Source organism: Streptopelia decaocto, assembly GCF_964273445.1.
Source record: "Streptopelia decaocto genome assembly, chromosome: 5".
Classification (NCBI taxonomy): domain Eukaryota; kingdom Metazoa; phylum Chordata; class Aves; order Columbiformes; family Columbidae; genus Streptopelia; species Streptopelia decaocto.
In genome coordinates, this window is record NC_138659.1 from 36,010,155 (window position 1) to 36,074,083 (window position 63,929).

Here is a 63,929-nt window from a genome sequence, read left to right on the forward strand (position 1 = left end):
TATATATAGGGAAACTAATAATTTCCAGGATACTTCATACATGGAATATTTCAAATGAATATTTTAGACAGATGGATGAAGTTGCATATGACTATAACAGATACAAAGCATCAGTAAGAAACAAACTCATGTCTCATTTCCATTTTTAACATTTTTTTTCATATAGAAATGTACTGCTAGCGTGCGGAAAGGCTGTGGATTGACTGATTGATCTCGTCTATCACTCCAATTAAAAATAACCGAAAGGCGAAGTTGCTGACGAACACCATTGCTTTAAACTCTGAGAGGTTAGCGCTGATATTTTACTGGCCTTTTGTGTTTTGACTCTTCCACCAGCTTTTTGGAGACTGGGAATCTCATCTGCGAAGGATAATGAAGCTGCTTGCTGGCGGAGGATTGTCCATCACAGGATCCCACCACATGTGCGGCGACTATCTCTACAGCGGCCACACCGTCATCTTAACACTTACATACTTATTTATCAAAGAGTGTAAGTTCATTGCTGTGCACGCAGAATTCCTTGCTAATTGAAGAACGATCGTTGTGCTGATCGGTTAATTCAATTACAGTAATAATGCACGTTTTTTCGGGTAAATAAAAGTAACAGAACATAGGGCTTGCTTAAAAAGAAAGCTTTGGAGACAAAATAAAACACTCTACCATGTTGATGCATGAATTAAGCATTTTATTTTGAAAAAAATGTTTAAAATGTAATTGAAACCTTCATTGCTCCCTGCCTGATGGATGGTATTTTACCTACGTGTAGGTAAATGCAACTAAATGCAACACTAAATGCAACTTTGCTTTTTTTGCAAGAACTGGGCATTTATCTTTTATGAAAGACGGGAGGAATGGGTGTATTAGAATTATTACAATAATAATGTATTGCTATTATTAGAATAGTCATATATTATTATTAACATAATGAATGTTGAAATGCAAATCAGTTAGTTTTACTGACTAGGGTGTATTATATCATTATGTATTGGGCTTGTTTCTCAGGGTTTTCATACCCTTTCTATTTTCCAAATATCTGCTTGCCCCTGAGTACAATTTGAAGTTATGCCCTAAGAGAACGATACTTATTTTGTGATCTCAGCGTTCCTGCTTTTAATGCCAATGTGGGCATCGCGCTACCAGCATTGCAGTCCAAGTCCTCTGCTAATTACAGCGATACTCCTGCACGCTGATAACTTTGTGCTCTGAAGTAACCCCTGTTTGTGCTTCTTTCCAGATTCCCCACGGCGACTCTGGTGGTATCACTGGCTTTGCTGGGCGTTCAGCATGGTCGGGATGTTCTGCATCCTCCTTGCTCACGACCACTACACTGTGGATGTGGTGGTGGCTTACTACATCACTACAAGACTGTTCTGGTGGTATCACACGATGGCCAACCAGCAAGTGAGTTTCTCCTGCTCTCGGGATCCGCGTTGCTCTGCTTGCCGTAGTGTGGCGGTGGGCGAGCGTTGGCGTGTTGCCATCAGCCTTTCTGCAGGAGTAGGAGCAGGCTTGGACGTGTCTTCTGGAGTGTCCCTCGATCCCTCCCCTCCCGTTGGGTTAGCGGGAAAGAAGAGGCACCATCGGTTGGATTCATCTTGTGTCTTGACCACAAAAAACTACCTACAGGCAGGCCAGCCACTCTGCTCCCGCTGCATAACCTCATTTTTTTAAGTCCTTTTGAGTTTGAGCTAATTGGCTGGTTCTGTGATAGCAGAGCAAACCGTTTAGATGTGGTGGGGTTTTTTTTTATGTTGAAGTCAGCTGGGTTTTCCTTGTATTCTGTGGCTTGTGTCCTTTGATTAGATGAAAGGTCTCTTGAGCAATAGTGTGAGGCCTCGCTAAAGGTGAACCACATTTTCAAAGCGTCTCCAAGTGGTGGGAAGTTCTCCTGACCACGGGAAATGTTTTCCTTTTGGAGGAGAGTGGAGCTGTTCCTCTTCTAAGGTCTGTGCCTGGAAAGGCATGAAAAATGAGGTGACGAGGGAAATCCTGAGAACAAACTGAGAACAAGGGGCTGCTTAGCAGACCCAGCACTTGGTGGGAGATAGCAAAGCCTGGTTCATCATACTCAACCCGAGAGCAGTGGTGATGCAAAGGTCAATTGAAGAAGTCTAAATGAGGTTTTGTGTCATTCTCCTTCTTACTTTCCTGTCAGTGAATTCGAGCAATAAGAGCTGAGCTGACACTGCTGAGGAATGCAAGAGGAAATGCACAAGTCTGTTCTCCATGGGAAAGACCTAGAAAGTTAAGAGAAACTTGCGATAGGATAACTTCTTTAGGTCTGGAGCAGCGTGGTTTTGTGGCCAGAAATTTCCTGTGCAATGTGGCGGAAGATACTTTGCTTATCTGTTGCAGATTATTCCAGTTAATTATGTTTAAGGAAGACCTAGTATGATGATAGGAAATGAGTTAACATTGTGATGGTACCTACTTTTAGATCGTATCGAGGTTTTCATGTCATTTTATTCCAGTGTTTTTGATGCTGCTTGAAGTAATACACAGAGACGGCTGTGGAGATGAGGTTCTCAGGGACACGGGGTAGTGCCAAGGTTGGGTTATGGTTGGACTTGATGATCTTGAGGTCTCTTCCAACCCAACTGATTCTATGTGACTCAGAAGATGGCTCAACATTTCTTCCCAAAGTCGCTGAGACGTTGGGAAATATCCATCTCTGGATCCTTACACATTTGTGTGCACGTTGGTCCTTCTTGGCGATGCTCTATGCAGAGGGGCTGTGCCTTGTGTCCGAGCAAAAGCCCCTTGGGGCTAAAGGGAGTTTATTTTACACGTGAGTTTATGACATGGAAAGCAAGCTTAGCACAGAATCCCTGTGCTTGTACCAGCCCAACACGCAGCGCAGTTCTGCCCTGTGCCACCGCTGTGGACACGCAGCAGGGCGCTTGGCTTTGTCCCTCTGGCTTGGTCATGGTTGGGAGAAGCCGAAGGCTGGGTGGGGACAGTTTGGGGACATTTGGAAGGCAGGGCAGTGTTCGTTATCCCCTCCGGACGGGTGGAGGCATGCTGGCCTTCTTGATCTATATGTAATTCCAGAGATGCTCGTGGACACAGCTGTGCGTTGGGGTGGCTTTTTTCATTTCCAAAATTCTTCGGCCATTCATTCTTTTCCTATGGGACCACAGAAGAGCTGAGGCCTTGGAAACGAGGGCAAACCTCACTGGGGAGAGGTCGCTTGGCTCCTCGTGAGCTTTGTCCATGTGGATGTTTAGGGGATGTTTCTAGATATCCAGACATTTTTTGAAGTGTCGAGGTTTGATTGCGGGGTGACAATAAAACCCTGGCAGATGTATTGTTAACCCCCTCTCCCCCCTTCCCACTCAGGACAGGCGATCAGGAGGGAAAGAAGGACAGAGAGAAGAGAGCTGGGAAAATTAACAATGTTTCACTAATGTTATCGATAAGAATAGAGAAAATAATACAAAATATACAAAACCAATCCTGAAAGTCCCAGCAACTGCAGAGCCGGCACCCAAAGTCCTGGACTGGACTCTGCAGCCAACCGGAGCTGGATTCAGTCTGTCACTGGCCTCAGTTCGCAGGGATGACTCACAAGGTCCTCTCCGAATGTCGGCCGTAAGCAGAAGGGACGAAAAAAGGATGAGATCCTCATGATCTCCCACTTTTATATGCAGTATTCACATGAATGGGATGTTATACTCCGTTGGTCAGTTTCTTGGTCACCTGTTTCTTGTTGCCCCTCTGGCGAGATGTCCATCCATGCTTATCAATAACCTCGCATTCCCTTGCTATGTTCACCAAAACATGTGTCTGGTTCTCCAGGAAAATGCAGCTGATATGAAGCTTTAGCTGACAGGTTTTAACAAAACCAGGACAGCAGGACACACCGTAGCAAGCGACACGCAATGCATCCGTGCAGGTGACGCGCTCTTTTATAATTCTCTTCATTTTTTTTCTGATTATCTTTGTGCAGGTGCTAAAAGAAGCTTCCCAAACGAACCTCCTCGCAAGGGTCTGGTGGTACAAGCCCTTCCAGTACTTTGAAAAGAATGTGCAAGGCATTGTACCTCGCTCGTACCACTGGCCCTTCCCCTGGCCGGCGCTGCAGCGGGGCCGGCAGGTCAGGTACAGCCGCCTGGTGAATGACACGTAACGACGAGGCGCCGCACAGAACGGGGGGGAAACAACCCGTCCAAGTGCTACGAACTCCCTACGAGAAGATGCCATAAAAAACATAAATCAACTGCTCCCTAACCCTTTCTTTTAACAGTTCCCTTGACTTAATTCAGTTACCTGGTAAGCACTGTGATCTTTTTTTCTCTCCAAAGGATCTGCGTTGGACAACAATAAAGAAAACACCACAAATTAACTTATCATGCACTGTTATACATTTCTTGTCAATAGATTTGGGATTTACATTTACCCATCACCGTGTTCCTTTGTATATGATGCGACGGCATAAATGAAAGCTTTTATATCATAAGTTCTGGTCTTTCCAGTCACGTCTGGGAATAAAGCATATTATTTTCTTGGGAAAACATACTTTTCATATCTCTTGCCCCAAAGATTGGGCTGTAAGCCATTTTCTAGCAAATGACTATATGAAGGTTTCTTAAATACCTGCCTTGGGTACAATGGAGAAATCTTTCTACCTGTTGCACGGCGCTACGTATAAGGTGATAGACACAGGAAGGTTTGGTAATCTTGATTTTGTAGAGTCTGCAGTGACTGTGTCAAAAAGTGCAAAAAAAAACAACAAAAAAAGAGTTGTAAAGTGATTTTCTAAGTATTTCCTAACTTTATTTTTCAAGATGTGTATGAAAATTAAAAAGATTTTTACATGTCAGAGAATAGAGAGTTTAAAGAAGATGCTTCTTGGGAGAGAGAGATTTGTCTATGTTTCTAGTGCCTTTCTTGTCTTGATTGTATGGTCAGTAGGCAGTCTTAAATGTTTTTATTTAAAATAAAGTATTCCATGAAAGCAGAATTATATATACTGTATAATTACTAATTTTTGCATTTATAGCTAAATTAAACTGGAAATTTGCTTATAATGTTGAAATCGCCATGTGTAGGGGAAAAGTCTATAAGAAGATCTTGCTCACACATTGTGGGCAGGTCCAACTAAAGGTATCACTTTCTTGTCTACTTGGTATTTTAAAGAGAAAAACAGCCATGAATTCCTGTTTTTTAAGAATTTTACAAATGATCACTGAGTGAACTGCGAATGGTTTCTCCATCCCGTATTGAAATGGTGTTGAGAAACAACAAAGAGAATCTATTTCTTTAAGATATTTGTGCAGAAACTGCATGGAATTTCACTCCTATCATACATACTGTATGTTTGGGGAAGTATTCTATCCTAAACTTGCCAATGTGCAGAGCAAAAGAGTTTTTATAAAGAATGAAGAAGAGAAAATATATATATAAATATATATATCCATTCTGTATTTCACGTGAAGCAGAGTTATCTTCTGTAGGGTTTTTGTGTATTCACAAGGTGATATTTGTATTGTAAAACAACAATGGTGAAGGAAAATAAAACAGGCTTTTGAAAAATGTAGTTTCCTTTATCTTTTTAATATTCAGTTGAAATTTAAAGCTGGGTTTATTCTTCCAAACCTTGCCTTTAATTTGATGTGTTATTGCACTGTCGGCCATCCAATCTGGACTGTATGGAAACTGCATTGATTTGCAATTGCTGTTTGCGTTGGGCGAATCCGTGCCTTATCTATGACCAAATGCTATGCAATGGCTGCAGGCGGGCGGGAGCGGGACCGGGGAGGAGCCTTCTGGGAGCCACCCCAGGCCTTGAAAAATCTACCCCAAAACCGCTGGGACGCGGCGCCAAAACATCCCCACCCGTGGGGCCGGAAAAAGGGGACGTTTCTGTGAGTACGTGCTGGTGGAAGTGTCATTTCTTTATTATTATTATTATTATTATTACTATTATTATTATTTTGACATGGTTTATCTCTACTTCTCCACCCCGCCCCAGTTTTTCCTTGACGGACAATGGGGTGTTATTTCTAGTGTTTTACTCGGGGTGCTCAACCCGATGAACCCATTTCTCACCAGTTTCCTCAGTGGGGGTTTCCTCCTGCCCCACACTTCTCAACAAAACCCTTTGTAACAGCGTTTGCGGAGCTCTCTGTGAATTTTGGGGGTGAGCTCTGCGTGCGTTACCTTCAATTCACAATATTATCGTTGCAATTGGCCAAAGTCTGTTTGTTCTGACGGCTTGAGAGAATTCACGCTCCCAGACAGAAACGAACGAGTAGATTTTTCAAGACCTGGCATCACGCACATCAAAACCATTGACATAAGTAAATGTATGGATATATGCACATGACATTAAATGGAATCTGCTGAATCCTGCATTGTAGTGTCTGACTTACTGCATGGATCTTGCTGGACGTGGTGTTTATTGCGCAGCGGAACTGCGCTTTGGCGGAGCGCGTTGGCTCGAGGAGGGGACACGGGGACACGGGGCTCAGCGCTGTCACGCCACTCCGGGCACTGCACGGTCTGGAGGACGGCACCGAGGGAGGAGGTGGGAGACAACATTGCTGTTAAATCATATAACACCAGCCTGGTGCTTGTGCTGCCTCGTTCTGTGGGTGTCTGCTCTGTTCTTCCCAGCGAACTCGACCTAATTTTGCAAGTGTTCAGTGTAGTTTGTAGTTGCTTTTGGTGGTAAATATGAGCAGGACTTTACAGCTTAAGATTTCAGCAAATCCAGCTCACCAAGTAACGTGAAGCAGGGAGTATATTAAAAATCACACAACCTTATATTCAGTGTGCATTTGCTTAAGCTAAATGATTGGTATTAAACTTAAGCTGGGCTCATCCACGGACCTGTGGGTAGTAAAACCATGGCCACGCAGCTCACTGATTGAGCCGGGAGAGCTCACAGAAGCTCACCCGGGCTGTCGTATTGATAGAATGAAGTGGTTGAGTCTCAGTCAATTGGACACGGTGGGAAAGGAACCTGGTTTGGCTGGGGGGAGTCATCCACCCCCCACGGTGACCGGGCAGGAAGATGCAGCTTCCCTGTAGAAAGTTAACGCGTATTTTGCAGCGCTGGTGCATCCTCTTAATGTCATTTCTGCTGCTGGTTATCTGCTGTAGGCTTGGCCGGTGGGTACCGAGATTCGGGCTCAACACCCTCTGCATGTCCGTTCTGCAGCCTCGTTTGAGTAAATAAGCACGTTAACAGTTGGAGGCGGTGATCTTGAGGGTCTCTGCCAACCAAAACAATTCTATGATCTCTAGCAACGTTTGGGAGCGGGTTTCCTCCAAATTCAGTGCAGATGGTTTTCAGCGGTGGCTGAAATCCAGGTGGTTGCCTTTTCTGGCATGGAGAATCACAGAAGTGATCATGGAGTCCAACTCCTGTCCCTGCCCAGGACACCCCACAGCTCACACCGTGTGTCTGAGGACGTTGTCCTGTCTCTTCTTGAACACTGTCAGGCTGGGGCTGTGACACCTCCCTGGGGAGCCTGTTCAGTGTCCAGCACCTCTGGGGGAAGAACCTTTTCCTAATGTCCAACTGACCCTTCCCAGCACATCTTCTGCCATTCCCTGGGTTCTGTTGTTGGTCACTGTCCTAGTGAGGAAGCTGTAGCTGCCGTGAGCTCTCCCCTCAGTCTCCTCTTCCCTGCTCAACCAGGCTGGCTTTCCACTAGATCTTGGGCATTTTGGAACCAACTACTTCTGTGCTTCTAGTGGGTGGTACTTAAAAAACGGCCAACACTGACTTCAAAATCTTCTTCCCGGGGACCCTTACTAAGTAGATCTCTGAGCAGCCTCAAGTCTGCTCTCCCCACACCCAGTGCTGGGTTCTTGCTGGCAGTTTTCTTCCTATTAGCAAAGATTTTGAACCTGACTGCTTTGTGGTCACTGTGGCCAAGGCAGCCGCCGATTACCGCTTCACCCGTGAGACCCTCTCTGTTGGTGAGAACCAAAGCTCGGAAGGTCAGTTCCCTTAGTACCTGTACCAAGAAATTATTGTCCAGGTGCTTTGGGAATCTTCTGGACCTGTTGCTGCCAGCTGTGTGATATGTTTTTGCCCAGAAAAAGCCAGCGGGAGTCAGTTTGGGAATGATCTGCCTGATTCTGCGTTGCTGTTTTTCAGTCTCCGGGCCCAGAGGTTAAGAAGGTTTTCCCGATATTCAGCCAGAGCGCTTCTGCTTTGCTCGTGCTGCTTGGCAATTCCACGGAGCGACGCTTCCCCACTGCCTTCCCTGTGCTCTCCGCACCCCAGGTAAGTCCCGCGCCTCTGGGGCTGCCGCCAGCTGTGTGACCAAAACATCTGTCCTGGGCCCAGGGTTGACTTTGATAAATGCTGTTTTGGGTGCAAATGAAGATGATGTCGTCACCAAAGAGTCTGTTTTCCAACAAATGTTTCCCAATGCGTCCAGCCATCTTGTGATCTTGTTGTAGGTCGGTGAAGGGGGAGAAGGGGAATGGATTAACTTGGGGGAATTGCTTTGGGCAGGAGAAGGTGGGCTGGAGCCAAACCCAGCCCCATAGGGTTTCTTCTGACGTCTCCTGATGGTGCTGCCAGCTTAGGCTTGGAAATCTCGTACCTCGTTTTGCTCTCTGTCTAAACAAGGATGTCTCCCTCGGTTACCCCTCTCTGATGATGGGGACGATCCTCCAGGTAGGGCCATGGGATCCCGTCGCTTTGGGGTTGGTCCCATCCCTTTGACACCACGGGGACAACTTGCTGCAAGAGCTTTCCCGCAGGTACGTCCACCCCCTGAAGGGTCAAGGCGATTTATCCAACCCCGTTTTTGCCCACGTAACGCTTTAATGCATCTCCCTCCCCGGGCTTTGCAAAGCAGCCGCAGAGCCGAAGGGCCTGTCTGTCTGTCTGTCCTTTGGACCTGTTTATGATGCTCTGGGTGACTTTTGGCCAACCTACTGCCTAACTCAATAACCGCTTCTGCTCGGGCTTCGGCGCTGGTTGCCTGCGGCTGCAGCACACATCAATCACAGCACAGCACTATCGTAACCGCTGATCTCCATTTCCCCTGGGGGAAGGAAGCGCTGCCAGACGAGTTATTTGAGCAAGCCTTTGTTTTGGGTTCATTTTGGTTCATCTCAGCTTCTCGCAGGTGGAGCAGGTCTGGCAGGATGGGTCTGAGCAGCGAGTCTGAGCGCGGAACAGGGGTCTGCGTTTGCTGCCCAGCAGCGCGGTTTTGGTTCAGGAGCCTCGGCTCTCCCTCCAAGGTGGTTTCTCTTCATTTTCCCCTTGATATTTTGTAGGCTTAAAGGGAAAGGAGCTCAGGACGTTATCTATTCCTTTGCACAGATGCAGCTCAGCACCTTCCAGCAGCGAGAGATACTCCGGTTTATTACTTTTAGCCCTTCCGTGTGCTTCCGTGGATCGCCGGCCTTTTGACAGAGCGATCAGAACATTCCTCCCCGTTTCATCTCACCGCAAGATTTTTGTTGTCATCGTTAAGCCCACAATTACCATTTTGGCGGAGATTTTGATCCTTGCCCCAGTGCCCTTGTCGTTCGGTTTGTGCTGCTGTTTGGAGAAACTGAGAAGTGGCGCTTTTCCACATCTCTACACGCTTTTCATCCCACAGAAGGGACAACCGGCCCGTGCTGTGTCACGCAACCTCTTCACGACGTTGTTCTGGATTTTAGCTCATGGGAAACCTCAGGGACAGCAAGGGAGGATGCTTCAGCTTTGGAAGCAGCGGTATTTCTTACAAGACAGGGAAAACATGTTTGGCCTTTTGCTACTGCTTCAAATAATCGATGGCAAAATCTTTTCCATGTGTGGGGAAGCTTTAAGGCGTTTGCATTTCATGTTTGGATAGATTTAAAGCACATGATCTGGGGAATTTTTGGTGTTCCCATGTCTGAACATCAATTGAGTATTAGCAGCAAAAAATGGCCGGGGCTTGGCTGTCCGGCGGAGCAGGAGGGTCCTTGCTCGTAGCACATCCCAGGACAACGTTTTGATGCTGTTTGGTGGGTGTTCCTTTGGTTCAGGTGTCACTCAGTGGTACCACTCTTCTGAGTTCAGAAACCACAGTGGTTCCAGTTTCGCTACCTTTGCAAAAGCCCCTCTCTCCGTCCGACCTGCCCTTCCTAAACCTGCCGTGTGTGCTGCCAGACGTGTTTTCCAGCAGGAAAGTCACTGTTACCCACCACAGATGGGTCTGATCCTGCTCCCAGGAGCAGCTCTCGGCTGCGCCATGGACGCAGGGCATTTCCACAACACAACCGTCTGTCTCCCAATACGCTGCCAGTACCCAAACGCCGTGTCCTGCGGAGGTGTCAGTGTGTCCTGGAAAACATCTTCACGTGTGCAAGGACGGGTGCTGGAGGAACGTGGGGTATCTCAGTGCTGGGACTGCAGCAGGTTTTTGTTGTGCCGCTCTTCTGGTTGTCGGTCCCTTTGGTTTCATCGCTGTCTTCCTCTTGCTTCCCCATTGAGGTTTTTGGTTACACCTGTACCTTCCCGAGCTTAAGCAATGTATTTAAAGCCGGTTTTAGCCGTGTTTCCTTGTGTCGCTCAAGCCCAAGCTCAGGCAGCTCCTGAGAGCTGACAGGAGGCACGTCCACAGCCAAGCTCTTGTGGAACCCAACGGGACAAGCTGTCCCAGCTCAGGGGTGGCAGGTTTGACTTAACCAGAAGATCTAGAAGTTTCTGAAGTAACTGAAGACAGCTGCAGGAGTGGCAACTTGTCCGCCATGCTCAAGCTTTCCAAAGAAATACTCGAGGAGCTTTAACCCCACCTCAGATCTTGGTGAAACACCTGAATCGCTGCATTGGCCTCTGGAGGCAGAAGATGCTCCAGAAGGAAATAACTATGTTTCAGGTGTTGGGCAACCAACCAGAGGTCTCAAGAGAGATCTTGTGCTGCCACTTGGTGCTTCTGGGTCAGCCTGTGAGCCAGCCTGGTCATGGGGCTGTACCCAAGCATGGCCATCATGGCCAGGGCTCCAGTGGAGCCATCTGCTGCTGCTTGGAGCAGGCGTGGGAGTGTTCAGACCAGGAAAGGTGGGGAGGAAAATGCCCATGGTGCTGCCTGGCTCACCCCCAGTGTGTCCTTGCCAAAGCCTGAGCGGCTTTTTGCTGACAGCTCTGTGCAGAAACGTTATCTCCTGCCCTCAGAATCCTCGTGCGTCCGTGTAAAAAGGACTTTGGCCATTCTTTATTAAACAAACAACGTTATCTAAGAGGCCTCATAATTGCTTTTCCCTCCTGACATCCAGGATCCCAGGCTTTGCTGAACCTCTTGGGTCTGTACAAGCACTATACCCATGTTGAGAGGGTGGTTGTTCCAATTTTCTGCTCAGGAACTGCCCGTGGCTCAGCAAACAGGCTTGAATCAAGGTTTCCGTCCAAGGGACAAGTGCCTGATCCCACTGCAGAATTGCTCAGCGCTTTGGCGGATTTGCAGCGGCTTCCCAGGAAGGCAAAGGTTTGCAAACCCAGACAATGCAGGGCTGATGCAGCTCAGCTGCCTTCAGTGGCTGCAGAAATCCAGCCAGACTCACTGGTTTTGAAGATGGTGGCACAAAATATCCCAATGAGAGAAAGAAAAGCCTGGGCAATGCAGGGCTCTTGTGTTTGTTTCTTTTTAAGGGAACATCAAGGCTCTTCATTACCCATCCACCCTTTTGATACTCCCCAGAGCAGAGGCAAACAAAAACTCAGCCAGATTACACAGCAGATCTGTCCTCTTCCCAGCTATTCATGCACAGTGACATATCAGCTGGTTCATCTCTTCTGGACTCCTTTTTTTTAAACGAGTTTAATTAACAGAAAGGCAGCAGAATTGGTGTGAATCTCCAGGAGGGCCTTTTGGAGACGTTCAAGAGCCCCACGACTTTTCCAGCAGACAAAGGTGTGCGAGGCAGCTGCGTTTTACCAGCACAAGCAGCGGGTGCGTGTTGGCTTTGGGCCACTCATGCTGAGATGTTTCCGATCTGGCACCCAAAACCCGTTTGGGCATGGGAAAATGGGACGGTTGTGTTGCTGTCCTGGTGACAATGAGCCACACCAGAAAAGCAGAGATGCCCTAGAGGAGGATTTTGTACCTCTGCCTTAGTGAAGGCAGTTCACAGAATCCCAGAAAGTGAGGGGTTGAAGGGACCTGGAAAGCTCATCCAGTGCAATCCCCCATGGAGCAGGAACACCCAGATGAGGTTACACAGGAAGGTGTCCAGGCGGGTTGGAATGTCTGCAGAGAAGGAGACTCCACAACCTCCCTGGGCAGCCTGGGCCAGGCTCTGCCACCCTCACTGGGAACAAGTTTCTTCTCAAATTTAAGTGGAACCTTTTGTATTCCAGTTTGTACCCATTACCCCTTGTCCTATCACTGGTTGTCACCGAGAAGAGCCTGGCTTCATCCTCCTGACACTCCCCCTTTCCATATTGATCCCCACGAATGAGTGACCCCTCAGTCTCCTCTTGTCCAGCTCCAGAGCCCCAGCTCCCTCAGCCTTTCCTCACACGGGAGATGCTCCACTCCCTCCAGCATCTTGGTGGCTGCGCTGGACTCTCTCCAGCAGTTCCGTGTCCTGCTGGAACTGAGGGGCCACAACTGGACACAATATTCCAGGTGTGCTCTGCCCCAGACAGAGCAGAGGGGCAGGAGAACCTCTCTGACCTACTGACCAGCCCCTTCTAACCCACCCCAGGTACCATTGGCTTCCTGGCCACAAGGGCCCAGTGCTGGCTCATGGTCATCCTGCTGTCCCCAGGACACCACTTAAATCATTATTTTCATTTACTGTTTTTAACAGGTGGAGCTTCTTCTGCTTGTTTGGCTTAGGTAGGACACAGCAAACACAGGCTGATTCCTGGTGGGGACAGATTCCACTCCAAGCCCCAGACAAGCGTGAGTATTAAAGCTGGAACAAATCGCACCTGGAGACCACGTGAAGACCGTGACAATGAGAGGGAGGAGGGAAAACACACGGATTTTAGGCTTTTTGCCTTGCTTGGAGCGATATTGAAGCACCACTGGTGGAGCGTTGCGTCCTTCCCTTTGGAAAGCCTGTGAGATGATAAATTCAGGGTTAAAACGAGGATTGAGAGAAAAGGCAGGAAAGCAAAGAGTAATAACCACTCTGTTTATTTAGTTTCTTCTGTGATCTGCTTAAATTGGAGTTTTCTGTGGAAGGGACACCTGGGAGGCCAGGGGCACGTGGGAATTCCTTGGCATGCACATACCTTTCCTCCATGTCTCTGGTGATTTTCCCCAAGGGATGATGGTTTTAAACTAAAGGAGGGAGATTCAGGCTGGACATGAGGAAGAAATTGTTGTCCCTGAGGGTGGTGAGAGCCTGGTCCAGGTTGGCCAGAGCGGTGGTGGATGAACCATCCCTGGAGACATCCCAGGCCAGGCTGGACGGGGCTCTGAGCAACCTGAGCTGGTGAAGATGTCCCTGCTCATGGCAGGGGGGGCACTGGGGGAGCTGGGAAGGTCCCTTCAACCCAAGCTTCAGTATTGCAGCAAGGAGATAACGTATCAGTAAATCCCGCTTCTCCCCACCAGCCAGTCCAAAAACTGCTGAGTTATAAGGCGCTATTGAACGTGACCTTGGAGCGATGACTCAGGCTGCGTGAACTCGGTGCGGGCTGGAGCATTAACCCCTGGATTAGTGTGCATGGGAGACACGGCAACGAAAGAGGAGAACTGAACCTCCCGAGACGTTTGGAAGCTGAGCGGGAAGGATAAAGTGTGAGGTGGTCCCAGCCTTAAATTCGCACTGAAGTGCTTAAAATGCACTTAAAATGCAATCCCGTATTGCAATTCTTTTTCTAGTAGAGCCCTGGGGACTGATCTTCCTTGAGGATTAGGAGTCCCGGCCAGCCGGGAAGCAGCAGCCGCCCCACAGGCTGGTCCAGCTGCAATGAAGCAAAGAGGAGAGAAAAAGTCCCATTCCCAAATTCCTCATGCACCAGAGCTGATCGGTGCAATCCTGGTTATTTTAGCGGGATAGGTGACATTTGAGACTTAAAATAAACACATTAGAAAAAAACAAATCAAAACACAACACAAACTATCTCTTTGTGCAGTAAGAATTATTGATTGGTTTCTCCTTATCTTGCGCAGCGCTTGACTCACAGGTCTATAACAGCGATAATTTTCCAGCTGAACTTTTCATCCTGGAACAGGTCTCAAGCTGGGAGACGTTCCCTTTAGGTGCTGGGACACACCAGGGATCTCAGGTAAGTTTGCACGGGGTTTCACTGGGGTTTCTTAGGACTAGCGTTTGCTTCTGTTAGTATGACTTTGGCAGGTGAATCAGTTGGAGGAGGAGAACTCAACTGCGTATTGTGGAGAGGTGTTCCAGGCTGGTGCTGTGATACTGAGTATCTGGACGGGTGGCTGTGCCCTGCGACTGGCTTGGGGAGGGGAAAAAGGAGGAAGGAAACCTGCAGGATTAGATTTGTTGCCACTAGAAAATTTTCCAGGTGAAATTCAGCAACGATCATGACTGCCGTATCTTACCATGGCAAAAGCAGCTGATAAGAAAGGTCACTTATAACAAGCCTGGGTGATCGCTTAGCTCTTTAGTGGTGTTGTTTCTCACTGCAGCCTTTCCAAGACAGTAAATTCTCCTTTCAGCAGTTATTTTTCCTAAATTGAGCTTTATTATGGTGGCAATATTGTTTTCTCATGTGCTCTGAGCATGCGAGCAGCAGCAAAGACGCTGCGGCATGAAGCTTCGCAGCAACTCCAGCTGCTCAGTGAACGTAGATCTGGTGGAAGACTGTGAGCTGTTTGGTTTTTTAAAGACTTCTTAAAAAGAGCGAGCAAAGTGTCCTGGGAAACGTGGGATCATTAATTTGGCCACTCACCCCATCCTATCGAGCCGCATGATGGGGAATGGGGATTGCTAGCAGGAGATATATTTTTGCTGTCTTAAGCAGGTTAAAACATAAATCTCCACTTCCCATCTTCATGGCTGCCGCTGCCAGCTCGGACACCAGGACAGGGGACACAAACCATCACCAGCTCTTTGAGGCTGCGATGCATTGCACAGGGTGGGATGTGCCCGATGTCAGGGTTGTCCCATCCGCCTTGCCCATGGGCTCCTTTGTGCTTCCACAGTGTCCCCGCCATGTGTGGGAAGAGGTCCAAGTGCTACTTCTCCCGCCTGGAGGTGATCCTCATCATCTGCCTGGTGCTCATGATAGCCGTGACCGTGGTGCTCCTCGTCCTCCACTTCCTCATCACAGGCCACAGTAGGAAGTCGAGCTCTTCCAGTACCACCGTCGCACCCTCCCCTAGTGTGTGTCCGCTGCGGTAATTAAATTAAAGGGGTGTGGGTAGAGGGTCACTGGGCCACTGCTGAGCCTCCATAACCAAGATGATCCAAGGCTGGTACAGCTCTGCTGGGAGGACGGGTTGACAGAGTTGGGGTGTTCATCCCGCAAAGAGAAGCTCCGGGGAGACCTTATTGTGGCCTTTCTGTACTTAAAAGGGGTCCATAGAGAAGATGGGGATAGACTTTTGAGCAGGGCCTGTTGTGATAGGACAAGGGGTGATGGTTTTAAACTAAAGGAGGGAGATTCAGGCTGGACATGAGGAAGAAATTGTTCTCCCTGAGGGTGGTGAGAGCCTGGCCCAGGTTGGCCAGAGCGGTGGTGGATGAACCATCCCTGGAGACATCCCAGGCCAGGCTGGATGGGGCTCTGAGCACCCTAAGCTGGTGAAGATGTCCCTGCTCATGGCAGGGGGGGCACTGGGGAGCTGGGAAGGTCCCTTCAACCCAAACTGTGATCTCCCCTGTGCGTGTTCTCTCGCACAGCCATGTCACGATGCTCTTGCTGGTCTCTGCAGTAGGACTGTGGTGGTCAAATCCAGTACAAGCATCTCTCAGAGTGTGGGTGCACAGCCTTGTGGACTGGCTTCAGGGATCCAGAAACCCTCCCTTCCCTCTCTCCTCTACATAGAAGGGGTCCCGAGGGCCCCTCAGTCCCAGCATCACACCATGGGGCTGCATAGCTGTTGCAATCCCATCTCAGCCCACCAGCACCTCCAGCTCCATCACCAGCTGTGGAGCTGGTGAGTGTAGGGAGCTGCCCAAAGTTAATTCTTAATTCACTTCTAATGTAACCCATGCTTGTCCTCTAGAGAGATAAAATCTCATGGGGAAAGAAAACATGATGAAGCTTTTGGTATTCCCATGTGACGGGAGCCCCTTCCCAGAGCTTGGTGTCTCCCCTGCCCCAGATGGGGCATCGCCCCATATGTCAGCAACGGGACCTTCCAGTTTCTAGACTTTGGTCTCAAATTGGATGTAGTTCACACTTTCTTCATGTTTTTAGGTTGTAGCATGTAAGAGTTGTGCACAAGTGATTCCCCTCTGTGTCACAGCTCTTGGAGGAGAAGGTGGAGGAACAGTAATTTTAGGGTAGCGCTGTTCACTCATGGCATTTTAAACGAGAGCAATGCCCCCTGGTCAGCCTGTGGCCAGTGTCTTTCACTTCTCCTCTGCTTTAAGTGACAGCCTAGGAAAGGTCAGTCTCAAAGACCAAGTGTCCCCTGTCCCAAGTGACAGCAGCTGGCTGGGGAAGACAGTGAGAACACAGAAATATTTTCCCACAGCGTTATCTCATCCTCCAGTGATTTGTGGTTCTGGTATTTCCTGATATGTAGATATATATGTTTTAATCGTAATAGCCCTTAGTGCCACTTTTTCCATGAGCTTATCCAGGCACTTTGTCCATCCTGTAGAAGGACTTCTGCACCTTCATGACAGCTGGGATGAGACATGATGTCCTTCTGGAGTCCTGTTCCTCACCGCTTGCCTGGAGGTCACTCCCCAGAGCTGCTTTTCCCTTCTTTGAGCTTCTGCTGGCTCCACCGTGATCCTCCGCTGGGACCAGGGCACCAGCGCTGAATATGGGATGTGTTGGAGGCACCAGGGCAACATACAGATACCCTCCTCTTTCTTCTCTAATCCTTTCCCAGTAGCTTTTAACACACTGTCCCCTTTTTCTCATTGCTGCTGAGCTGAATTTTTTGTGTGAAAACAGCTCTTACAGCCTCAAATCTCTTTCCTGCATGGTAGTGGTGGGCCTGGAGAACTTAATCAGCGAAGATGGGCTTGTCTCCCCCTCGCTGTGAATCATGACACATTTTACACAGTCCAGTGACCCCATCTCATGAGCTCCCTCTGTGGTTCTTCATGCCTGATCCACACTTTACTGTCCCAAATGCCTCATCAGCATCATGTGCCCACTAATCTACTATTAATTCTTACTATAGGTTCCAGCAAAGCACCGGCAAACTACTTACTGGGCGTAGGTCGAGCTGACTGCACGGGACCTGTGGCAGAAATTCCTCTGGTAAGTTGGGGGAATTCAACACAAGGTTGGTAAAATACTGATTTTCGTCACCTCTGGGTATTTTTTTGCAGGACTTCTGGTTTAGTGGCTCTTCCTTGCCAAATGGTTGTCATCTTCAAAGATTATGTGGAATTTCTTTGAGGCTTTGAGCAACCTGGTCTAGTGGAAGATGTCCCTGCTCGTGACAGGGGGGTTGGAACTAGATGATCTTTCATGTCCTTTCCAACGCAAACCATTCTGATTCAATGATCCTTTCAATCACAGGGCAAGATAGTTGCAATTCTGAATGTTCATATGTTGAACGAGTCCTCTGACCCTCTGGTAAATTAACTTAGAAGAACACAGGCAAATGAACACGTTGCTCAATATTTTGCCTGTGTAGGCTTGATGGGGCTCTTCCCTTCCAGATGGGATACGCCAACCCAGAGCAGGTGGGTGGTGGACTTCTCACGCGCCTCTACAGTCGAGCCTTCATCGTGGCAGACCTTGACGACTCCAGGCGAGTGGTGTTTGTCAGTGCCGACATAGGAATGGTGTCTCAGAGGCTGAGACTGGAGGTACGTGGCTGGAGATGAATGACTGGCACAGTCTGGGTTGTTGCTGGTATTAGCATGAAGGTTGTAGTCATCGCTAAATAATATCGAGCACGGCAGCACATTGGCTGTTTGCTTTGGGATCTCCTTGCAACATGATCTTGGAGAGATGTCGTGTCTCTGCTGAAGAAGAGCTTTTGATTCCTCAGCAAATGAGGCTGGACTTTGACTGTGCTTCTCTCAGTGGAAAAATTATCACTAATACGTTCTAATCACAAATACATTATCATTGATTGGACGAGAGGAAACGGCCTCAAGTTGCGCCAGGGGAGGCTGAGGTTGGATGTGGGGAACAATTTCTTCCCCAAAGGGCTGTGGGGCATTGGAACAGGCTGCCCAGGGCAGTGCTGGAGTCACCATCCCTGAAGGGGTTGAATGGGGTTCTCAGGACATGGGACAGTGCCAGGGGTGGGATGTGGCTGGACTTGATGATCTTGAGGGTCTTTTCCAACCAAAATGAATCTATGATTCTATCATAGGGCCTGTGCAATGCTGGGTCTCCAGCACCACAGAGGAGGGAGGTGCTGGAGAACTGTGGATGATCTGGTCTTCAGTGCAGGTTGGCCATAGAGGTCTTTACTTACCAGACTTTGTTTTAAGGCTCTTGCCACGTCTACCGCTATAACCTACTTGTGACAGCAGTACAGAAGTATCGGGCAGAAAGAGAAGAGCAAGGAGGAGGATGAATTGTTGGGGTTTTTGAAAGGGCTGATACAAATCTCCATAGCTTTTGAGCTTGAAAAAAGTTTTTTTGGGACCATCTACTTCCTCTTAGGTGCTTGAGAAACTCAAGAGCAAGTATGGCGAGCTGTACCGACAGGACAACGTCATCCTCAGCGGCACCCACACACACTCAGGGCCTGGCGGCTACTTCCAGTACACCCTCTTCTGGATCACCAGCAAAGGGCTAATCAGACCGTCCCTCAACGCTATCGTGAACGGCATCGTAAAGGTCGGTGTCATCCAGCCTGTTGACATGAGAGCTCATTAATGCAGAAAAGGTGGGGGGAGATATGTTTGGGACTACCGGAGCTCGTGCTGTGATGGTAGTACCTCCAAATGTTGCGGTCTTAACACACATTTGGAGGTGGGTTTATGCTTCCCATATCAAAAAACTGAAGCCTTGAAGTCTTTCTTGAGAAAGAGACAGTTGTGAGTGGTTTCCAAATATTATCATAATTTTCTAGAATTTTAGACTACTTAAGAAAAAGATATAAAAAAAAAAAAGCCTCCAAATTCCCAAGAAATGATTGAGACAGGCAGGGAGGGAAGAGAACGATTTTCCACATACGAAGATTTTCTCACATATGCCTTACATGCATGGACTACTATTCCCTGCCTTCCTGCTTTTCAGAGCATTGATATAGCACATCAGAACATGAAGAGAGGAAGGCTTTTCATAAACAGAGGCACTGTAGAAAATAGCCAGATGAACCGAAGCCCTTTCTCCTACCTTGAGAACCCAGCATCTGAACGAAGCAGGTAAAAGCTCCTCAAGTGGAAAGAAACAGAAGGCTGAAGTGGACCCTTCGGTTGGGACCGTGACCCTGCCATCTTGCAGCTGGTGTTTCTGCTCATTCATGGGATGGCTGAAAACACGGAGCCAAGACCATGGCAGAATGACACTGTTGCCATCCTGGATGCTTGGGTGGTTGCATCCCCAAAAATTAGTTGCAAGAGTGGGCTTGAAAGTTGTGGTTGCCCCCTCCAAGCGTGTGAGGTGTTGGTCAGGGATGTGGCCTTATGCTTTGTTAAAAAAAGGGGGGAAAAAAAGACTTCACCATTGAGTCAGATGGTAGAGCCATCCTTGGTGCACAAATTCGTATTTAGAGAGAGCTCCTCTCTCCATCCCCTGGAGAAGCAGCTCCTGGGGTCAGCAACAACCATAACTCTTCCCTTACCTTTGCAGATGCTACTCTAAGGTCTAACTGTGGTCTGGTAATATCTCTAATAACTTCTTCATTTCCCTGCTCAACCTCCTGGAGATTTAAAATGTCTGAGCAATGCAGAATGTGACCATGGCTCTGGTGCTAATGGGATTTCCCCACTTTGTTTTCATCCAGATATTCAGCCAACACAGACAAAGAAATGGTGATGCTGAAGATGATAGATGAGAATGGACAGGAGCTAGGCCTTATCAGGTACTGACCACCAAAGTAATATGTTTTTCTGCAAATCCTCACATTTCCTGGCATGACCCAAAGGCACCTGGGGAAGATGACCATAGCTGGTCTTCCCTTTAGGGGTGCAGAAAAACCTCCTTGTTGTGCCCCTCCAAGCAGATCCCTGCCCTGGCATCTCCAGGACCCTTTGGGCTTCTTATCTCTTCATCATTTTCTTCAGCACCCCATGTTTCGTGGGAAACACACCATTCCCACAGGCAGTATTTATGACACCCATCCTATCAACAGGCGTGCGGGGCAGCGTTTGGCTGCGCAAAGTTCAGAGCTCAAGGCCGGGCTAATGAAGTAACATGCAGTAACAAAGCCATAATTGCATTTTCCTCGTTTAGCAGTCACAAGTGAGAGTCTGACTGCATTGAGAGGAAGAGGAAGGGTTTCCTTTTCGTAAGAATCAAAGTGTTCCAAAGTGGTTTGGTGTGGTTTTTAACCTTGTTGACTCCTTGAAGCAAGAAAAAAATCCCTCCAAAATATAATTCTCTGGGCTCAGAAAAGAGTCTGTTCAACTCTGAAATTCCAAATTCTTGTGTCTTCAAGACCTGGACCATCACAGCCATGAGCCCACCTGGTCAGGAAGGGAGAGGATGGGAATAGCTCTGCCCTTTTAAATCCACCCCTAGGTACCAACAGTCTGTGTTTGTATTCTCCTGAAGAGAGTTCCCATAGGTCAGTTGAGAATATAGAGATTGAACGAGTGACCAATATATAGATTGAACAATGCATTTCCTATGTGTGTCTTCTCAGCTGGTTTGCCGTGCACCCGGTCAGCATGAACAACACGAACCACCTGGTGAACAGCGACAACATGGGCTACGCGTCTTACCTCTTCGAACAAGAGAAGAACAAGGGGATGCTGCCTGGAGAGGTGGGAGGGTTTTCGGACTGCTGAAAATAACGGGGATGGTTGGTGCTTTCTGTGGGCCAAAGCAGGTTATTTCAAACAGTGAAACAGGACAGCAGGCTAAAACCAGAAAAATTAGGACAAAGATGAACACTTTGATTCATTTACTTCCCCTAGAGAAATCACAAGGTGCACTCTTGGCTTCCCAAACTAGCAATCAGTGGCATTTATTGAGATTTTAGGAATAAACACAATTTATTTTGATTCAACTATTGGAAATACTAGAAAGACGTGTGGGATATTCAATCCGAAGGAATCAATATATCGCATCTGTGGTGTGGGATCACATCTGTTGTCAGCCCCACTTCTTTCTTATGGCTTTCAGCCTGTTCTGTCTTCTGATTTTGATTTATTCAGGAGATTTGCCATCCTAGAGTGCAAACACAGATCCTTTAAAAAGCATTCTTTCCCCTGAAACATAAATGTGGATGTGAACGCATCTCACAGATGCTTTGAGTCATGAGTTGATTAAGAGGGTATCCTGTGTGTATCTCCACCTTCAAATAGTTTCCCAGTTCCTATTTTAACACTCTGAGCAGAGGAAGATGTGCAGTTCACACCAAAGATGGAAACTGAAGGAAGTCTTGCTAATTCCTGCTTGCAAATGTTTCTTTTTGTAGTGGATTACCCAAAAGTTTTCACAAGCCTTGAATCCAGTGCATAGTTATGGGTGCAAGTTGACATGCACGCAAAGCTAAGAAATATTTAGCTGTATGGTCTCCTAAGCTCATTGTGTCTAGAAGTCTTACAAAAAATAGCTTAAGAGATGATAATATACCAAAATATCTAGTGTTGACGCATCCCATCTCTAAAAGAGGGGGGAAAAATGAGAGTACCTATGAGAGCTGAATTCAACTGACAGTGTGTGACCAGCCTTGCTTCTGATGAGTACTGCTTGATGTTAGCTCATGCAGTCAGATCAGTCATGGTGAAAAACTGGCAGGAAAAGAAAGAAAAGTCCTGTGCAAGGTGCTGCAATATTCCATTAACATCTGATCAGCAATGTGAGAAACGGGGCATGTGGCGGGAAGAGCTGCTGCTGAGATTGAAGAGGTAGATGAAGAAACACTGTCTGGATATCGAAGCAGTGCAAAGGTCACCCCGAAACCCATTTGCATCATGTGTGTCATGCTCTCCCTCGCCCTTCCTGTCCCCAACCCTTGGGATGCTCCTAAACGCCCATCCCAGTCCTACCAGTCACTTCAGAAACATCAACCAGCATCTCACACTCATTGACTGCTTGGACTGCAGGGAAAGCCACGGGTGATGTTAGCAATCACTGCGAGGCACTAACGTTCACCGGACCACGTCTGGTTTTGGCAGGGCTCTTTTGTTGCCGCCTTTGCATCCTCCAACCTGGGAGATGTGTCGCCCAACACCAAAGGCCCGTTCTGCATCAACACGGGGGAGTCGTGCAATAACCCACAGAGCACCTGTCCCGTGGGGGGGGTGAGTATGTCTTAGAATCACAGATTCATTTTGATTGGAAGAGACCCTCAAGTTCATCGAGTCCAGCCGTTAACCCACCCCTGGCACTGCCCCATGTCCTGAGAACCTCATGTCCGTCTGTCCAACCCTCCAGGGATGGTGACTCCAGCACTGCCCTGGGCAGCCTGTTCCAATGCCCCACAGCCCTTTGGGGAAGAAATTGTTCCCCAGATCCAACCTCAACCTCCCCTGGCACAACTTGAGGCCGTTTCCTCTGCTCCTGGCGCTTGTTCCTGGGGAGCAGAGCCCGACCCCCCCTGGCTCCAAGCTCCTTTCAGGCAGTTCAGAGATCAGAAGGTCTCCCCTCAGCTCCTGTTCTCCAGCTGAACCCCCCAGGTCCCTCAGCCGCTCCCATCACACTTGTGCTCCACCTCATTTTACTTCATACACATCAACTTCTGATAAGGAGAAAACTTGGGGAGGAGCAGCAAATACAGAGCCACGTGGTGGAACATTGTGCATGAAGATGACATAAAAAACAAAAATCACCTCTTTTGGGGCTATTCTGGATACCTCTTTCAGGAACTTACTGTGTCTTGTTTTCTGGTTATTCAGCCCAAACCTAAGTTTGCTGGGCTACAAAGGTTTAGTGTAGTAACTCGGTGCCCAAATTTGAGACGGCTGGCAAGAGGCAATTAGTTCCCACAGTACAACAGTCACTTGGGAACCTTGTGGTGCCATATGTTCTCCATATTGACTGGTCACTCCCGTTAAAATTAATTTCTTAACAGGCAACGATGTGCATGGCCATGGGTCCCGGTAATGACATGTTTGACAGTACAAGAATTATAGGGCAAAATATCTACTCAAAAGCAACGGTAAGTGATTCTTCACTTTTTTGGATGCTGTTATTACAGGAACGCATGTTCATTTAAGCAACTTTCTTGCAGCTGTTTTTCTGAATGTAGATGTAGATTTAGATTACTCTGAAGTCCATATCTATATGCTTAAGAAAAAGTGATTATTCAGAAAGCACACCATTTTATTTAGATACATCATTGTAGGTGTTGCAATTTGAAAATGTTGGTTTGGGCTTTTAATGGTATATTGATATCTCATGTGGATGTTGCCCCTCCCCCCGCAAGCCCATGTCCCAGAGGTGTCATGCCAGGAAAAATTCCTTGTGTTGGAGACTTCTAGAAGGTCTCAGAGACATCACCACATACCATTTGTTGACCAGCTTTGACATCACACTCCCAAACTAATGCAAATGGGACTTAAAATGTGCCAGCTTAAACATCCACAAAAGATACTCATGTTGCTTGACTTCACATTTGCTCAGTTGATATCCTCCATCCTATGGCCTCCCGGACAGCACCTGTGTCTTGGCTCAAAAGTCACCTGAATTTACTGGTTCCCCTTCTGTGACCTCATGGAACGTGAGAGTAGTCAGTAAGAAGACATTTTTTGGGGCTGTTTCAGGGACAGCAGCTTGTAGGAACTGGAAGGCATCCAGCAGAGGAGTTATATGCATAAGGCTTGATAGTGGCGGTTCCCTTTTCATCACCATTTCGAATCCTTGCCCTGAACTCACTCCAGGCTTATGGTGACTTGCAAGTGAAAGATTGTCCCAGTCAGTGTCCCAGCGTCTGTATCAAATGGTGATGGAAAGCATTGCTGTTGTTTTTAATGCTGCAGACTCTTGGCCTTCAAAGGCTGTGTCCTCCGCTCCTTCCTGCACTCTAACTTGTGGCCACACTTTCTATGTACCAATTTGAGGCATGTGTGCCACCAAACCATCTCCTGATGGGCTGAACAGCTTAGCTGTCAGCTCTATGGTAAATACATGGTAAAGTCCATGTGTTTCAAAGAAATGAACGCACCAAAAAACATCTTTCTCATAGGAAGCATTTCTTTGGTTGGTCTAAGGTGTGAGACACACCAAAAGGTTGCAACTAGGACAAAGAAGTTGCCATCCTTGTGGAACAGGCACGTGTTTCAGCTGTGGAAAGAAAAGCATGTCCAAAACTGCCGACCACAGCATGTTCTCCCTATGTTAGAATCATAGAATCATTTAGGTTGGAAGAGACTCTCAAGATCATTGAGTCCAGCCCTGAGAACCTCATGTCCGTCTGTCCAACCCTCCAGGGATGGTGACTCCAGCACTGCCCTGGGCAGCCTGTTCCAATGCCCCACAGCCCTTTGGGGAACAAATTACTTGAGATAGGTAGAGCTTGCAGTACTTGGAGCATGAAGGATGTAAAAATGTATGACAGAAACAAAGAAGCTTGGGAAAGACATTCTTGCTTTAACGCTTGGAGGAAGCTACTGGAAGGTGTCAACAGAAAGAAGAAATTATTCATATAGCTGAATCTCAGAAGAGCTGGGTTCCTGATTTCTTCTTCTTCAAGGATTTCAACCTTGTATGTCTGTCAGGAGCTGTACGAAGAGGCTTCCCAAGAGGTCACAGGACCCCTCAGCTCAGCTCACCAGTGGGTCAACATGAGCGATGTCTCGGTGGAGCTCAATGCCACACACACGGTAAGAGTGGGAGCTCCCAGGTTGCAGGCGTAAGGAAGGAGCAGGTATGTTCTCAAAGCAGAACCTGGCATGCTGAGGGGAACTGGTTTTAAAATATCTTGGTTTTGTTTTTTTTTTCTCATTCTGATTAAGGTTAAAACATGCAAACCAGCTTTAGGATACAGCTTTGCTGCGGGGACCATTGATGGCGTGGGGGCTTTCAACTTCACACAAGGTAATTTAGGGAACAGATGTCAATACAGCTTTGTGCAAATAGGGAGAAGATGGAGCATCCCCCAAACAGATCCAAACCCCCAGAATCATTTAAGAACATAAATGTCTGGTTGAACCACAGTCTCCAAGGGTTGTTTTTTAGGAGTGGGGAGAAGAAAGAGCTGGCTTTGGGGTAACCTTTTGCCTTTGTTCTCATTAGCCAAAGACTGCTAAGACGTAGCTCAGCTGGGCTAAAGCCTGGCTTTTCAAACCACCCCAGAAATGGGAGATAGCCAAAAGCCACTGCGAAATATCCTATCCCAGACCAGCAGGGAGGGGGTAATAAATGAGTTTGCTTTCCGATAGCTGCTGGGGCAGCTGAAGGACAGCATTTAAAAGATGTTTACCCCTCCAGGCTCAGTAGAAGGGGACCCGTTTTGGGATGAAATCCGGAACCAGCTACTGGGAGAGCCATCCAACGAAACAAAAGCCTGCCACAAACCCAAGCCAATCCTCTTTAGCACTGGAGAGGTAAGGATACACTGCTGTGTGCCTGGGAAGTGCAGAGATTGCTGATCTGGTCTAAGTTTTGGTAGGGCACTACAGAGGCTGTCCGTGCAAGCCCATATGGTGAAGAGCAAGGAGGGAGAGATCTGCATGGGCTTGAAGACATGAAAATAGAAAGCAAGAGTATGTGTTGTCATTAGTTTTCATCAGAATGAAAGAGGTAGAAATTTTCGTCTTGCAGAGCATGGTTTCCATGTGTCCCAGGGGGAGGGACCAGACATGCTGCTCTCATTAAGGTCAAGAAACCCAACTGAAGATCTGCCCTGGCCCAATTCTCAGCCTGTGAAACAGCCCTGAGCAGGATGCACAGGGACATGCATGAGGCCAGGGAAAGCCAACGGTGCATGGAGATCAGTGTTGCTTCCCCGCAGTCTCTGGCTTCCTCTGGACATCCTCTCAGATCTTAATAGCTCTGGGTGGATTTTTCTTCCATCCTCCCATTGGTTTCTTGCCTTAATCCATGAGAGGACTGTTCTTTTTCTCATGTGGCAAGCAAGTCCATGCAAAATGAAGTAACTCATCGTGGTGCCTTTTGGGAGCTCTGAGGACTGTATGAACTCACCCATCTCCTCAGCGTTACCTTCAAAGGTTTCTACCAGGTTTTGGCTTCCCCTGGAAACGTCCTGTTTACTTCTCTGCTTTTCTGTCATGTTTATGCAAGTGTCCAATAGTTCTGTGAGCTATAGCATTGGCTGATGCCAGACTTACTCATCCATAGGTAGAATGACACCAGGCTTAGGCTGGCATACCCTGAAGTGGGCTCTCCAGCACATCCTCGCTCCCAGCAGGACCAACATAGCAGCTACAGCAGGTTCCTCAGGACCATGTCCAGAAGAGCCAGGGCAATCAGCAAGGATGGAGATGCCCCATTGCTTGGCCCCCCCATCCCAGGGATGCCTCACTATTACAGGGAAGACCTATTCTTTAGGCCTAGCCTCTGTAGAGCTGCTGCCCTGTTGGTCCCAGCCCATCCCCATCCTCAGGGATGTTCTGTTCTGGGCAGGACTTGGTGTTTGTTCTTACTGAACTTTCCCAAAATCCAATTTACAACTTTAAAATAAACTTGATGGCCCATTTTCCACCTGCTACACCTTTGGCGTTAAGGCAAATGCACTGTACTGGAGCAGGATTGTGCCCAAGGTCCTTCAGAGCACTTTTAGAGGATACCATCTAGATGAAATGAGTCATCATTTTTCCTTTCATCTGTCTCTTTAAAAGCTTTCCTAGTGTCACTTTATGTTCAATTAGCTCATCTCATCTCTCATAAGTAGAGATCCCAGCACACAGACTCTTCCCACCCCATCTCCTCCATCCAGGATGGTGCTACTGAGAGTAAATTACACTTTATTCTTACAACTTTAACCCCTTCTGAGCATCCTTTTAGGGGTGCTCTGGCAAGCCTCATGCTTCTGATGTTCTTCACTAGGTTTTCCCATTCATGTTTTGCCCCCAGTAAATTGCTCCTCAAAAATCTTTTTGGCTTGCTAGAGTGGGATTTTGCATTTCACCTGCTGGAGCTACAACATCCGTGAGCTCGTGTTGTTCTTAATTCCCTTTTAACAGTCTTCTTCATTTTTATGTAGCTTTTTTTCTTCTTTTAAGATGAAATGCTGCTGTAGTGTGTGCTTTTGCCGATGATTCCAGTTTGTTTTGTTTGATATGGTGATGATTCCAGCACGGGCTGCTCAGTTTGAAGTCAGGGGTAGGTTGAGGGTTCCCTGAGCATCACCCTCTGGGTGACTTAGAAACTCTCCCTCTTCATCACAGCTGACGGTACATTTGTTCAGCTAATTAAGAGTTAACTCTCATTTCTAATTGCCATCAAGCTCTCTGATTTCACTCATTCTCTTTTGCTCACCTGGTCAAATGATCAACCTTATTGACCTTAACAGTGCCCTTTTCCCATGCAGGTGAGGGGTTTCTAGGTGTTACCCTGACCTTATTTACTCACTTAATTTCCCTGATTTATGACTGTAGGAATGAAAGCGCTTCAGCTATCTTTTTTGCTACTATCCCACAACAGTCATGCTCCTTTTTTTTCCACATCAGATGACTCGGCCTCACCCATGGCACCCTGATATCGTGGATGTTCAGATCGTTGCCATCGGATCGCTGGCAATCCTTGCTGTTCCCGGAGAGTTCACGTACGTATTTCCTTGGTCTTGTTCTATGTATTGCAGCCGTCAGCATTTCATTCACACTACCTGTAGTACTTCTGCATGCACGTAGTAAGGAGACATGGGCTCAAAATTGTCCCAAATATATGACAGCTGTGCAGGCACTACACATATATGTCCACTGCATGTACTTTCTTGTATACTGTCTTCTCTGCTTACCTGGGGTTTTCCATTCTGTAAGTCAGCCATGGGAATGAATGAGATGCAAACAATCTTCCCAAATAATTTCAACTGTTCATTGCAAAATGCAGTTTCGATGAAAAGAAAAGAACTTGTTAACTTGGATTTTATTTTTCATGCCACAAACACCATCATGGCAAATTGTATTGACTGTTAATGGCACAATGGTGAAAATCTGAATAGGATAATGATTTATTTCTAGCAGCCTTTTTTCCTACCCGCCCTGGGGTGCCTCCAGCCTCACCCTGGTTGTGATGATGTCTGTAAAAGGCTTTGAGGCGTTTTGGTTGAGCTCATGGCAGAGATCCCTCGGGGTTGCTGAGCAGCGCTGCAAGTGCCATATGAATTTCTGGTGGTGTCTTGCGTGTCCAACCAGCAATTTCTGCTCTAGCTCCCTGCATTTCTGGAGGCTGATGTTCTTCCCTTAACACCCCCAGGACCATGTCTGGACGCAGGCTCCGGGAAGCTGTCAAAAGAGTAAGTTGATGAGAAAGACATCCCTTGAGAGAACAGCGTATGTGAATCTTCACGTTTCTTGAGCCTTCCGGTTCTTGGTCTTTGTCTCCTCCCTGCTGGGGTCATGGGCCTCGCATCTCACTGTTTTCCTTCTCTTAAATGCATCATATACAGTTTGCATGTGCTCACTGACATGCTGGGAAATGAATATCCTCCCCAAAAGAAGCAAACCCAAGGGGTTTCAATCTATTAAGCCAATGCAAGTTAATTCAACTGGGATCCAGGCAAAACAGATGCTGGCAGGAGTTTTGTCTCTGGGATGGAGAGGTTTAGCTCCTTAATTGCTACCAGAATTTTGCAACGCAAGAACAATTGGGAAAAAAAGTGGAAAATGTATGTTTTCAGTTTTCCTGATTGATACATTCTATTCTCAGTTGCAGTATGAGTCCCATCTTAATCTCAGCTGCTGTCTCATAACTCACTGAGGCTGTCTCATAGAGTTATATCATCATTTTTTTAGGAGAATAGAGGCCACAGCTTCAAAAAAAAACCCACCCTAAATGTACTAAATTTATTGGAGTATGAGGTAATTTATCCTCTTTTTCCTGTGGGAAGTGAATATGAGACATTAATATAGGCAAATTACACTTGTAGTGTTGCATTCTTGAACTTCCAGCCCCCTCCCGTCTGCAACTTTGTGTTCTGTCCTGGTTAATACTACTACTACTAATAATAATAATATACACTAAGCACTTGTTACAAGCTAAGTGATTTATTTCCTTTTTCAGGAGTTTGATTCTCATGGTACATCACAAATGGATGTCGTAATCGCAGGCCTGTGCAATGTCTACACTCATTACATTGCCACCTATGAAGAATACCAGGTAAACAATTACAGTTGTGGATTGGACGTGTTTAACCGAATTCAGATTTTTGCCATATGGGATGATAACTCATGTGAAATTATGCACATTTAGAGCACTTTTCCTTTGCCATGAAAAGCTGAAGAATCTGTGGTAGAAATCATGAGACCTCCTTGTTTATTCTGGCCTAGATGACATGGTCCAAGGGCCAATGTGGTTTCTTGACCATAGCTAGGGAGTGCATATGGATGTTTTAATTTGGAAATGGTCAGACACACTGAAGGGAACTCCTGTGAATTCAGGTCTGGTTTAGTAACCTCCTGATGATTTGGATGAATGAGAAATTATCTTCATAAAGTGGCAAAATTGCCAGAAGAGAGATTTGGAGTGGTAGGGTCATAAGGTGAGCATGAACTATAGTGCTATGTTGCTGGGGAAGAGACTACAATATAGCTTGCAAGGCTCAGTTTTAAGGATCTTCCCAAGATGTGGTAGATCATATGCTTTGAGGAAGGTGTGGACCACTGGGTGGACTTGTGGGGTTCAGAAACCCTAAACCGGGAGGGAAGATTGGAAGAACTGAGGTTATCCAAAAGAAGTTGGAGAGGAGAAGACCTGAATCATAAACCTTGAAAAGAGTGAAAGAGCTGTGATAATTGGAGGAGTGACAACCGGTACTCTTTGTTTGCCATGGACTGGAGAAGGAAGAATAACTTGAAACTGCAGCAGAAATACTTAAGTGAGCTGTTGGGCTGTCTTACTTGCAGTAAGGGAGTAAATAAACCCCCGCAGGTACAGTGCTGATCTTGTCTTGGTCCTTCAAACCTTCCTTTTCCAAATTTACCCTTTGCTAGGCTCAACGATATGAGGCTGCCTCGACTATTTATGGGCCACACACCCTTTCTGCTTATATTCAACTGTACAGAGGACTCGCAAGAGCTATTGCTACGGTAATCAACATTTTTTATATGCCACGTGATGCTAGAGACATTTAAACCCTGTAAATGGTGATGGCTATACTTGTTCATCAGTGAGGTTGCATGATTGCTACCCAAATAAGAAACCTCTTTGAGACATTCTCCTATGGTATGAAAATAATTCCTGTAGTGGGGGTGTCATAGCACTTGAGAAATGCTACGGGATTTGGGTTCAAAGTTTAGAAAATAGATGCATGTTCATTTCCATTATCACCCTTGTTCTTAAAATCTATCTAAATACATACATATATATATATATATAAAACTCACATCATTGGTATGATTCACCATGGAGATACGTGTTATCTGCATGTGTGTACAAATGGGCACATCTTCCCTCCCCCAGAATACAGTTCAGGATTTGCCAAGTGGTCCAGAGCCGCCAGTTTTCAACATCGGTAACTTGACCTTGGTGCCTTCTCTCATCACCGATCGCGCGCCGGCGAATAAGACGTTTGGGGATGTGCTGCAAGAAGTGAGACAACAGTATCGAGTGGTGAGAGCTTCCAGGATTTGGTAAACATCATTGGGAATTTGTGTTTAAATTCTGATTCCTATTGCGAAAAAGGTCTTTGTTTTCTAAAGGGTGGTGGTGCTCTTCTTCCTCTTGTCATGGACAGCGTGTTTTCATGCCGGTGTCATTGTGCTGAGTGAAATTAAAGTGAGTGAATGAAGGGGAAAATAAAAGCCCTTGATATTCAACATGTAGATTTCCTCTTCTGCTTCAACATAAAATAACAGCTGATTGTTTAATAGGCAAATATCATGCAGTGATTTCTTTACAAGTCGCATTTGATGCCTCCTGTGTGGAATGCAAATGAAATAAAAACATCAGAAATGGTTCGGCTTTCATATTCAAAACTTAAATAAGGTGTTCAGAGCAAGGAGTTTAATCTCATTGCTGTTTCCAGCACTAAGGTAGGAAGAAGACACAGAGGCACTCTTAAAAGTTTCGCCTGTTTCTCTCCCTCCTCTACACAGAAATCTTACATGTTAGGCACAGAATACCAGTCATAGTATAAATTGCTTATTGCTATTGCAACGAGCGAAATTATAAATAATTAAAAACAACAACAACAACAAAAAATGCAAGCCAAGACCCACAAAAACTCAATCAAATCACTAAAATCTCATATAGCACCTTCACGTTTTCAATGTGCTCGGTCTTTAACACAAATCTCAATTCCCCCCCAGACAGAAGTTGCTGAAGTAACTTTTGTAGGTGCGAACCCCAGGAACTCTGCTGAGAACGCGGTAAATATGACACAACAATGCTGGAATTTGGGATCTTCGGGATTAGTGAATATTTAGTTACTGCCTCTGTCTGATGCATTTTAATCTTTGACATTCAGGTTTCAGAAGGAGCAAGATCCTGTGCTCCCAGCACTCTTTTTCCTTTGGTGGGGGTTCAGAAGAAGATAGTCTCTCTCTTTAATATGTGCTTTGGAAATTAATACCACTAGAGCGCTTCTGGGGCAGAGGCCTTATTTTGGTCAGATAAGGACCATTCGTGATCTCTTCATATGACAACAGAAGTCACTCATTTTGTGTGTTAGGTCAAATACTCTTTCTTAGTTGGTATCTAATGCCATCCAGTCATAGCAAGTGTGATCTCTAGTCTCCATCCTATCAGCCTGGTGTATTATTTTAAGAAAACAAAGAAAATTAGAAAAAGTATCTAATTCATCACAGAATTGTTGCCCCTGAGAGTGGTGAGATCCTGGCCCAGGTACCCAGAGAGGTGGTGGATGAACCATCCCTGGAGACATCCCAGGCCAGGCTGGACGGGGCTCTGAGCAACTTGAGCTGCTGAAGATGTCCCTGTCATGGCAGGAGGGGCACTGGGGCAGCTGGGAAGATCCATTCCAACCCAAACTATTCTATGATTCTATGATCCCATCACACATCTTGCATATATATTGATAGCAAACACCTCACCTGTCCATTCTCTTTTTAATGATCACGTTCTCTGCTCATTCTCTGCATCATTTATTAGCTTAAGTTTTTGCTTTTGCAGTGAAATATAAGAATTTTTACTAGTAATTACCATGTTTGCCAGTGAAGTGCACAGAAGCATAGTGATACAGGAAAGTAGGGACATGTCTGTCCCTTCAGCATCTGGCTCACTCTGTTATTTTTATTCCAGACTGAACACAACTTCCTGACGGTGGAGAGATACACCAACACTTCGGAGAGCTGGCAGGTGGTGCAGAACGATGCCTCCTGGGACACCAGGTGAGTACCCTGACCAGATTTCACTGTGCTATAGACTCCACAGAGTAATTTGAATTTACCCTAAATGGCTTCATTTCAGAGCTCCCATCCACAGGTTGGCCTTGTCCCTGTAGATGATGCTCTCTGGGGACTGACTGGTCCATATTTGGGTGGTTAACATGTCCAGAACACAACACTCCAACTTCTCCTTGGGCATAACTTCTGCAATGAAGGCTTATGAGTTTGGGAAAGGTAGAAAGAGGAGCAAAAATTATAGAAAGATCGTTGTCCATTTGTTCGTAGCCTATGTCCATCCATCTGCTGCACTGTGTTGATGAATAGAAAACCTAAGAGGTTCAGAGCGGTAGGGTTTTCATAAGGAAAAGCTGGCCAGATTTGTTGTGCATCATAAAGTAGAAATGATTTTTAAGAAGTCAATGATTTTTAAGAAGTTTGTAAAAAAACAAAGAAGAAGAGCAGAGGTAATGTTGTGTGGTGTTATGATATGGAGCTGGGAATGTAATAACATTTGTAGAAATATTCTTCATCCGCAAAAAGGACCACTGCCTCGTTTTTCCATGGTTCCAGATAGTTTTCGGCCCTGCTGGGTTTTGGGTTGGCTTGTTGGATAGCTTAAATATATGAGGAAAGGTTAAAAGAAGCTCTTAAAATATACTTGAGTGCATTCCGCTTATTGAGCTCTCGGGAGATTAAAATAAATGACAAGTGGATTTTCTTGCTGACTGCAGTTTTTGGGTTGTCTGCTAGGTTTTACTGGACCAAGGGATTACTTGGTCAAAGCAACGTGACCGTTGAGTGGCACATCCCTCGTGACACAGAGCCGGGCGTCTACAGGATTCGCTACTTCGGGCATTACAGGCAAAAACTGTCTCTCAGTCCTGCTGTCTCTATTGCATTTGAAGGCACATCTTCAGCATTTGAAATCGTAGCTCTGTAGGTGATCCATTCATTACAAGGATTGTTTCTTTTGAGCAGTAGATTTGACACCTGTGATGTTCATAATACATATTTAGGAGGGTTTTTTTGGCAAATGTTACTCTGTACATCATTGCTGCTGGTCAACTTTTGCTTTGCAAAGCTTGACTTCCCACAAAGTTTTGGCTTTTACCTGCAATTCAGTCTCACTAGTCCAATGTATTCCCATTCAAGCAGTTCCTGTCCTGGACTGATCTTGTAGTTGATTCTTATTGTAATAAAAGATGTAACTGTTTTTCTTCAGTCATCGAGGAAGTTCCGTTTGATTGTGAATAAGCTCTCTTGGGGAGAATTAGTGCATATCGGGAGCTAATCCAGGCCTTAAAATAGTTCATAATATTGAGCCCAGTCCATAAAACTGGAAAGACCTGCTGAATTCACAAGACATCAGGAGAGAAGACTCTTCAATTGTGCTTGAAGGGCAAAGCTGACCTCTTAGGATGGTAAAGGGATAAACAGGATAGATGCTCACCGGTAAGTTTTGAATATTGTTTCATTTAATTGCTCTGGTTTAGGGCATTTTGATGCTTCATTCTCTGAGTTAAAAGCTACCACAGACTATGGGTGGTGGTGAGGCAAGTGCCATATGAATCGAAATGTGCATAATTCTCCATAAATCAGTGTCTCGGTTTCACAGGTGCCTGATGAGAGGGGCTGTATAAGGTCCTGCCTCAGACCTCTCAGGTAAGGAGAGGAAGGTCAGTCACACACAAGGCAAAATATTGAAGCAGTTGCCAGTTTTTCCCTGCCAGAATGTGTTATTCTCTTCCACAAATGTCACTTTTGAACTGAACAGTGTGCTGGGTGGGCTCAGTGCTGCCCACCGCGTGTGGGGTTGTGTAGTCTCAAGGGGATGCTGAGCAAGTTTTTGGAAGAGAAGCCCTCTGAAAGCTCTTAATTGATTGCAAGTGGCCCAAGAAACTACAGATGGGCTAGAGGGTCCCAAGTGTCTGCAAGGACTACATGTATTTGCTCTGATTTTATCACCTGAAGACATCGTGCATCTGGCATGGTCCAGAGGCAGAATGCTGGGCAAGAAAGACTGCTGTCCTTGTGTTAAGCTCCTGACCACCCCTCCAACCACAGCAAAGGGCAACAGATGGCAAATTACCCTCTAAATATCACTTTGGGATGCATCAAAATGATGAAAAAATAAGGACACTTACATGTGCCAGAGGTTGAATAGGAGGGTGTCATGGGAGGGCACTAGGGTTACGCCAGAGGCCATATGCAGGTTGGGGATTTTGGGAGGGACCTGCTGGTGAGGGAGAACCTGCAGCTGCTAGGAAAAGGTGACCCAGAGCAGGGCTGGATTTCAACACAATCAGTTTATAATCAGGTACCGCTGGTGGAAATCAGTAAGAATTGAACTGATTAATTAAAGCTGTGGGTGAGGCAGGTCTGAAGAGACCTTAGCCCACTTCGTTTTAGCATGGGGAAGGGCACAAGGTGAGCAGGCTCTGGCTGGATGAACAGCTGCCCGGAGCTGAAGGACAAAGCCTGAATTGCCTACAGGTAGGTCACCAGAAGGGCTCGTGGTGCCCCTCCAACCCATGTGAAAGATCAATGGAGGGTTCCATCAAAGCACGAAGCCAAGATACCATTAAAGGGGCAGAAGGACAGTCTCAAAATCTCTTGGCTGAAAGGTTTTCAACACAGAAAAGTCCCTGGGAGGGTAGAGGATATTCTGGAGGTTTCAGGAGCTGGCTGGACAAAGCCATGATCACCTTGACCCGTTGTTGGTGGCAGGTCCTTCCTGAGGTCTCTTCCAGCCTCTGTAAGTGGTAGATCTGGGGCCCACAGGGAGAAGAAAATACACCTTTCAGATCTGTATTTAGGATTCTTGTAGTGTCTCACAGCTAAACAACTGTAAATGTTTAATAAGCTCCAACAATGTGTACTAATTTTGTATGCAACCTCTTTAATTCTTCAGAGAACCGTCAGTCAGATAATTTTGCCTCTCTTTAAAATCAGTAGGAGAGAATGAATTATTCATTTTAAACCACTTGCAATCAGTCTCAGAGATCCCCATCCAGAGCAGCTTGACGCAGTCGCAATATTGAGTCAGGAAAGAGCTTTGGAAGAACAACAATGGAAATCAAATCCCTGAAGATGCTCTTAATGTCCTTCCCTAATAACTTACCCAGACGTCCCGACTGCCCCATTCTATGGGCAAAATTGCTCTGATGGCAGCAGTGGCGACTGCAGGGTACGGGCAGCAGCAGAGGATGCTGCTCCAGCATCCTGCTGTGCTATCGGATGGACTTGGGCCATGCTCAAGGGGGCAAAACGATCCAGAAAGTTTCTTGCAATGTTTTTCCTGCTTTGCTCCAGTTTTCATGCAGGACCGTGCATGGTGAAAACATCGCAGTCCCTTGAAATGGGGTCAGATCTTTTTTATGGAAAATAGGAGCTGCTCTGGTCTGAAAACAGTGCTGCCTAATGAATCCCATTATAACAATAACTCTCTTTACTTGCCATTTTTCTTACACTGTGTAAATTACACAAGAGTGCACAGTTTTCCTAAAAGAAACACATTGCGGGGGGAAAGTAAATAGTAGTTTGTTTTTTCTCAGGCAACACCGAGATATTTTATTTGATTGTTTCAGATAATTTTGTTTGTATTATTGCATTACACCAACTGTGAACTTTTTTGTTGTAGTGCTTGTGCTGAACGTGTTTCTGTTTCTGCAAGTAAAATTGAATCACGCAGTTAAAGTGCTCATGGGTAAGATTTACCCTTGAAAACGCGAGCGCTCGACTCCAAAAGAGAGTTTTTAGGAAGCTGGTGTTTCTCATGGGAGGAGAGGTGTTGAGAGCCAGAATTAGGGTACTTGGAGAGCCCCACCGGTGTCCCAGAGCCGGTCCTCTTGTGCAACACCTTATAACAGATTGATTTATGTGTCAACAGTGGGTGAAGGCTTTTTGAGGTTTTTTTTTTTAGCTTTTCGTGATTTTGTGTGCCTAGAAAACTCAGCAGCTCCGAGTACCACAGTGGGAGAAAGATCCTTCGCTTTATTTGCTCTTTAATAGCGTGGTGTCTGTGTGCGCTGTTGGCAAACGGCGCCAAGGAGCCGTTTGGGGGTGCGGTGTCTGAATTCTGCAGCCACTAGGTGCCAGTGCTGTTTTACAGGAGAACAAGTTTGCCGCTCAGCAGAGCCAAAGCCTAGAACATTTTCAGGAATGTGGGCACCTTGCCAGTTGTTAAATATAGCATTACTCATCGCAGTTGCTCTTCCCTCTCTCGAGCTGCTCTCCTTCAATGTATAGCCATTTGTGCCTTGCGTACATGCTCAGGAGGTGAATAAAACTAGTATGAACTTAAGAAATTTGTTTGTGCCTCAGACTGAACCTCCTCACTGAGCTCCTTTGCAGAATTTGACCGTGTCGCAACTTTCCTCCTGCACATCTTATCCCTTCTGAATTTATGTGGAGCTGCAGAAGAGATGCTAAATTAGGATCTGACCCGAGGCACTGGGGGGAAAGGGTAGGATCCCTTTGCTTTCTCCAGGCTCTGATGGAGGATTTTAGGATTAGTCTGGTCCCATGGTTACCTGGTTCTGTTTGCATGTGTCCCACAGAGGATATTTCTGTGCAGACTGTCTACGGGTCTGACAGCGGCTGTCTGCTTTTTAACATCTTCACAACTGGGGCTGCGTATGCACAAGGTGGGTCTGGGGAATAAGGAACGTCACTTTTCCCGTGTTTCCCTTAACTGTCCCCAAATCTGGGCATGCACAGGTAGCTGGAGTCAGGCCAGGAGAAGTTTGTGAGCATGGAGAGGAGTTTGAGGTGGTAGGACATCTTCAGCCCACCCTAAGCACCGCCTGAGGAAGAAGGGTTGGTGGGTAGGGGACCCTCAACAAGACGGAAAAATTGCTGAGAACTGCAGTTTTAACAGAGGGCAACATATTAATTTCCAGCCCTTGAAGTAATGAGCATCCCATGAGAGTAGGATGAGCAGCACAGGATCTGGGCTGACCCCCAGGCAGCTTAACAGCAGTGAGTTGCGGTCCCTTACTGGAATGTCACCCTTCAAAGGTTTGGTTTGGTTTTGTTTTCCCAAAAAGGGAAAATCCGGGAAGGTATGTGATGAGGAGATGAGATGGTCTATGGGAGATTTAGCTGAGCTAGTGGGAAGAGGGAACCATGAAAGCTCACCTCTAAAACAGCTCTTGAAAGACACTGGAGACCTTGTCCCATAGGCTTCCAGAGGGGGTTTCCATGGGACATGTGAGATGGCTTCTACATGGGAAGTTTCAGGGTCTACCCAGCTCCAAAGGCAGAGTTGTTGTGTGGTACTCGGGCATGTTTTATTCTCACTTTGCACCTCAGATGAGAGGCCCTGTGCTCCAGAGACCTCCAGGAGAGGGCTGACTGGTGGAAAGGAGAAGAAAAACACAGTTTTTGTACCTCCTACCCTGCAAGCAGCCAAATGTGTGGCTGTATGCTGATTTTTCTGGGCCATTGGTCTCATCATTTATGGCTCAAATGTGTCTTAGATTTGTTTGTGAAGGATGGATATGGTTTTTGGTTTTGTCTTGCTATCCACTGAGGACCCACATCTTTACAAATAGGAAATAATATTCTGTAAGTCGGGTTGTGGTTTGAGATTTCTTGAAAAGCCATTCTTGCTCTCCAGAATTGATCAGCCAGCTGCTGCCCATCAGAGCGGGAATCTCAGTTCTCTGAGAGAGTAAATGCTAAAGCACAAAAGTGAACTCTGCCATTGCCCTGATTGCAAAGAAAACGAAAGCAGGACATCAGGAAAAGCTAATGAGGGAAACTAATAGAGCTGGCAGAGCCGCTGTTCTTGCTGAAGCCCAGAATACAGCTGACCTCTTTGCGAGCCTGCTATTTTGGCTTGGTAGGGAGGCCTTTGGCTGAGCGCTGCGTGCTGTTGGTACCAGATCTACCCCCTGTTTCTTCATCTCAGAATGTCTCTGGAAAGGTGCAAAACCAGGACCCCTTATACTGGGTATAGAAGCAGGAATTGCTGCTGCTTGGTCATTTAAACATGATGGTCTTCCAAGTGTTAATAGCAGGTCTTCATCTTATTCAAACCACCAGGGCTGTAGCTGATTTATCTTTTGGTGACCCGTCAACAGGTCCTTCCTGAGGTGGGACCAATCCCTCATAGCCCTAAATCATGTATTGCCCCATCTGCCCCATATTTTTGCACATTACTGTGTTGCTCTTGGTATCGCCCCTGAGATGTCTCCGTTGAGATCAGCTAAGGAAATTTATTGCCACTGTCAGGAAAAAATGATTCCTGATAAATAAATATCGGCCAAAGCAGTGCTGGGAAAAAAAAGCCCCTAACCCCTTGATTTTTTACTGAAAAGTAAAGAAGTATAATACTGCTGATTTTCTGCTGCGTGTGCATGCCAAGTGTCACCAAAGTGCACATGGAAAACACTCTCGGCATTGCTGAGCAGCTTGTGACCTTGCCTGTCTGACCTCCAATCGATCCCTACAGAGCAAAGTGTGCTCTTATTTACCATGCATGGGATGACCCTTTCGGGTGAAACTTGGGGTATAAAATGACTGAGACGTGTGTTAGTTTAAAAAGTTTTAATGATATTTCAAAGTCCAGTTAATGTCCTTGGATTACTCTAGAACTACAGACTTGCTTCACAGAATTTAATCCCAGTTATAACCTCCTTATAATGGATGACTGAGATGCCATTTTCTCTTCATTCTATTTAAACATACATGATTGTCCTCCAGTAAATGGACAGTGTGATTTTTTTCTCGCTACACTTCATAGTGTTAAAACTCTATACAAATATTGTACTACGCGTACAAAAATAAGTGCTTCATGCACACGCTTTTTAATACTGCTTCTTACCCTTTTCTTTGACATCTTTCTGAACTTATATAAATAGCTGAAAAAGCAGAATAAAGTTACTGAACATGGAAAGTGAGAAACACTTTCTGCCAACAATAAACTAGGGAGAGGCTTGCATGGATACGGTACTCGTTGGCAATTAAACACAACTTAAAAGACATAGACAGGAGAGAAAATAAAGCCACGATGCCCATAACATTCTCGGTTGTTTCACCCTCTGTGAATAGGTTTGTTTTTTGCAAAGCCAAGTGTGCTGAACAGCAACCAGAGGGCTTGAAATACCTTCAGGATCACACTAACGAGCTACTTCATAAATAGAAAAGGGTCTAATAGGACAGTAAATTATGCAGCTTGTGTGGTTTTGTTCTGTTCCTAGTGAAATAGAGTCAGCCAAAGCATGAGAATATAAAACGCTTTGCTCCTGGTAGTCAACACCTTATCACAGCTTTGTACAGCTTTGGGGACACTCGAAAAGAGTTCCGCTTGAAACGGCTTGTACAGTGCCACATTATAACATCTAGACTGGATGGAAAATTTGGGGACAGATTTGTTGGAATCCATGGGCATCATCAACCCACTTGTAAATTCTCCTTCACTAAGGTTTTTTTTTTTTAATGGCCCCAGACTGAGCAGATTCAAGTTATCTTAGTGTGCAGTTCTGTATCGGATATATTATACAGGATTAACATCTGCTATAGTTACCTAACACTGGGTTTCTCCTATACCTTTTCTTACTTCTGCCTCAACCCAATGGCAAAAATAAACAGATAATGCCTTCCTGCTGTAAATTAAAGGATGCTCTCAACATCCCCAAAGAGTCCAAAATGACACCAACACCGGTGCTCTCCAAAACAAGTGGCGCCTTTGCCTCTTCCACTGAATCAATTTTTGCAAGAAGCAGAGCAGCCAGCAGCCTTCCTTTAATGTGTAAAGCAGCGTTGGTAGCCAGGCAGGGCTCGTTCCATCCCATCAGAAAGGTTCCTTACACATAATCTTACTGCTGTGGAGGTGCCTGTTATTAGTGGGCCATGGCTGTGAGCTCTTGTGCTCTGATTAAGTAGAGAGTTGGCCCTAACGAATAACACTTTTCTGGTCCTCAGCTTTAATAGTCCTGAAAGTTTTCCTGTGTTTCACTGAATGTGCCATTTGATGGGAGGTGGAAAAAATACGCCATTATTTGCTGTTTTGTGACTGGTAGGTATGGCTGGGAAGCAGCAAAGAAAGAGGGAAAACTATGCTGAATGCTTGCCTTCTGCTTTAAAAATCAAATTACCATTCAAGAGTGTGCAAAATAGCCTGTAAGGCTGGACAACTTGTTTATGATAAATGTCTTTTTTCCCTTGGCTGTGCCAGAATGAATTGAAGAGATGCTTGAGATGCCTGAACACATCCCTGCAGAGCAGTGCTGGTGGCATGGGATGCTCAGAGGCAAACGGGAGGTCTCTGCATGGAGATCTCCACAGCCTTTCATTCTACCTGCTGCTCTGCCTGGGTTGGGAGATTCTGGGGTGAAGAGAGAGTTTTTGATGCACGGAGGGGCTTGCTGGAGACAGCCCATCCTTCCCTGGTCCCGTGTCACCATGTCCATGGCACCAACTGTTGTCAGCACAGGTTCTTGCTTGTAAACATACACACAATGGTGTGTATAAATATATATATATATGTATGTATATATACACACACACCTGAGAACCACTCATTGTCTGGGCTGAGATTTTGCTCTCTAGTCTGATAATCTGAATTTGAATGATTTCTTTTTAAATTTCTCCTTGCCTCCTAATATTCTGTTATGAAACTAAAGAACTACAAGAATGAAACTCCAACTAAAATCTACCTTTAGGCGACAGGTTACCTTAAAATCATGAGGGTGTAAGAATTACCAGACTGAGATTTGTTTTTCCTGCCTGTGCTTAATTTAGGGCACTTAATTAAAGATAGGATTAGAATGCTCCATAGCCATCGCTGCGTGCCGCGATGGCAAAGGCAGGGTAGGCTTCGTAGGCTGCGTATGTCGCTAAATCTTGTCCCATCGTCACCGCTTGTTTGAGCTGAGTGGCTGCGACGGTGCCGGCTGCATTTGCAATGGTGTATCCTGCAGGAGGAAAAACACAGATTAATGAAAAACATCCAAAACTCACCATAGGGTTTTGATGGGAAGACTTTGCTGGCGATTGGAATGATGTAATGAGCGAAGAGTTTGTTAATGGGAATAATCTAATTACATTAAATAGGTCATTTCTGGTATGTTTTTTCTCCATGTTGAAGGTAATAAAAAAAGCTGGAAAATTAATGCATTTTCTCACCTAATGAGCTCCTTGAAAAATGCCCCTCGCTATTGAATGTTTTTTCCTTAGGCTTCGGTTGTTTCTGAGCTAAGAGGGTGTTAATGGTGCTCTGTACACGTCCTCCCACACAAGACATGAGGAAAGCAAGAAAATGGAATAATATCAGGGAAACCTGGGCAGGTTTCATGGAGGAAATATGACTCTGATATCCTTCACGGTCAAAATACATGCAATTCAGGATAGCTACATTAGATAGGATGGAAACACCCTCTATGCAATATTGAGGAGAAAATATTTAGTACACCGGATTCTTTTTTCCCGACCGGTTTCTAATGGAAAATGTGGTTTCAACACTTCACATTTTTCCATGGGAAAATGTTAGCTTTGCTGATTTAAAATGAATCACTGGGAAAACAAACATTGTTTGGGGCTGGCTTGTCTGAAAGCAGGGTAGAGGAGCTTGGCGACCAGACCACAATGTTTTGTTGTGAAAGAATCAAGAATTAAGACAAAGCTCATATTTGGGAAGAGCAGCTGGGGCACCCATTGGCTCAATGAGTCTTCTTCGTGTTAGCAAAGCGATGTGCAACATTTCAGCTTGGAATTGAGAAATCTGTGATTTACAACTTATCTGCCACCCTCCTAAGAGAAACGAGCTGCTACCTGGGCATGGCCTGGGCTGGGCTTTAGCAAGCACGGATCGAGGCCTAGTGTGTGTTGCAAGCCGAAACTTTAATGTATGTCAGTTTGTTGAGTTTCCAAGACAAATAATTAAGGGTGGATGAGAGAAAATGGAGAGATTATGATTAAGCAGTAAGTGGAGACCGGATTCAATAAAGAGCCCATTTGGTTTCCATGCTGCGGAAGCCTGCGCAAACCCAGACAAATTGATTTTTTCTGTGGCTTTTGTGGACTCCTGTGGCAGGAAGCTGAATGGATTTCTGTATTTTTTCTAAATCCATCCTTGACATACTCCAAACAACTGAGTAGTACTGACTAATGCGTTCCTCATGTGCAGTTTGGCATGCGTTGCTACCGCTACATCAGAATAACCATCGTGCTGGCGAGCACAGTAAATGTGATGCCTGGAGCTGGATTCCTGCTCCCAGCCCTTTGTTTTCCATCTTTTCCGAAGCTGTTTTGTGCAGTTGCTGTTGATTACAAATCATCAAAATGGAAAAAAAAACACCTTCCAGTGGGGGTGTGAGTGCTGGGATCAGATCCTAACGTTCACGGTTGTGTCATTTCTTGTTGGTTCAAAAGGAGCTGGGGGTGCCGGGAGAGCACAGATGGACTGTGAATCAATCAACCATGCATCTTGGCAGTGATGAAGATCTACTCCATCATGGGTGGAATTGGCCGGACCACAGCCAGCAGGTCCAGGGAGGGGACTCATCCCAGATGTGACACCGGGACACCAGTTCTGGCTCCTGCATCCTATCTGGGGCTCCCAGTAGAAGGGAAGCATCTGCAAACTGGAAGGAGCGGAGGAGAGGTGAGTACCTGGGAGAGGTCTCCAAACAATGAGGGATCCCCATCCTTGGACATTGCCCCAACTCACCCCAAGCAACTTGCTGTACTTGTGGCATTGACCCTGTTGGGACCAGTGTGGTAGCAGAGACCAGCCATCCTGGTGTCTCCAGCCTGAGCAGCTCTATGGTACATACACCATGATTTGGGTAGTCCTGATGTAAATTACTATATAGGCAATATCGATGTCATACTTATAAGTAACATGAGTCAAGGTAAAGGTTCCCCTTCTTAAACTGGTTTAAGAAGGACAAGGAACTAACTACTCAGGGGAGTCAACCAAGAGCCACAAAGATGCTGAGGGGTCTGGAGCATCTTTCTGATGAGGAGAGACTGAGAGAGCTGGGGCTGTTCAGCTGGAGAAGAGAAGCTGAGAAGCATCTGATCAATGTAATCAATATCTCCAGGGTGGGTGTCAAGGGGATGGACCAGACTCTGTTCAGTGGTGCCCAATGACAGAGTGAGGGGCAACGGGCACAGACTGAAACACAGGAGGGTCCATCTGAATATGAGGAGAAACTTCTTTGCTGGGAGGTGCCAGAGCCTGGCCCAGGCTGCCCAGAGCGGGTGTGGAGGCTCCTTCTCTGAGACATTCAAACCCCCTGGACGTGACCCTGTGTGATCTGCTCTGTGACCCTGTGTTAGCAGGTGGGTTGGACTGGATGATCTGGAGGATCTCCAGAGGTCCCTTCAACCCCACCCAGTCCAGAATCCTGTTGTTTGTTGGGGAGGACAACCAGGTCTGTCCTCCCTGGCCAAAACCAGGTTGATTCTTGACATCCACAAGGAAGCAGCAGGAAAGATAACGTTCCAGCAGATCTTTGCTGCACAGATGTTCCCATACCTGGAAAAGCTGGTGCTGCAGGAGGCACCTCGGCTCCCTCGGTGGGAATCCCCAGCGTCTGCAGGGTGTATTCTGCTGCGTAGGTTTTGGCTTCATCGATGTAGGCGCTGAGCTTGGGTGGTGTGAAGGGATGTCTGCGAGCATAGCAAAATGTTAGCCTGGTTCTATTTTTTCTCTAGGACCTTCCCGCAGGATGTTTTGATCCACTCATAGATGGCATCACCCCACACATCAAATGGAAATATTATTTTACTGTGATGATTATTAACACTATTATGTTATTATTAATTATTATTAATTATGCAATTATATATATTATTATAAACATTATTATACCAGTACTAGCGAAAGAACTGCCTTCATAGTTTCTTCACTGAGATGATTGGCCCTGAGTCTCATTTTGGACACAACATCCTTTCAGGGCATATTGTGCATTTTCAGTCCAAAAGAAAGCCTATCGGGTTTTTCTTTAAAATGCACAGCAAGCAATGTTTTAGTTCAGCAACATTTGGAGCCTCATTATCAGCATGTTCCTTCAAGCTGCTTTATTTTTCCCACAAGAGCTGTCGTGTGCTTTATTTTTGTACTAAAAAGCACCCTTTTGCCCAATTATTTTTGGCTTTTTTTAATCTTTGCACCACCAGAGAGAGCATCAAGCATGGGAAGCGTGGCAGACATCACTATCAGTCTGGTTTAGTTGGTGGATGTTATTCTCCATAATATATTAAAAACAAAACCAAACAACACAAATGAAGAAAAGGAAATAGGGAGCTGCGCAATTGTATTTTGAAAGGAGATGCTAAATAAAATGCTATTAAAGAAAAATAATAATCCTAAAGTCCAAAACAACTCAACCAGTGACGTACATGTTGGGGTTCTGGCTGGCGAGGGCAGGGATGGTGACTTTGTACAGGAAGAGCTGTCTTTGGTCTTGGCCCACTGCAGAGTGGAGCTGGTAAACTGGCTGTCCCCAGTTGTTTTTCTGGCAGATTTCTTCTAAGATCTAGAAGGGAAAACAGAGATTTCTTTACTCGGGTTAATTGCTGCGTAGTCGCCTTTTCACTCGGCTTCCTGGGGCGCTGAGGCAAGTTCCACAAGGCTCAGCAAGAAAACAAAACAAAAAAACCCCAAAATAAATGGCAGACAGGGTGCTACATTCACCTTGAAGCATAAGATTCATCTAAATGTTTAATACTTTAGAAGCCTGTTTAATTCCCGCAGTTAATTATTACCCTGTTAAATTGGACATCTCTGTGCCTTTGGTGATTAGCTCTTTTATTCTGTTATCAATGTTTTCTTTGAGTTCTCCTCAGAATCTCTATCTATGCACTTTTATTTAACAGTGCTAAGGCACTCGGGTTGCATTCATCTTCAATGCTCTGTTGCCTCCTGGCTTAGTGGGTTACAGTGCATGAAGGGTCCAGATAGTCTGTGCTTCCATCCAATTAATTATACAGGCTTCAATAGGCAATTTCTGCTTCTAGTTTGAAAGAGAAATGCTGAACCACGTTGCCCCCAGCTTTAGCACAGTTATTCCATGATAATTGGGAATCGCTGTCTGGAAACGCTCTTGCTTTGGCTTTGTATTTCTTTATTTTAACCCATGGGTACGTACTGTCCCCAAATGGGTTTGAACACGGCGTGATGTCCCTGCACCTTCTTCTGAGCAGTGCTGGGACCGGTTATTTGTTTCAAGTAACTCCACCAGACCCAACATTCAACCAATGTTGGTCTTGGGTTCACCACGTTGGTACCTCCAACCCACGTCTTTTTGTGGCCCACCTTATTTAAAAATTACTCTTAATTTTAGTTAAAATCAAAAAGTAAAATATAAATAGTGCCACTTTTAATTTTGTAATCATAGCTCCAACTGAAGTTTAGCAGTTTGTAGTGTAAACAAACTAGTTCGTTAAATTTCTTGGCTATGGCAACATTTGTTCCCTGCTGTCCTAACGCCTTTATATGGATGTCGGTTTTATAATGTTGCATCAAGATTTAAATCCTCAATAATGCAGATTCACTTATTAACATTGAGCATCCCAGACAGGCAGTGGGAACAGGATCCATCATTCAAAGACGTTGTAGAAATGGTCTCAGTGCAGCGGATGGGAGAGGCTGACCAAGTCGACAGGTATTAATGAGGCTGCCCCATTAACGAGGCTGCCATGAAGCAAGCTGTAGCATGTTTAAGACCTGCTGTTGTGAAATAGCAGCAGTGGGGGGGATTAGGGAGCTCAGCTGCTGGGAGAACTTGCCTCAAAAAATTAGTGTTGCAAGTGCCCAGCGCTGTTACTGCACTGTTTGAAATACCTGCAGTGGGGGTTTGGCATGCATGGGAAGAGGAAAAAATCAATTTCCCCTGCCCTAAGGCAGAGCAGCACCACTCAGGATATTTCAGTCCTCTTACATGCTGATAAAAAAATAAAGGGAATAAAGGGAAATACCCTCTTTCCAGTTTTCTGGTGGAGAAAAGGATGTTTTCATAAGCTTTGGCAAACGGGCTGCTGAGGCAATTCAAGTGTTAATAGGCAAAGCTGTGCTTCCAAATTCAGGGTGAAGTAAGTTTCTCACATTGCTTTGGATGATGTAAGGGAAAAGAGTTGCTGTAAGAGCCGGAGCCTCAGAAATGCGGGAAGTTTGTTCTGGGTTTGTTCTGCTCAGCCGTCCATCTGGCTCCCAGCCCCGCACGCACAACCACATCAAAAGCCTCCTTGAGCAAACAGAGTTGGACTGGGTTGTGCAGGCAGTCAACACTTCTTTCCCCGTAAATGATTTTAAAATATATATTATTTATCTATTATAGGTTCATCCCTTGGTGAAGCCCCAAGTGATGCATCCTGTTTATCAAACCCATTTTGGGTGAGAATTCTTTACTCTCAGTGCTTTCATGGAGCGACAGCCATAGCTGGATTTCATCTTACACCCACGGGAGTTTATGAAAACTCCTCTAAGGGAGAGTGAATGCCATTCTCCGGTGCAACAGGTGGGTACTACAAGGTGCAACTAGTGATATTTTATTTTCTTTTAATGCCTTTTGAGATGCAAGAATGAATTTAGTTATCAGTTCCCAGTTCAGATTCAAGCAGGAGGCTGCTTTCCCAAAAGCATTTTTGGGCAAAGACAACCTCTGGTTGGGATATGGAATCTCTCTTTTTGCACACGTACCTGAGGAGCGAGTTTGATCCCTTGGGGCTTTAGCGTGACATGGTTCATGGGCGTGAGCTCCATCCCTGGCAAGAGGTCGTAGAGTTTATCCTCTCCCCTCTTTTCTCCTTTGAGCTGGTATCCGCGCCCCAGGCCCGTGTACGCCAGGTAGCCGCGACCTCCCAGTCCTCTAACTCCCGCAGCCCCTACAGGTACATTCATGTAAATTTCTAGGAATGTAAGAAGGCATTAAACTGAATCAAATCACCGGAAAAAATGACCCTGATTCTCGCTGAAATGAAAAAGTTAGCCCCACTCACTGGGTTTGGGTTTCATAGAATCGTTTTGTTTGGAAGAGACCCTCAGGGTCATCGAGTCCAACCATAACCCACCCTGGCACTGCCCCATGTCCTTGAGAACCTCATGTCTGTCTGTCCAACCCTCCAGGGATGGTGACTCCAGCACTGCCCTGGGCAGCCTGTTCCAATGCCCCACAGCCCTTTGGGGAAGAAATTGTTCCCATTACTCTTCCATTTTTGTTCAGAAAACCCTACTTGGGAGTTTGGAGAGATTGCAAAGCAAGAGAGGGCTGGTGAGTTACCACATCTGCACTTCTAATGCCACCTTCATGGGAACTAGTCTCACCTGTGTGGGCAAAAATATGGGTGACAGAAAGGGAAATTCCTGTACCTTTCCTTGGGAAGGGGGCGAAATTGGCCGGCATGGTCCTTACCAGCCCCACTGGGGTGCCACACAGGGTTCCAGCCTGCCACGGGACCTGGCCACAGGTATCGTGAGCCCCCAAGCTCATTTCTGCACTTCCCAAACAATGCTGGCAAAGATAATTAATAAGGAGTACCTGAGCATGGGGGTTTGATTTGATCACAGGGGTGGTCACCCAGGATTGAAGGCAGCTTTCAGAAATACTCTGTTTTTCACAGACTGGTTATTATTAGATTAATGATCCCAGCAAAAAAAAGTCCATCTCTCAGAACACACAATTAATGGCTTTCTTGATTTCAGTGCTAGTTCCTGCCCTGCGTCGGGGCAGTGGGATCTCCCTTGGAAATGCTGTGGCTTTTGATCAGAAAACACCAGGACTGGTAAAAGTTTCCCTGTGGCCTTCAAAACAAAGAGGAAACACTGCGGAGAGCTGTGCCGGTGCCTGATTGAGGGGGTTTGCGCCAAAGGAAAATTGTTTCGTTTGGTCTTTCCTGCTGGCACAAAACCAGGAAGATTCCTGGTGTATTTATGCTGGACGTAGGGCAATCTGGAAGCTGTTTCAAGCTTGGGAACATCATAGAATCATTTTGGTTGGAAGAGACCCTTAAGATCATTGAGTCCAACCAAAAATATTGTTATTTTTTTCATGCTCTTCTTATTCTGCTGGAAGATCATTACACCTTTGGGAAGGACAGAGCCTAAAACTGTCTTTTCCATCACTCTTTGAAAGGGGTTGAGCATCCAGGGCAAAACCAATGCCCCCAACACAAGTCGGGGAGCAGCCACCCAAGCCCACAGGGAGTTATTCTGCTAGCGTTGAGTATTGGTGTGATGGGAGTTACCTCGGATGGACGGGGGACGGATGATGCTCCTGTTGCTGAGGCCCTTGGTGGCGGGGAAGTGGAGGTTGGGGATGGCCGCGTAGGCTTGGGGTGCGTAGAAAACTGGGGCGCCCAGGTAGGCGGCAGCGGGGTCATACACGTGTCCGAAGGCATAGGTGTATTCTCCTTGCAGCATGGTACCTCTGCCGCCTGTGCCCCGGGTGTATCTGACGTAGCTGTCTTTGTCAACAGGTTTGGCTAACGTCACCTCGATGGGGGACCCATCCAGCACCTTCACACCAGGGTGGTGGGGAGAGAGCACGAGAGAAGCACAAGCATAAGTCTCCAAAGTTCAGAGAGATTATGCTGCCCAGGGAGGCAGTTTCCACACATGGTTTGCTAATGGGATGGGAAGATAGTGAAAACTACCCCAAAAAAGCCCAAATCCCATGGGTGGAAGAAAGCACAAGTTGGGTGAAAACTCATGTTGAGAACACCCAACCCTGAGCCCTGCCAGGAAAGGCTCCTTAACTGAATTAGCAGAGCTGTGAAGCCTTCAAAAGGCTTCACTTCCCTGCGAAGTAGCATGTCAGGGGGATTATACGTGCTCCTATGGAGAACAGCAGTAGCACTAAAAATAGGAGCAGGGTTAACACTGCTTTGGGAACAGATCTTGCATTACAGCGCTGTGAATTACATGCAATGCAAGAAGGACTAAATACAGCAACCTCCTTGCAAATCCGCATCTGAATTTGGAGCAGATGTTTGGGGTCGACCTTGTTTGTCCCGGTTTGCCGTTCACAGGCTGCCCTGCGAGCATTTTTGTTGGCAAATGTGAAACAAGGATGTGAGTGTGAGCCAAGGGAACCCATAACCCCTCATTTTGGCTTTGCTATGTTTCTTTTCCTGAGGGGTGAACTACAATCTGAGCTGGGCAAACTTTTAGCATGAATGCGGGGAGCAAGAAGCCAACAGTTTGTGTACATCAGGGTTGCTGAAAAACTAATTCAGGATTATGAAAGCAGCCTCTGAAGAGAAAATAGGGCCAACATCTTCAGGATGTTTTTGTAGCTAGTAAAGCAGGCAGCTTTGTTTCAGCTGCATGAAACGTACTGCGTATAAGCCCCACAAATTAGCATTTACACAACTTTACCTTTCCATTCAAGGCTTTCATAGCTTCAACTGCATCTTCTCTTTTATTAAAGTGCACAAAAGCATAGTCTCTAATTTTCTTTACTCTCTCTACCGCACCTGCAGAAAACATTGGAATATTGGTTGGAAATGGGTATTAATTGGAAAATACAGATCTGAAAGAGCAACTGTGTTGGGTCAGCCTTTGGAAAGGAAAAGCTGACCAAGTGTAGAAGAGCTGGAAGACGGTGTCTTTTTACCTCTTAGGATGTATATGCCATGAGAAAATAAATATAAAGCCTGTAGTATTTCAAGAAAAACTTGATGTCAGACACCAGGAGGTTTACCACTACACTTGAGTGGTTTTTTTATCTGTCCAAAACTCTCTTTTGGACACGACCTTTGGTCTTGTGTCTCCCTTCTGTTACAGACCACTGAGACCACGAGCCGAGCAGAACATCCAACAGCCCAGGATTTGGTGAGCTATAGGTAATGTCACCATGTGGTCGCCACAGTTTCGTACGTGCATTGTACATGCTACTCAGAGGCATAAATATCTCAGGGTGGCTGTCAATTGGATGGACCAGACTCTGTTCAGTGGTGCCCAATGACAGGATGAGGGGCAACGGGCACAGACTGAAACACAGGAGGGTCCATCTGAATATGAGGAGAAACTTGTTTGCTGTGAGGTGTCAGATCCTGGCCCAGGCTGCCCAGAGTGGGTGTGGAGGCTCCTTCTCTGAGACATTCAAACCCCCTGGACGTGACCCTGTGTGATCTGCTCTGTGACCCTGCGTGAGCAGGGGGGTTGGACTGGGTGATCTCCAGAGGTCCCTTCAACCCCAACCACTCTGTGATGCACTCTGTGATTCAGGGAAGCTGTTCCTTCTGCTGTGAAACAAGGAGGCTCTTCTCTTAACCATCAGCTCAGGATGTTCAGCAATAACAAACACTGAGTCCTGGCTGGGACAGAGCAGCCCCAAGCATGGACACGGGCTGGGACCAACAGGACAGCAGGTCTGGCCCTAAGAAACAGCCTTTCCCATGCGATTGAGACATCCCTGGGATGGGCCCCCAGGTAGCAGGGGATCCCCATCCCCAGGGGTGCCCCGTTTCACCTGGACATGGTCCCACTGAGCCTGCTGTAGCTGTGGCATTGGCCATGCTGGGAGCAGGGTTGGGCTGGAGACCCCCACTCTGGTGCCACCAGCTGGAATCTTTCTACAGCTCTGTGATTACCGATGAGAATTCAAATGTAAGTGGCTTCTTGTTCTTCTCTTCTATGTCGATACTCCACAGCTTATCCTTGTAAGCTGCTCAGCTGCTGGGAACTAGTTAGCACCAAGGTACCCAGCACTAATGAGTTCATCTCCAAAATAACCACACTGGTCCTATTGCCCGCAGTCACAAGCTTTAGATATCTACCTATTATTCTCTAATTGTTCATCTCCCCCACACCTGTGGGTTTGGAAGCACATCATCAGCCAGCCCAGCCACCGAGACTGTAACACCCCCGGAGATATCCTTTGGAAATATTGCTGAGGGATGCTGAACAACTCTTCTGTTGGCTTCTTACCCTTTAAAGCTGAACAGGTACACAGGGAAATGTCATACTGCCACAAGAAAAACACTTACTTAAATAACTGCAGGAGAAAATGTATTTCTTTGGAGTTCAGGGGGAATCATTAGGACCTCCAAGGAGCTAAATGGAGCCTGTCCCAGTCTATAACCTGAGCAGCCTGCACGTCTTCAAAATGACACCGGAACAGTAAGTAGCAATTCGTGTCCTTCTGGGACTGGAGGATGATTTTCTAAGCCTGAAGTTATGGGAGTTATATGCTGATGCCTTGTTTACAAGTCAAGGCTTTAATGAACTCTCTGTGTTTTGAAAATCCCCCTTCTGACTCCTTGAGAACACTCTGTATTACTGATCCTTGCTTGAGCCAAAATTCTCCCTCTTCCCTGCTCCTGCCTCTGCTGGGGCAAAGCAACGTGGTACCCACCCTCGGGTCATCTCCATGTGCGGTGTTATGGGAGGAATATTGTCCCCTGTGTTACATTTGGAGAGCGCGACCATCCTGCTGGAAACTTGGCCGGGGATGAGGATGTTTTGCCAAAATCTCTAGGTAGCAAGGGCAGGGCTTTTCAGGGGGACAAGTGATGCAGATCTCTGCAGAAATCATCCAGCAAGGAGTTTGGCAGAGGTTTAAGGAGTGATGCTCGTGCTGTGTTACAACTTGAGACGCATAAGCAGCGTTCCTGGTAGTGCCTACAGGGCCCATAGCGATGCGGTGATTGCCCCATCACGGGGACTTCTGGATCATAACTCCTTTGGTTAGGATCATCTTTTATTGGATGACTTGTTATTGTTTCAACAGCTGCCTAATGCCCTGGATCAGATGATCACTTCGGGCAAGCGGTACTGAAACACGGCAGATAACCAAGGAGGGGAAGTGAATCATTTCAGACCCTTGCTGACTGTTTTGATTGTAATACGACCATAAATTAAATGCATTTGCTCTCCCTAAAGCTCAGGCTCTGGTGCTCTGATGTGCATTAAAAAAATAAAACAGCATCTGAAGTAAAAAGATCTTCTGTTGTTGTACTAGAAAACTTGTCTTAGGAGTGAAGCAGATGAGGGTTCCCAAAGTGTTAAATGGGCACAAACGTGTTTCTGGGAGTGTGGGAAGTTCAAAGTCCAGGAGCAAAACAGGGTCAATAAAGGAGGAAATATTTAAGAGAGTGGGGTGATACGTATTTAACTCGGAGGTAAAATGGGGTCTCTAACAGCTTGATGGTGGCTAAAAGTATTAGCCAGAAAAATTAAAAGGACAGAAATGACTCACAAAGAAACCTCATAAAGACCTTTGCATTGCAGCCTGGTACAACAAAAAAAGTGTAGAGCAGAAGTGAAAAGTTAGTGAAGGAAAAATGAAGCTCTGTTGTACATTTTAAAAAATTAATAGAAGGAAGTTAATAGGAATGAGATGAAAGGCGATTTCACATTGCCAACCAGAAGTTACTGAAGCCTAATGGACTCTGTGGCTTGGACTGCTGCAGAAATGGGTTATTTTTGCTTTGTTGTTTTTGGGTGGAATTTCCTAAAACTGGAACAACACAGCAGTAAAATCTCCTTTCAAAGCCAGCAGGATTTTTGTTCCAAATAAGCCCACTTGGTTTTTGAAAAATGTCACCCTAAGTGTATGTAATACACACCACAAAGGAATACTATTATATTCTGTGTTCAAAGATAAGCACTGATTACTCACAAATTTACAGAAGAATGTGGGTTTTTTCTTTTAAATGATAGAATTCAGAATTTAGATGGATTCGATAAAAGGTATTTGTATTACATCACCCTATTTCTCTCATCATCCCTTGCCATAGGAGAAGAATGCTGAAATCCCCCAGCTGTTTCACCAACTCCCTCTTTTCAAAGAAGGTCGAAATGATTCAAAATCGTCTTTACGACACAGGCATCCCCATACAGCATTTTGGATCTCCACCAGCTGCCAACCATCCTAAAAAGGTTAGTAGTGTTACTAGCTGGAAATTAAGCATCCCTTAATGGGGTGAGATGGTGTGCATGTCGGGTGGGAACCTTTAGCTTAATGACAATTTTTGTGGCATCACACACGGACATTTTACAGTGGAAAAACAGTGATTTTTGCCTCTTCTTTTGGCATTTTATGAATGGAGAAATGTTTCCATTTGCAGCAGCAGTACTTATTTAGGAGCTAGCACATTCCCTACCTGGTTTGATGTTGTTGAACTCCTTTTCGATGGTCTCTTCAGTGGTCGAGAGCATGAGGTTCCTCACATAGAGGATTTTTACTGATGACATGGTGTCTTCGTCCACCTCCACTTCTGGCTCTGCCCAGTCAACAGCGATGGGGTGTCCCCACAACTGGATCCTTCCTTTAAAGGGATCGGCATAGTCAGTATCAGACAAGCTTTGATTTCTCTCGCTTCTGCTCAGAGACAATTTCACATACAGTGTGAACAGCAGAATAGGCACATTCTACAAATGAGGCCAAAATAAGCCTTTCTACCTCAAAGCACGGCTGTCTCGTTAACTCATTTCCAAAAGCAGATGGTCATACTTTCAGCATGCTCCTGTTAATACCCTAAATACCTACAGAGACGTGGCATCCAGAATTAAAGAAGTGAAAATATGGCATGATTCACAAAGGTCTGTGTTCCCTGGAGTGCTTTCTAAAGGGAAATATTTTAATGAACTTATAAAAATCCCTCTTGGCTGCAAAAGTTTCATTCCCTAGATAATAGGAAAGGGATGTAGAAGTCCCAGATGGATGAAACGAAACAGTAAAAGCAAGGATGACTGCGTGCAAGAGTTTCAAGTTGTATGGTCCCCATTGGGTGAAGCTTCAGCAGAAGTAGTAGAGAGGAAGGACACAAAAAAGTAACGAGGCTTAAAACAGGGTGTGGTTGTGAAGGAGAAGCCCATGGGCTCTGTGTACACTGGATTGAGCTGCTGAGGGACGGGGAAGAAAAAGGGCAAATAAAGAGGTAGTTAAAACGATGTCGTTGCCATGTTATCATGGGCTTGTCTCGAAGCTGTGGGCATCACAGCGATGAGCTGCAGGACACCAGGTAGGGCAGAGGGACCTCTACGCAGTGATGGTTTTCTTCACCTCCCGTCTCCTCTGGACGGCAGTGATACCTCTTTCCTTCTCTTTTTCTTCCCTGCCCCTCCTGCACATCTTGCAGGGAGATCTTCCTCTTTCTTCTCTTCACGAGTGGCTGAAATCTGGCCACCCACTGATGTCCAGAGCCCCAAATTTCATCTGCTCTACCTGTGGCCCACTTTTTCTCTGGTGATTTTGATCAGCCCAGCAGCTAGTTCTTTGGATGGACAGTAGGGACCACCTTCTGTCTTAGCAGCATGGTGCTAGATATTCCTCCCAAATAATGAAATAAAATGTCTGCCTCTTCTACAAATGTTCCTCTAAGAGTAAGTGGGGTTTTCTGTGCTTTTTCTTTCTCTCTGGTCTTTATGACATGAAGACTAGGTCCTCTGAGGCTTTAATTATATTGAAACCTGGAAAAAAACTGGGGATGCCTATGCCAATAGAGGGAAATCCTGCAAAACCTTTTTGGAGAGAGCTAAAAAAATGCATCCTATCTTGCACCTCCGCTTGGACAACCCATCTAAGACAGAATGGAAGCTCCAAAATAGAGAAAAATTAGAGGGCAAGGGTAGAATTTGGGGACTTGTTTTTCTATTAAAAAAATGACAATCAAGGAACAAACCAGACAGGGGCTGCTCCCTGTTAGGAAGGCTCGTAAATGAGCCAGGATTTGTATAGCGAAGTTGGGCTGATGTTCAGCTTTCAGCACTGCCCAGGCCGACCGGGGCTGTGACCAGCCAGGAGTAGAGAGATGGCAGCCAGCGAAACGAAAGGCCATGCGCCCCTTTCTGAATTGCCATTTTCTGATCAATAGTGGAAATAATGACCTGGCTGACTTGTAGCTTAGTGCCAACCCTTCTTGCTAAAACCAAGTCATTCTCTATCCTTTTGTTTAACCAGGAGACAGGACGAAGTTTTCATAAAAAGCATCTTCCTTTTTTAGCATATCTGTCTCTTCTACAAAGCTCCCTCGAAGCGCAGCGAGGTTCAGAGTAAAGGAAGCGTCTTGATAATGATATTCCATTGCACATTCATCCAATGCATCAGCTGGAGGCACATTGCGTTCTGGCTTGAAACTTTTTTCAAGTTTCTCCCGTATGTCTGCAACATCAGAAGACTCTGGCTCCTGCTCAGGCCTTTGAAATTCCCCAAAGCATTTACTGAGATGTCCCTAAATTGGAAATCACACTGCACATGTCTCTTTGGGGCTACAAGCTCGTCCCCATCTGTCTTTGTTCAGGATTTTGAGTGCTCTGCTCCCTCACGGCTGCCATCAGCAGCTCTGCCTTTTCCTGCTCCTTCCTTCATTCTCAACATAGAAACCAAGAAAAGAAGTTGTGCTGAAGCACAGACCGAAGGAATGTACTCCTGCAACTAGGGGGATGTTAAACTGATGCAGAAATTGCACAATAAAAGGAAAAATAGTCGCTGTGGGATATCCCACAACAGCCAAGCATACTCAGTGCTCAAAATCATGCTCTTTTATTTACAATAAGAAAGAAGGATTTAAATGACTCGTGGTGTTTTACAGGCTGTCACACAGAAAGAGTGAAAGAAAGCTGGTGGTTTATGAGCAAGTCTCAAAACAAAAGGTTTATTGGATTCTTTCACCAGCAGTGAGCTGGTTTCAACAAAGCAGTGTGGGAGATACTGATCATAAGATAGCATGAGAAAATTGGTGAAATCACTACAAATGCACTTGACATTAAGTGACTCCTTCATCTAACACCTGCCAAACTTCTCTCTGGTCTTCGAATACACAAACTTCTTTTTTATCTTGTTTAAATCCTAAAGCGATTCCTTGTTTGAAGTTTTCTTCCCACACAGAAAATATCCATTTTCCAGAACCCCCATTGTCAAGGCTGTATATGTTCTTGGATGCTTTCCTGAGTGATGCTCTCTGAGAGACCATAAATGAGGTTATATTTTACATGTAATCCAGCCAAGAGGAGTACATGGGTCCTCTGGAGACCTCGGTCTCACCACAGCACGTACCTAGGTGACCCCTGAGATGAAGCCATCCCTACCCCGCTCACCATCTGTACTAACCTGGGAGCAATTTTCTCCTGGCCATTGCTGCTGCCCGATGGCTTTCGTATTCCACAAAAGCAAAACCGCGGTTTTTGGTTTTATCAGCTGCGCTAGGGTAGACAATGACATCCACAACTCCGTCTGTGACTTTCTTCATCTCTGCTAAGATTTCCTCCCTCTTCTTCGTTTTGGGGATGCCTCCAACAAAGAGGCGGCAGTTGTCCACGCTGGCACAGACCCCGAGGAGACGCCCGTTCCTGTGTATGAACAACATTGCTGGTTTGTCAGGGGTCAGGATCGATTCTCAAAGAGAGGTAAAACTTAAAATAAAGCCCTCCTCTTGTCCCAAAACATAAGGTCAAGCACAAGGCCTCCCGCTCCTGCAGCATATGGTGCTTGGGACATTCAGGTGGTCTTGCTCAATGCAAGATCTAATGGGAAGGCTGCTACTAAATTTGACATCAAAGTAAGGCAGCGCAGTTGAAATGAAGGATTTGAGATAATGGAGAAACCAAAGCCAAATTTTGTTTTTACTTCCTGGGATTCTCCTTTTTGCTATTTGCAAAAATGTTTGCTGCCATCAGGGACTTCTGTGTTGCCACCAGTGCAAGTCAGGGTTCACTCTGTCCATCAGTGACTTGGAGCTTGTTGGCCAACACAGCTGAGGTTTTAGGAGCAGAAAATCCCTTGTCATGGGGAGACAACATTTGGAGGCTCACTGATACCAAGTGCTGTGCAAACCCCAAAGTAAAAATCTCCTTACACACACTTTGCTCAACTCTTGTGGTCCAAGCAACTCTGGCAGGTCTTGAGAAGTTAAAAACCTCTTTAGAAGAGTCTTTGGAACAAGGGAACTAAGTAGAGGACGTGGAGGTGGGTGAAGTCTGACGTCTGAGACATTCCAGCCTCTGATACAAATTGCGTTTCCAAGCCCTCCTCTTGTGCCTTGTGACCTGCTTGTCCTTAAGGTTGCTAGTAAAGCAATTCACAACCCTTTTTTTTGATTTTTTAATTAAAACCACAACATCTCTAGAATAATTTATCTCTAGATTCTTCTAAGCAAAGACATCTACTCATACCAATTTGAACTGGAAAAAAAAAACATTAAGTGCGGTTGAAATAAAAACAAAACACGTTGGTGGGCCCATATGTTGTTGATTTCCGGGTGTTTTGTTCCCAGTTTTTAGTTACAAACATGAAGGCTTTTTCTGTTCCTATCTATTAGGAAATGTCACTGTTTTGCCCACTGTTTTCCATCCTATTTCACCATTTTTTGTGTAATCACTCTGTCTCCCAGAACATATCTGCAGTATGAGAGAGACTGCGGATAGGAATAGCTCAACCAAACACAGCCCAGAGGGGAACATGAAGCAAACAGCAACAGTTAGGCAAAAGTTAATTTGATACAAAGCAAAATATTTTTTCCAGTGTTCTGGTAGATATTTTTTGTAAGGAAGAAATTCTGTGCAAAATATTGTTGGCTCTGATGAGTCCTATGTACTGCATTTGTACTACAGTGTAAAGCAATGACTCTTAAGTCTTAGGTATCTAAATAACTTTGCTCTGGGCTGTAAAGAAAAATACATTGCATGTATAAAATAGACTAATATATATGATTTAAAGTTGATGTGGAGGTGTTCGGCATGCTTACCTAATTTCATAATTATTGAGTTGTTTTATTGCATTCTTTGCCTCCTGTTTATTCGAGAAGGTCACAAAGGCGTAGCCCCTATTGTTGCCATTAAAGTCCATCATCATTCTCATTTCATAGATTTTGCCAATCTGCAAATAGAAAGAAAAGTCATTCTGATAGAGAGGTGGGAGGTGTTCAAACAAGACCAGCTGCTTCCTTGACTACATCACACCAGAGCTCCACCAAGTCAATGGCCAAATCATCTCCAGTTCAGCCTTGAAATGCAGCTTTGATCATCAGTAACCTCTGCAAGATAACTACCCGCCATAAAGTCTTACTTTTTCACACAGTGGTATAAGTTCATCTTCAAAGAGGTCTCGGGGCAGCTTGCCAATGAAGATCTCGCAGCCCCTCTCTGGCGGAGGGCCGTCCCAGCCGGGTGGTGGGCCTCCGTATTTCCTCTGCCCATTTTCCTGCCATGGAGGAAAATAAAAGGATGGTTGAGCTGTAGGTTTAAAATGTGGCTGTAACAATGCCTTCCCAGGGAATCACGCTTTAGACATGCTCTGTTAGCAGTTGGGCTGGAGGCAGGTGCCCTCCTTCGTGCAAGGAGCAACTCTTAACAGTCTCAGCAGAGATAACTGTGTTCGTTGGCCGCCCCTCTGCCATATCTACTGAAAGGCTTCAATACCCCTGTCAGTAGGCTGGTGATGTACTGGAGAATCATCTCGTTTGTGGCTAGATTTGCTAGATTTGCTAGATTTGCTGAGGAACGTGTGTCAGCGTGTGCTCTGCAACTCAACCACTACTTCAGCTGTCCAAGAGATGGACATAGTCAAATTGGAAACGTAGGTCTTTTTGGCTATGGGAGGTGGATTTCCATGTGTGTTAGTTGTGGACTGTGTAATATAACACTTGCGAAATTCATAACTTGTCATAACTCTTCATTTATTAGCAACAATATTGCATCTTGTTTTAGTAATTGATGGAGAACTCCCAGTACAGATCGAAGATACCAGAAGGGTCATGTCTGAAAGCAGAAGGACTTGATAAAAGCGGAAGGCATTTGGACCTCAGGGGGAAAACTGGGGATTAAGGCAGAAATTTGGAGAGACACGTGGAGAGAGTTAAAGGGGCCAGGCAGGGAGCCCAAGGCATTGTTGCCAGTAGGTGATGCTGGAGTTGCTCAACGCACCTGAAAAAAGACATTTGTGCCAATAGTTGAGCTTAGTGAAGAGGTAGCAATGCCTGGTACAAGGTGTGGTGAGGACCTGGGCCTGGTGATGGACCCCAACACCCACCCCTTCCTACATCCAGCAGAAGTGAAGGCCTTTAAATCTGCTGGAGATTTCAGAGGGACCCATCAGGGGAGCAGATCTGTGCAGGGGAGGGGGTTGGAATCTGTGCTTTAGGAATGACCAGTTAAGGAATGTGACAGTATGAACAACTGAAGACCAGGATAAAGAAAGCCACAGTAAATATAAGATATAGAGAAGTTACAGGTACAGTCAGGTACAGCAGAAAACCTCCTTAAGGGTGACTAACCCAACTGCTGGCCTGGTTCTGGGGCACACATGGGATTAAGCAATACAGGAAAGTGCTTTTTCCCCCAGGAGTCTCACTTTTTTGGTTTGGGCTGTTATGCCCTCTAGTGCTACACAAAGCGAGGCAAAGTTCAAGGCAGCCACCTGCCCAAAATTCACCGTTTTCAGTCACTTCTTCCAGGATGCAAGGTTGATGCCCAACGCTTTTGAAAAATCAGCTTGTTTTTGTCATGCTGACTCTCTTCAGATGGCTTTTGAACAGCATGCCCAGATTCCACCTGCCCTGACCAGGGGAGTCTTTGCACTTGGAGACCTTTGAAGACCAAACTGAGAACAAACCTTCGGTGTTTGGGCAGGTGAGTCACCTGCCTCACATGCACTTGTGCAAGATCTACACAAATGGCGGTTCTGGTGGTGACACGCTGGACATTCCATTGCCAAGGGTGGACCTACGCGCTTCTGGAATTAGCTTAATGGGTTCTCTTTGCTACGCTTCTGCTGCAGCCATGGCTGTGAAGACAGCAAACTCAAACTTCCCCAACATTCACCAGCACTCAAACTGGTTTTTCCACCCTTACCATAATTTGGCATCATGCAAAGAATTCCTGGAGGAATAAAATCCCACCTCGGAAAAGGCAGCATCTGTCACACATAGCTGTGTGCAGCACATATGTCAGAGAAAAAGAGAGAGGAGAGAAGGAGCAAGGAGTGCTTCGTGCTTACAGATCCGCTGCTCAAGCCCCCGACACAGCGCGTCGCTGCGGGACGAAGCCAGACACCGCACGAGAAAGGACGTGACCGTGAGCTCCTACCTGGATCAAATTATATCCCGTTCGCTGAATTAATGCGCGGAGGGTGGCTTCTTTCTGTGTGCCGGTCAATCCATCCCCGGATTTGTGATTTGATTCCATTGTGAGTGATTATCAGCAAAAAATCAGGTTAATTAGGGGTGCTCACTGCAATCAAATTTAAGATAAATTAAATAAATTAATATGGCTAGAGGGAGAAAGTCCACCCTCCTGAGAAAGTTAACAGGATCAGTCTTGCTAAATCAGTCATTTTGAGACAAAACCAAAACACCACAGAGCATGGAAAAAGTGGAAATATCCCCTTCTTACATGTGGCACAAAAATAAACAGCATATAAACCCACAGTCGGATTTTTGGACAATACTCTAGTGAGACGCAGAGGGATATTGTAGCGTAAAATACCTAATCCTGCGCTGAGTACATGGTGGTGAGTCCTTCATGTCAGTGCATCCCATTGATGCTGGGAAGAGAACCTGGTACAAGTCGTGTCCAGCACTTCATAAGAAACAAGACCTAGGTTCAGATTTGGCCAGTTTTTGAAAACAAATAATATGGGAAAACTCCAGATCTGTTCAGGGCTGAGACAACCTCGGGTTCAGAGATTTTGGATCAGTGCTGTAGTTTTAGGTCATATCTAATTAAATATATATATATATATTTTTTTTTTTTTAAATTTAAGTTCTGGCTTTGGGTTGAAAATACCCTAAAGCTGAAATCCGAATGATGAGGGGCTGATGCTGAAGATCAGTAGGAGCAAAACCAGTTGCCTTCTCAAGCCCTCTTAGCCAGGGCATGTCCTATGAATGGTAGGACCAAGAACTCAGAGGAGGAATTTGCTAAATCACGTCATCCAAAATGATCGTTATTGCCTTAATTTGCTTTCAATTGTACAAAGGTGGAGCTAATGGAAGGTGATGATGACTCTAGGTTTGCTTGGAGAGCAAACAGGACCAAAATGAGATGGGGTTGGTGTATCGGGGATTAGGGGGATGAGGCACCGCAGGACCCCGCACAGCACAGCGAAGGGCATGGGATGGTTGTGGAGATGCTGGCTGGGGAGAAGGGAAATCTGAAGGATCCAAGGGGAGAGACAGACAAGGCGGAAGGAGGATGGATTGCTGTGGCTGCACCCTGAGCTAATGCCAGAATTTGGGCAGATGACCCTAAACAATCCACCCGTACAGCAGATCTCTTGGTGCATTGCAGGTAAAGAAGTGCAATACAGCCAATTATGGCAGAGTTTTGTGAGTGTGGCATGACACTATGGGAATAACAGAAAAAGCCTTTTCCAAGAACTGGCTGCGTAACACCCAAGTATTTTAGTAGCACATGCTGCTTTTGGGGTTCATCAAGGGAAAATCTAAGGTTTAGGCTTGGCCTCTTTGCCTTTGGACATTAGTTGCTCTGCACTCCTAGATCACACATCTTGGAAGGCTTAAGTAGGTGCTTAAATTTAAATAGGTGGATTGTACTCAGTGCCCAAAATGGGGCAGGATCCCAAGTCTTTGTAGGGGTCTCAGCCTCATGTCACTTGGGTTTTACCACACCGAGCTCTGGAGGCTGTGACATAAACACTTGGAAACAGAGACACATCTGTAATGCCATATTTTGGAGCTGGGGTTTGCGAGTGCCTTCTGACTTTTCTTTTGGCCATGCTCGCAGGTTATCTCGGTGTTTTAACCACCCACGTGCAGGAGCTGGGAGATGGGCTGCGCAATGCAATAGCTCTCTCCTGGCTCTAATTCCCAAAGGAGTGTTTTCTGCAGCAGCTGGAGCCCGATTACTGCCTTGGTTTGCCTTTGCTGAGGGCGGCAGCAAAGCCCCGTTGTTGCTTGAGGTTTCTGTGCCTGCTGAGTCCTCTGGAGCTGGGGTTCAGCGTGGCGCAGGGCAGGATTAGCACGTTGCTGTGCAAAAACAAGTCAGACACTTTCCCAGGCTGCTTAAGAAGGAAAAAGTGTTAAAAAAAAATATATACATGAAAAAAAAATATCCAAATTCGTTTTGAATCCTCCCCTGCATGACAAGGTCTTTTCCAACCACAATGATTCTATATGTGCCCTATAGAGGAAAGCTCTGGCATACTGCAAATTTTGCCCGTTCTATTTTGCTTTTGCTGCATCGTGGATTCATCAGAGGGTTGAGCAAGGAAATTGTAGCACTTGGTGCAAATTTGCGCTGTGTTCCATGACTCTTTCTTAGCCTTTGTATCTGAACTCGAGCCTGTCCTCATCTACCCAAAGGCCAGGGCAGAGCTGGGGACAGAAAGGGACAGCTGCCCTGTGTCTAATATTCACCGCCTTAGATTTTATATATATATATATACACATATATATATTATTTTTTTCAAACTATTAGGTATATCAGTGCTGTAGCAACCTGGTTCCTGGCTGCCTGGGTGTTGGAGCATCGCGGTGGGCAGCGAGCGCCGGCAGAGACATCGCCCCGCGCCAGCAGCATCTCCTCTCCCTGCCGGGAAAGCGGCTGGACCGCAGCCAGGCAAACCTCGGCGGGTTTCCAACTCGGCTGAGGTTTCTAGTCTGTCCCCAGCCACGACCTAGATAGAGGAGTAGTGTAAGAGCCTTTTTTTTCCTACCCCTTCGCCCGGATTGTGCTGTTTCATTCCGCACTTCCCTAAGGGGTGGGTGGCTCAGCGGCTGCTGCTTTGAATGCATTTGCATGCAGTGCTCTAAACGCTGTGTGTCTCTGCCTCTCTCCTCTTCCTCCAAGGAGTAATTTCCAGTAATATCTCACCCCAGGTGTGGGTTTCATGCCGAGCAGTGAGCACAAGCCATGGGGCTGGGGGAGGGATGGGAATAGAGCATCTTGCTGGCTGATGCATTTCCAGCAAGAGCAATATCGCTCTTCAGTTTCTGCCTCATCAGATAAAACCAGGCAAGCTCTTCTGGGCTCTTCTCGTAAGGCATCCTGCAAATTTTTTAGGCTCTAGACCAGCATGTCTAGACATTGGCGTGCTCGAAGATATGCTCCAGCAATTCGCTAGGAACATGGGAGCAAGAGCATTCAAGGTTGTGCAAGGTGTTAATCACAGCCACCGCAAAATATGATGTTGGAGAATTCCACGCATTTTTTTAAAACCATGCTCTCGGGGTGTGTGTTAGCAACGATCTGACCTTAATCTGTGCCCAGTGCTTCCACACGCTGCTGCTTTCAAAAAACGCAGCATCCCCATCCCCGGGGATGCTCTGACTTGGACGCATGTGCGGACGAGCCAACACACCACCCAGATCTGGTTTTGTAGTGTTGCTTTTAGAAATCTGGTCCCTCCTACTAATTACCAGTCTCAAGTCATCCACAGCTAGTTTATAAGCAATTTATAAACCAACTTTTT

At 46.0% G+C, this 63,929-nt stretch overlaps 3 protein-coding genes across 5 annotated transcripts in view; 2 read left to right on the forward strand and 1 right to left on the reverse strand.

Moving 5' to 3' along the window:
* The window catches only part of SGMS1 (sphingomyelin synthase 1), a 99,429-nt gene extending 93,075 nt beyond the window's left edge, over nt 1–6,354 (forward strand). For all 3 annotated transcript variants that reach the window (XM_082054428.1, XM_082054427.1, XM_082054429.1), the window contains 3 exons: nt 337–490; nt 1,235–1,401; nt 3,950–6,354. In XM_082054428.1, the coding sequence (XP_081910554.1) occupies nt 337–490; nt 1,235–1,401; nt 3,950–4,129 (501 nt within the window). In that variant the 3' untranslated portion in view covers nt 4,130–6,354. The remainder of the gene's footprint in view (nt 1–336; nt 491–1,234; nt 1,402–3,949) is intronic.
* A 7,786-nt stretch (nt 6,355–14,140) lies between these two features.
* Nucleotides 14,141–33,545, forward strand: LOC309440488 (putative neutral ceramidase C). The gene is made up of 21 exons (XM_082054176.1): nt 14,141–14,188; nt 15,075–15,208; nt 17,238–17,317; nt 17,725–17,874; nt 18,686–18,862; nt 19,265–19,392; nt 19,974–20,051; nt 20,835–20,955; nt 22,315–22,440; nt 23,211–23,297; nt 24,856–24,960; nt 25,093–25,174; nt 25,568–25,683; nt 27,769–27,863; nt 28,514–28,553; nt 29,321–29,416; nt 30,250–30,345; nt 30,719–30,868; nt 31,567–31,626; nt 32,519–32,607; nt 33,355–33,545. The coding sequence occupies exons 2-21, from the start codon at nt 15,085–15,087 to the stop codon at nt 33,542–33,544; spliced, it is 2,190 nt and encodes a 729-aa protein (XP_081910302.1). The 5' UTR covers nt 14,141–14,188; nt 15,075–15,084; the 3' UTR covers nt 33,545.
* A 7,828-nt stretch (nt 33,546–41,373) lies between these two features.
* A1CF (APOBEC1 complementation factor) lies at nt 41,374–60,682 on the reverse strand (the record flags this gene model as incomplete). The annotated part of the gene is given in 11 exon segments (XM_082053842.1): nt 41,374–41,525; nt 44,093–44,226; nt 44,959–45,095; nt 47,258–47,466; nt 48,802–49,072; nt 49,934–50,031; nt 53,665–53,824; nt 56,611–56,851; nt 58,246–58,376; nt 58,566–58,700; nt 60,584–60,682. Coding segments are annotated over 11 exon segments (1,767 nt in total).
* Nucleotides 60,683–63,929: the final 3,247 nt, after the last annotated feature.

Bases quoted from the DNA above. Each gene is read 5' to 3' on its own strand.
- LOC309440488 (XM_082054176.1), top strand. From the start codon at position 15,085: ATGTGTGGGAAGAGGTCCAAGTGCTACTTCTCCCGCCTGGAGGTGATC. The intron at 17,318-17,724 runs GTAAGTTGGGGG...CTTCCCTTCCAG, and splicing joins CTGTGGCAGAAATTCCTCTG to ATGGGATACGCCAACCCAGA. The intron at 30,869-31,566 runs GTGAGAGCTTCC...ATTCCCCCCCAG, and splicing joins TGAGACAACAGTATCGAGTG to ACAGAAGTTGCTGAAGTAAC.